The sequence below is a fragment of the Fukomys damarensis genome, unplaced genomic scaffold (assembly GCF_012274545.1).
Source record: "Fukomys damarensis isolate Sample0158 unplaced genomic scaffold, DMR_v1.0_HiC HiC_scaffold_21, whole genome shotgun sequence".
Lineage (NCBI taxonomy): Eukaryota > Metazoa > Chordata > Mammalia > Rodentia > Bathyergidae > Fukomys > Fukomys damarensis.
The window spans coordinates 8802363-8874451 of NW_022900933.1; the positions used below are offsets into that span (position 1 = coordinate 8802363).

General features: G+C 42.8%; 2 non-coding genes and 1 pseudogene across 2 annotated transcripts; 1 reads left to right on the plus strand and 2 right to left on the minus strand.

Annotated features, from left to right (window-relative positions):
- Positions 1–4716: 4716 nt before the first annotated feature.
- On the minus strand, positions 4717–5608 carry LOC104847568 (annotated as a pseudogene).
- A 3194-nt stretch (positions 5609–8802) lies between these two features.
- Positions 8803–8909, plus strand: LOC117287204. Its single transcript, XR_004518403.1, has one exon. It is a non-coding gene; the product is annotated as a U6 spliceosomal RNA (small nuclear RNA).
- Positions 8910–31218: 22309 nt separating this feature from the next.
- LOC117287199 lies at positions 31219–31328 on the minus strand. Its single transcript, XR_004518398.1, has one exon. It is a non-coding gene; the product is annotated as a U6 spliceosomal RNA (small nuclear RNA).
- Between the last annotated feature and the right edge of the window lie 40761 nt (positions 31329–72089).

The following is a 72089-nucleotide window of genomic DNA, read 5'->3' on the forward strand; positions in this document are numbered from 1 at the left end:
AGTCCCACAAGTTTTTGTTTTAAAACTGTAGCTTCTGTGTCATCTCCCAGATTGGGGTTCTTGAAAGGCAGAGAAAATGGGGCCTAGGAGAAGGTATACATGGTCGGCTGCTAACATTTCACCTCTCCTCATAAATTCCATTTTTTCCTCCGAGAGTGGTAGTTCTAGGCAAAGATTTTATTTAACAGAATCCAGCATGGCTGCTTAACATCTTCTCTTGGCAGACGTTGAACGTTGACTCCCACAGCTCTATTGGGCTCTTCCCCCTCACAGAGGATCTCTTCCTCATGGTTTCTGTCACAAGACAAGTACTTTCTGTCCCAGCTACTCATTCTGTCCTTCCTCAGCCTCTACCACTCTATGATTACCTCACTGAGGTCTATCTGTCCCTCCACACAGCCATCATAGACAGATTTAAGATAACCCCTCACTTCCCATCCTTTCTTGGCCACACAGTGCCACCTCCTCTCTCAGGACAAATTTGGGGAGCACAAACTGTCCTAGCTCCCTTCTCTGACTTCTCAGAAGATTGCTAGCCCTGTGGGTATCCAGGTGGGAGCCTGATGTCTGTGCCCTACACACCTAAGTTACAAGGGATGCAATAAACATCCACAGAGGACAGATGAAGCCTCTGTCCCCAAGTTTTCAGTGACAGCAGTGTTGTCCCTTCCCTCCCACAGAGAACAGCAGAACTTTGCCCAGAGATCCTCTTTCTTATAGCCAGGCACAGTACAGTAATTCTAGTTACTAGGGAGGCTAAGGCATTTGAGTTTCATGTTTGACGCCAGCCTGGGAAACTGAGATTCTGTCTCAAAATAAAAAGAATGAGATGGAAAAAGGCTAGAGATGTTGCTCAGTGTGAAGGTCCTAGGTTCAGTCACCAGTACCTAAGAAGCAAAACAAACAAATGACTTTAGCAATCCTTTTATTTATCTTTAAACTCCTAGCTATTTCATCACCATTAAGGAAAATTCAGTGTGGTTAAAAAAAAAGAGCCCAAGAGTCACAAAATTAGTTTTCTGTCTAGTTTTTCTTATATTCTGCGTATCTCGTTTGGAATAGGATCTGTGTTATCTTCAAGCCTTGGCAGAATTTTTATTTTGTTATTTGTACACATTTTAAAAATGCATAAAATAACTGGTCATTTTATTACTTTAAAAACAACAATATTCTGAAGCCTTCCAAATATGAGTGCAGTAGCCAGAGTGGAACTGTTCAGACAGGTAGCAGAGAGATGCCACAGAACTCCTTCTAGGGCCTTGGAATCATCTCACAGTTGAAATCGCCACACTTCCTAATCCTCTGTAGAAGCGCATTTTGATTTTGTTTGGCTCTGTGTAGTGCTGGTGATCAAATTCAAGGCCTTGCCCATGACAGGTGTTACGGTTTTATGCCTGAAACGTCCCCTGAAGCCTCATGTGCTCATAGATGGGGCTTCGGGGAGGGCACTGGGTGTGTGAGGCTCATTGCTGGTTTAGTGCACAGCTGGCTTTATAGCTGGGTGGGTTTATAGCCTGGTGGGAAGGGGCAGGGGTTGCTGTAAGCGTGACTACAAGTGTGTATATATAATCCCTCCTCCTCCCTTGATTCTTCTCTGCTTCCTGCTGCCATGCCAGGCCCCTTCACCATGCTGCCCTGCCTTGTACCAGCTGGCTATGGACTGAAACCCTATAAACTGAGGCAAAAATAACCCTTTCTGCTTTTGAGTTGTGGGCGTCAGATATTATGTCCTAGTGACAAGAACATAACTAAGACATCAGGCAACTGCTCTATCACTGAACTATAGTCCTACCCTCATGAATATGTTCATTTATATTTTTGAGATAAGATATCATTATGTTACCCAGTCTGGCCTTGAACTTGCCATTCTCCTGCCTCAGCCTCCAGAGTAGCTGGGATTACAGGTGTGCACCAGCATGCATAGCCCATTCTTCAGTGGAAGGACTGAAAACTCTGGAATTGCTTCAGAGGCTTATCATCCACCTTACTAATTTACAATGTTGATTAAATGAAATAATATTCACGAACGTATTTTGTGACTGTGTAAACTAGAGGGCACAGTGGCCAGACATGTATGGGACTTTCAGGGCTATGGGTACTTTAAGGAGGTGTTGACTCAAGAATTTTTCTTCTTTATGGTGCTGAGGTTTAAGCCTAAGTCCTCACACACGGTAAACCAAGCTCTATCCCTGCCAGGTTACCTAGCATTTTAAAAGACACCTCTAAGCAGATAGTTCAAAGTAGCATTCGGTTCAAAGAAGAAATCTTGTTTAAAGCTAGACCCAGACCCAACAAAGGGGCTGTTTGGCCAGTGTTTCCAGGGAGACTATGCATCCAGCTTGCACATTAGCCGTGGTGAGGGACGACTGCAGGGGGCAGTCAGGGCCCCTCCATATCCCTGGCCCACCCTGGTCGCCCTCACCTTGTTCGCACGGAACTGCCTGCTTCCAGCCCCATCCTGCCAAAGGCTGTGCACTTGGAGCACTGGTCCCAATTGCAGGCAGTGAGTGCCCCAGGCACAGCCTTCTCCACTAGGACGGGCTCAGGGTCCCAGGACCCTGTGAGTCTTCCGGCTCTCAGAGGACCTCAGAGGGGCGGAACCTCTTCTGCCCATGACTGTCGATTCACTAGCACCTTTATTGGCTTACTTCTGTCAAAAGGCAACATCACAGCAAACTTAGAGATCTAAATTGGCTTTATTAGGGTTCCAGAATCAGCCAACACTTCATCCTATAAAATAAAATGTGTGCCAATGAGCTGGATAGTAGAGGTTAATTTTTTGCCCCATTATCAGTATTTATTGGGCATTTACAGTGTATTAGGCACGATAGAACACACAGAAAACATTGTCCCTGCTCTCAAGGAGCTTACATTTTAAAAGGAAAAAAAAATACACCTCTTTGAAATGGTATTTTTTGTTTGGTGTTTCCTGTAAGTACTGAGGAAATATTCTGTAGGGTGAGCTTTGGGTGTAACTTAGCCCCACCATCATTTAGAGACCCGAGAAAGAGAAAGGATTTTAAAAGCAGACAATGACAGACTGTCAGGAAGGGGAGGGTTCACAGGGAGATAAACACAATCTCATCACTAAGGAGAGATTGCGGAGGTGAAGAGGATGAGGGAAGTAGTCTGTGTGAGGCGAGCGAAGCGAGCAGGTACTTAGACATCGCGTGGAGCCAGAAAGACCATGCGGCCTTTTCCCAAGCACTTGGCCACCGAGGAGGAACGGTTGGTGACAAGACAGAGGCTAAGAAAGGTAATCATGTGCACCTGACAGAGAGAATACAGGATTAAAATGGAAGGCAAGCTATAAAGAGTATCAAGAAATTCTTAAAAACCAAAAGTGATCTGGAGGCACAAAACTTATAGTTAATGCTACCCAATATCACGATGGGCCAAGAACAACGTGGCTTCCTAAGTTAGAAAATGCCACATACCAAAATTTTAAATGGAACATATTAATTTTTTCCAATCTCCCCCTGTATCATAAAATACATTTTTTCCCATTTCAGTTATTTTTTATGGGGGAGAGGGGCGACATGGGACATGGCTGAGAACGGTAGTTATATTACGAGTATTTTTGTTATGAAAAACTTTGCCTTTAAACTTGGAAAAAGCCTGTTCTCTGCCAAAAGGAAAAAAAGAAATAAATTTCCAAGAACATAAAATTTCCTTCAGAGAGGTTTCAAAACCAAAAGGCTAATTTACATGAGAAGCTGTAGAGAAAGTGGTTGAAAAGTCCATTCATAAAACTTTTACTCCACTTACATGAACTTAATACATATGTTCTTAACAAATATGCTTGGATTGCTCACGAAAATTTCTTGAGACATTAAATAAAGCTAGCCATCATAAGTTATTTTCCTGTTAACCATTTTTCTAACACATACATGTTGGGCAAATACCAAAAAAAAAAAATCAAAAGCAGAAAAACCTTAAAAAAGTTAAATACATGGGTCTTGTTTGTTTATTGCTATGTTTGATATGCATGAAGTAATGAATACCAAGCAATTCATTTTTACCACATCATTTATTCTTAGGTTGCCGAAAACATTTAAATACAAATAATATGTGTAGCAAAAATAATGAAAGCAGACAGCAGGTAACTTTACAAAGAATGGAATGTGAACCGTTTCTGCCCTTAGCCAGAGTAAGTGGGAGGTGACTTTGTCTGGAGAACCCCGCAGCTGGGGTCACAGGAGCGTGCTGAGACTGCTTACTCCCGGGAAACACAGGGCCCCTCACACACGGAGACCCATGGGCATCTGTTTCAACCGCAGCCTTGGAGGTGCTCCAAACCTCCACGTACCCACAGTAACTACACCCGTATCTGGAACCATTGACCCCTTTTATTCCCCACCAGGACAGACCAATATGCAGGCAGTTTTCTTGGCTTGGACATGGAAGCAGTTTTAACACCAGCCCTTGTGAAACCACAGTGTACTGCAAGTATGAAGCCAAACATTTGTAACTTGTGTAAAAATTTCACTTCCCTTACTGGCCACCTCAAGATGAAAACAGATAACTCCCTGAATATTAACTGGCTCTACTCCCCTAATAGTAAACATAAAACCACACGGGAAATATAGACATTCACGTAGGAGTAACATAAACCTGTCCTAAACCCTAAACAGAAAACTATTTGTGGGCAGCATGGATGACGCACGGTCCACTGTGTAAATTTTAGAGCGAGGCAGACAAAAGTCGGGAGCCCAGTTAGTTTTCCCCTCCTGCTTCAGCTTCATCTCCCTGGGTACCCGAGGTCCACAGTATCACGTTGTCTTTCAGTTATTGCATTATTGGCGTGCCGGCCTTGTATGACTCTTCACTTAATGTATCAAGTTCAGCGATGGCTTTATCAAAAGCTCTCTTTGCCGGAGAACAGGCTTTCTCTGGGGAGTTCAGAATCTCATAATGGAAGACAGAGAAGTTAAGGGCCCAGACCCAACCTGATAGGATGTGTTGGTTGCATTTCCTTTTTGCTGATTTCAAAAGCTTCTTGGAGGCCGGGCATGGTGGAGCTGCCCGCCTGTAATCCCAACACTCGGGAGGCTGAGGCAGGAGGATCGCTGTGAGTTCAAGACCAGTCTGGGCTACATAGTGAGTTCCAGGTCAGTCTCAACTACATACTGAGACCCTGTCTCAAAAAACAAAAAAAAAAGCTTCTTGGTACGCTTGTTGTGACTGGTCCACAATCCCTTTTATGTCGTCACCAGCATCAACCTCAGCCAAATAATGATAGCAGTCTCCTTTCATTTTCAAATAAAAGACTTTGCTCTCTGCTTGTGAAGCACTGGGGATTAAGAACTTTTCCAGAAGAGAGCACATCCTTGAAGGTATCCCTTAGTTGTCTCAATTTTCTGTCTGTATTCTCGAGCCATCTGCTGCTTTTTCTCAGCACCTTCATCTTTTGCTCAGTACTTGAGACAACCCTCCAGAATGACCCATGCGCTTCTACAAGATTTTTATAAGCAATGGAGAGAAGATCCCTCTCATTAGATAATTCAGCGCCTTGCTCAGTTACAGGCTTTACGCAGGTTTCCCTGTCGTCATATCACTCAGCCTGCTCAGCCAGTTTGGCCGTCTGCACCAGCTGGTCTTTGTCCATGCCCGGATGTTCTGTGTCCTGGGTGGGTGTTGGTGCACAGCCAGGTGAAGTGGTCTCTGGGCGTCGGTGATAAGGCAGAGACTCTGTCCCTGCATCTCGCTGCTCACAGGCTACAGTCCTACAGGTTAATTTTAGAAACAGTGAAGGGCTGCGGAAAACAGAAACACAGAACAGTGTGGATTGGTCCTTTCAAAATTGCTCTCTTAGACAGGCATGGAGGTACACGCCTGTAATCCCAGCACTCAGGAAGCTGAGGCAGGAGGATTACAGAGTTTTAAATCCAGCCCGAACTACACAGCAAAATGCTGTCTCAAAACATCACCCAACCAACCAAACAAAACAAAAGTTGTTCTCCTTGGAAAGTGTGGAAAGGGAGAGAGAACAGTAGAAAAATAACTGCTTACTGGGTGTGGTGGCACATGCCTCTAATCTCAGATTCTCAGGAAGCAGAGACAGGTGGATCACAAGTTTCTGGCTAGCCTGGGCTACTTAGAGAAACCTCATCGCCAAAAATATATAAATAATAGTTAAATAAATAAATGGCACTGGCAATATAGCTCCCTGCCAAGCCCCCGGATTCAATCCCAGTAATACACACACGCACACACACAGAACTGAATGAATTTGGTTTAACAGGTTATTTCAGGATACTTTTTTAAAAGGTAGAATTAAAATGGAGGAAATTTCACAATTGTGCCAATTGAAACTGGCCTGTTTGGGAAAATTTGGCTGTAATCTCTGTGTCCCAATTTCTTGGAAGGTCAGATAACAACTTGGTTTAGAGATGGGAGACTTTAGCATGGGGACTCCATTCTGATTTTTAATCTGGTCTGTTGGGGCCCACTGTAGGGACTTTGTCCAAAGTAATGGTTCTCTGCGATGTTTATTTAATACATTCCTTCCCTGCTGCATTTTCCTCATTCTCCCACAGAACTTCCTGAGATCACTGATGAAGATAACTACTTGTCTTCAGTCTTCAAATCTGCCCCAGAGTCTCTCTCTCTCTCAATCTCTCTCTCTCTCTCTTTTTTTTTTTTGAGAGAGAAGAGGCAGACTAAAACTTGAGAGCCTCTTTGACAGGAAAATGTGGATTATAAAACTGCAGTGGATGCTTCTTCAGCTACTGGGTGTGTAGAAATTGTTTATTGATAACTTCCTGCAGGCCAAGCATGATCCTAAGCACCTTCCCAGCACCTCGTGTATAATAATCGTAGAAGTGAATGTGGTCATGATCTTTTGTATTACAGGCGGGGAAATCAGGCTTTGACTTGTCCGAGGCTGCATCACTTGCAAGTGCTGGAACTGGGCTTTTAGTTCTGGACCCTCCACTCTTACCTGCTTGCTGTCTTTTTCAAACTCTGGAGTGCCAATTGCAGAGTCAGGGAGCCGACACCATCCGGGCACTGTTCGGAGGCCTCCCCTGGATTGCTGAGAGGCAGGTGGGATGGGAGGGAGACTGGAGATTTGACAGGTAGAACCCTCCATCAAACCAACTGAGCGACCTTGGCGAGATCACTTCTCCTCTGGCCCTGTTTAAAACCTCCGTGTAACCCGGCTGGTGGTGGTGTGGTGGGAGATACTGGACGGGTCGTGGCGCTTTTGATGAGTTCCAAACAAGGAAAAGCGTGAGGAGCACTTGGCATCCTGTAAACATGAGGGAAGGTTGTGGATGCTGCGATGTCCATCACAGGCCCCCCGCTCCCTCCTCTGGAGACTGCCCTCCCTTTTAACCCATTTCCTCAGCTTCTTCCTGGCTGCTTTCTTGCAGGAGTGTGAGGCCTGGCATGGTGACCCATGCCTGTCATCCCAGCATTCTGGAGGCCTAGATAGGAGAATCGTGAGTCCCAGGACAGCCTGGGAAATTTAGTGAGAACTTGTTTCAAAGAAAAAAAAAGTGTGATGTAGGTGTAGTATCTATGGTGTATTCATAGGTTATAGGCTCACATGGGGTAGTTTAACATGATGGAGGTATAGTATGATGGAACTTTTGGCAAGGGTTCGAATCCCACTTCTGCTATTTCTACTTTGGGCGGGGAGAAAACAAACCTTAGGCAGGCCATTTAGTCTCCTCAGGTCTCAGTTTTCTTGTCTGTAAAATGGGGACAATAAGACAGAGCTAGAGAAAGAGTTAAGACAATGCTTATACAGTGTTTGGCATAGCCCAGAACATGTTAGTGCTCAGAGGACGATGGCTCAGGTATTACTATTGATTTTACAAGGAAAAAAATATGAGCCACTTCCAAAGATAGAAGAAAAAATATTTTTTGAAGAAAAACTAGATTTGACCGATTGTACAAGATATTTAAGAAAAGACTTATTAGCTGACTCCACCTACTTAAGGGAAAGTGAGAAAACCTCAATCTGTCATTGCATTTCTGTTTACATTCAAATTTCACATCTCTTACCAGAGAATAGGATTGCGTGCTGGAAGCCATGATAGAAAGCGATAATGTCATAGTGCAAAAGGTATCATCTGTGTCATCTAACGCACATTTGGTTCCTTCAGGGTTAATAAAGATTTTATCTCTGCGTCTTGCTTCTCCCCCTTACCCCAAACTAGCAGAGAAAATATGCTGTGAAGTCGGGAGGTGGTGAAAATCCCGAATTGGAAAAGAGACAGGAAACGAGCTAGATCACTCTAGGCGACCAGGTATGGAATTGGAAAGAAGCAGGGCAGGGGCAGAAATCCGTGCAAGGAGGGAAGATGCAGAAAACAAGGAAAAAGAAACAGTGAAATGGGAACGAAGGAGACAGAGCCTCTGTAAATGGGAAGGGGATCTATAGCCGGAAGGAGGGAGGGGGATAGAAAGAATTAAGATATGTAAAGTGCATGCACCTGCGGCCTAAAATGAATGTAAACATGTACTGAAAACACTTGCTTAAAAACAATAACAACAACAACAAAAACAAGAAAGAGAAGCAGAGGAAAGAATATCCTTCCACAGACACACAAAAAGACTTATTTGATTAGGGCCAGATTCTATCACCAGCTGTTTACATAGCTTCCACTGAGTTTTATGGTTAGCCTTCCTAGTAGCTCACTGGAGACTTTTTAATCCATGTTACATACTGCTGGGTATCTGCTGATGCTTAATTTCTTAAAGCACTAAAAAAAAAAAAATCTATATTAACTTTTTTTGTTTCAGCAGGGCCCAAATATTTATAGTTTATTCCTCTTAAAAATTATATCAGTAGTGCTCACTTCGCCAGCTCATATACTAACATCGGCACGATACAGAGAAGATTAGCGTGGCCCCCGTGCAGGACTGACACTCAAATTTGTGAAGCGATCCGCAGTGTAGAGCTAAGGAGATTGGCAGCACCATGTGTGGCAGGAAGGGATGGATGATTCCATGGCTTTGCGGTCACAGAAGTTCCAAATCGGTGATTACCTGGATGTTGTGATACGCTCTTAACATGGGGCACCACCTCCTGGGCTTGTGAGACCATATTAAATTTTATTTACTCTCTCGAATTTATTTTTCGTCCAGCTATAAGATAAGCTTATGCTTTATAAGATAAACTTATGCTTTTTTCCTTCCCAGAAAAATTATATATCAGTAAATCATATTCTTCAAATCGTATATGATCCACCGGTAAATTTTAGCACCCTTGAGAGGGGTATCCAGTTAGGTAGCGTACAGCATTCTAGTGTACAGCAGACTGCAGATGCGAGGGCAGCCCCGTAAGACTGTGATACAACTAGAACAGGAACACAGCACTGAAGAAGAGGTAAAAGGAAGCTGTGGGTGAAGGAAAAGGGGTACCACAGGGAAACTCACAGGGAAAGGTTAGCCGGTGTCTGTGTAGACCTCAGCAAGCTCCGTGCACATGTAAAAAACATGCATCTCCCAAACCAAAAGATCTTCACGAATGGAGAGGAATGTCTGTGGTGCGTTATCTACTTTCAAGCAAATGTGTGATTAAAAAGAGAAACAAACCAAGCAAACCACCTTGAATATATTTCTAAAAAACAATGCCATGTGTGAGAAGCACCCGGCAGGTCCTTCCAGGGTTTCCCTGAAGGAGCCATTGTTATCACAGGAGGTGACCACTGCTTGCACATTAATGCCCCTGGGGAGCCGAAGGTGGGACTGCACATAAAGGGGGAAACAGTTGCTATAATTTGGACCTGGAACATCCTCCAGGTCCCTGTGTTGAAAGCTTGTTTGCTGGTGTGATTCTGTCTGGAGGTGGTGGAGTACTTAGGAGGTGAGACCCAGCAGGAGATCTTTGGGTCACTGGGGGTGAGCCACTGAAGTAAGCTGTGGGCTCCAACACCTTCCTCTTTCCTCTTTTGATTCCTGGCCATGAGGTGAGCAGTTCATTCTGCAGCATCCTGTCTGCCATTGTGGTCGAGCAGACCCATCAGTGTCCCAAGCAATGGGTCTGTTGCTCCCAGACAAGAACTTCAAAAGCTGTGGGCCAAAATAAACCCTTTTGATTTTTTTTTTGAGTTACATTTAATTTATAACTGGTTGCTTTTGACTCTCAAGTGTCTTCTTCCCTGAATTTCTCCCTACATCAAGATTCTTGTTGGATTTTTAAAGGCTTCATCTCCCACCAAACACCAAGTCTTTTCTCTATACTCGAGGCCTGCAGATCATTGCTACTTCTCTTCTGTGATGAGTTAAACCCTTTCAATTTATAAGTTAGAAAAGAAAAGAAAAGGAAAGGAAAGACCAGCAAAGAAAGCTGGCCCTGGCCTCCTACCTTTGGCGGTTGTCTCGATAAGTGATTCTTTCCTTTGTCACTTCCTGCCTCAGGGTCTCACTGGAGAGAACCTGGTGGGTCTCCCTGACTCTGTGAGAACCGCAGGCTCAGGAGGGCTTAAACTCAGCACTTGTTAACTTGTCACCATATAAAAGAAAGGAGAGAGGCCTGACATTTTCCCAACCCCTGAAAGTGAAAGAAGAAAGGGTTCTTTACTTTCTGGGCCACATCCTGAATGACAGGGGTCAGTGTCTACCACTGATCCCTGTGGGCGCAGGCATCTAATTATTTCCTGGATAACCTGTTATCTATTATCCATTAGGCTGCTTGCCAGAATAGGCTAATGTCTCCACAGTTCCTGGTCTGGATTCTAATGAGCCATTTTTTGTTTTGTTTTGTTTTGTTTCTTGTTTTTAAAGGAAAAGTAGGAGGTGAGTGATTGGCAGCTATAAGCTTCCAGGAGCAGAATGGCTGTCCCCTGCCTCTCTGTTAGCCTGTGCTGGTGGAGAGCACATGTCACAGGCCAATGGCCCCATGACAACTAACAGTCTCTCCTCTTTCTCCTGGCTCCTTGACTTGCACTTTTCTAGGAGACTCGGCTTTATCAGAACCTTCTGGAAAAGCTTCTGAGAAAGGCATGTTTTTCTGGGCTGCTGTCATTTGCTTGGAGAACAAGGACACTCTTCAAATAATTTTGTGTTTTGGGAAAGGGAGGGTAGAGAGGGTATCAGAATTCAATAGGCCACTTCTTCTGTGGAGCAGGGACAGAACTTGGCTGTCACCCAAGTGAGCTCTGTATCTTTAACCATCTACCCTGGCCTGCAGATTTGTACAAATGCACAATGAAATGCCATCAGGTGGGAGGGGTATGCAAATATCGGGCAGGATTCTTTTCTTTTTTTTTTTTTAAATTATAAAGATAGCACATGTTCATTATTTAATAGGGACTCTAAAAAAGCAAAAAGAAAACACCCCAGAATTCGTTTCTCAGAGATAATCACTGTTAACATTTTGGTGTATCTTCTACTTTTTTTCCTATGCTAATTTATACCTGCCATTGCAAAATAGGGCCCTTTGGTTTTTCTTGGAAGCATACGGCAGGGTGTAAAGCAGACTTGCTGAGTGGAGGGACAGAGGCCAGGTTGATTAGCATTGCAGGCAGATTATATGAGGGGAGGAGGGACTACACAAAGACTGCAGGAAACCCTTACCAGAGGATCCGGCTGAATAGAGGTCACGTGTGCACAAGTTTGTAGGTTGTGGCTCCACGAGGCTACTCAAAACAGTTTTGGGGAAAGGACCATTCTGGGGAGCTGAAAACTAAACACTACCAGAAACTTATGCATCATTGGAATTTTATCTTATTTTTAATAAGTAATAATAATAATAATAATAAACCCTCACTGAACATGTAGGGCCTTTAGTACATGTGAGTGAGGCCTTAGGAGTGAGCCCTAACTAGCTGCAGGGTAAGGAATCTCTAGACTGCCCTAACCAAGATTAAAAACCCTCCTCAAAAGGAATGTGATGACCCACATGAAATTTAAAACTACCCATCCAAACAAAATTCAACACTCTTTGAAAGAAGACTCCCCCAAAAAAGTATATAGTATAGTATAACATTTATAATGTCCAGCATCCATTAAAAAGTTTCTTGAAGCCAGGCATGGTGGCACACGCCTGTAATCCCAGCACTTGGGAGGCTGAGGCAGGAGGATCGCTGTGAGTTCCAGACCAGCCTGAACTACATAGTGAGTTCCAGGTCAGTCTCAACTACATAGTGAGACCCTGTCTCAAAAAACAAAAAAACAACAAACAAACAGAAGCAACTCCCACTTGGTGGGAAGGGGATATAAGGTGAGGTTCAAATGATGAAAATTTAGGAATTGAGAGGAAGGCAGCTGGAGAGTGGAGACTGGGTGGAGAATGTTTCTGGGGAGGCCGTTTTTGTGAATTCGGGGGAGAGGCCTGTAGAGTTGGGACCTCTGAGGGGAGTGCCAGCCACCTGGTGCTGGGGTGCCTGCCGTGATGTGATGAAACTGGTTTTGTAAGCACTGGAGCAACTGTAAAATGCACTTAGCTCTTGCTGGGGGAAGGACTTACTGCTGCCTGGGTGAAGGAGCATTTTGGGGAGGCTCACAGGAGCTGGAACCACAGGCAAACAGGAAGGAGCAGGTCCTTTATCCCTCCGCCAGCTGCAGTTTCCTTCTCGTGCCTCCTAGGGGCAGAACTCAACACAGGCACCAGCACAGCAGAAATATGATCCGCAGTGTTATCTGCAGTATGAAAGGGTGGCCTTCAGGTGGGCTCAGTGATGTCCACCTGTGGATCATAAGTTCAAGTCCAGCCCAGGCACCTTAGTGGAACACCATCCCCAAAATAAAAATGACACATTTAAAAATTAAAAAGAGCTGGGACGTAGCTTAGTGTAAGGCCTTGGATTCAATCTCCAATACCGGAAAAGGAAAAAAAAAAAGGAGCCTTGGAATTGATCCTCAATAAGCAAGCATGTTTGGGTTTATTTGCTTTTGTTTACAGTACTAAAAAGATTCCCCCATCCTGATCTTTCTTACTTAATTTAATTTTGTTTGTATGTTTTTTGGTACCAGGGATCGAACTCAGGTCCTTGCGCTTGCGAGGCAGGCAGTGGAACCACTGAGCTAAATCCCTGGCCCTTAATTTTATTTTTTAATATATAGAATATTAACATGTTTCCCAAGAATAAAAAGTATACAAAAAATTATGTGCAGAGAAGTGTCCTCATCCCTCGATCCCTTCAACCTGCCCCCTCAGCACTTACATTGTTTTATGATTCATTGTTCCTTTTCTAAAATTAAGCAAAACATATATGTTGCCTTATTCCCTTTTATCTTTCCTTATTCAGACAGGATCTCCCTATGTTGCCTACCTTGAAACTGTGCTCCTCTTGCTTTGGCTTCCCAAGTAGCTCAGATTACCTTTTAGTTTTATATAAAAGTATATTGTGTTAGTTAGCTTTCCATTACTGTAACAAATGCCTGAGATGAATCAGTTTATGAAGAGGAAATGTTGATCTTGGCTCACAGCTTAGGAGGGCTCAGTCCTTATTGGTTGGCCCCACTGTTTGTGGCCCATGGCAAGGTAGCACCACTGCACTAGAGCAGTATTCACCTTCTGGTAGCCAGGAAGCAAACTGAGAGAAAGAGATCAGTGGCCCACATCCCTTCAAGTGTGAGGCCCCGGTGATCTAAGACCCCCACCTGGCCCCGCCTCTTAAAGTGTTCCCACCTCCCAATTCTACCACACGGAGGACCAAGCCTTTAGCACACAGCAATCTCTGTGTTACACATAACTCTTTTCACTTTTAATTTTTCATTGACTATATTCTGGAAATAAGCTCATGAAATATATTCAGATCAGTCATATCGTCTCATCTTTTTTTTTAATGCATTTCAACAAAACACCATATCCTTAGCCAGTTTTGTGTGCCTGGGTATTTGAGATATATTTTGCAATTGCAAATAACATTGCACGAGCAGCATCACGCATGGATTTTTTTTTTTAATTGCTGGAGGGGCATCTTTGTGGCAAATTCCTAGAAGTGGGACTACAGGGCCGAAGGGCGAATATCTCTAGCTTTGACAGCACCACATTTCTCTTCACAAAGTACTGCTTCTCATTCCGACCAGTAATATACGAGTGCCTGCTCTCCGTAATCGCACTAGCAGACTACATTTTCAAGATTTGAATTTTTGCCAATCTGATGAGTAAAAAATGCTGTCTCAGTATAGTTTTGATTTGCATTTTTCTTATATCGTGAGTGAGGAAGAACAGCTACTCATATGTTTAAGTGTCAGTCTTATATTTGCTGCCATTGCTAATTTTCTGTGCATGTCTTTGCCCATTTTTCTCGAAGACTTTCAGTGTTTTCCCTCAATTTTAAAAAGTTATTTATGTATTAGAGATTTTAATCCTTTTTTGTGATATATAGAGTCTCTTACTGTCATTTGTCTTTTGATTTTGTTTGCAGAGGTTTTGTCCTGCAAAAATTGGTAATTAAATTCACCAATATTTTATTGCATCTTGATTTTTAAGGCATAGTTAGAACATTTTCCCCATATTCAGGTTATAGAGGAATTTAACTATATATATAGGTACAGATATGGACATATTTTTTTTCCTGATTTCAGTGCTGGGGTTTGAACCCAGGGCTACTTTGGGTGTGTTACGGTGTATCACTGAGCTATATCCCTACTTCCCCTTAAAAAGTATTTTTTAAAAAACATTAAGATAGAATCTCACTAAATTGCCCAAACTGGCTTTGGATTTTTGATCCTCTTACATTGGTCCCCTGAATAGCTTCAATAACATGCATGCACTATTCATGCTATTCCCAGCTTAAGCATATTTTATTTTTGGGCTTTTTAAAAAAAAGGTCTTATTATTTAGGCCAGGTTGTCCTTGGACTTGCTATTCTGCCTCAGCCTCCCAAGTGCTGGGGTGACAGGCATGTGCCACAATGCTGGGTATGACTACATATTTTTCGATACTTCTTGTTTTGGCAGGGTGGTTGAGAAAGGGTCTTGCTACATAGCTCAGGCTGGCCTTGAGCTCACTATGTAGCCCAGGCTGGCATCTAACTCATGCTGCTCCTCCTGCCTCTTCCTCTGTGTGCTAGGATTACACAATATTTTTATGATTTCCTTTCTGCATTGAGTTCTCTGACCCATTTAGAGTCTATGGTATCTCTTTCCAGATGGAGTTTTTGGTTATCTATTGCTTTGTGACAAACTACACCCAAAATTAGTGTCTTAAATCTTAGTGTGCACAATGGGCTCAGCGGGGCAGTTGTGCTGGTCTTGCTTGTGTTCTGTCACACAGCAACAGTACATGAGGCTGGGGTTGTTCAAAAGCTTGATTCAGATGCTGGGATCACAGGGCTGCTCTCCTCCCCCACTTGGGATAGGAAACTCAAGACAGGTGCCATCAAGAAATCATTCATGGAAAATTCAAATAACAACTACACTGATATTTCATCTCACCCTAGTCAGAATGGCTATCATCAAGAATTAAAAAAAAGCAAAACAAAACCAATTAATGTTGGCAAGGATTCAGGGAAAAAAGAATCCTACAGTGCCGGTGGGAATGTAAACCAGTACAGCCACCACGGAAATCAGTGTACAGGCCCTCACAACATTAAAAGTGCAGTTACCATTTGATCCTGCGACACCGCTCCTTGGTATATTTAGTTTTCAAAGGAATTAAAGTCGGCGCACTGGAGATACCCGAATAACCCACAGGAGCAGAGACAGAAGTAAAAGGGGTTCTTCAAGGTATCTTTTTCTTTGTCTCTGACTCTCAGAGAGAACTCCTGCCTTTCCAAGTTGTGAGCTGAGCCTCTCTGTATGCTGGGTAGTTTATTTGGACAACTCCCAAGAGGACAGAACCTAGAAGCTGCCAGTGGTAATTTATTCTGCCTGGCTCATCAGCTCAAAGACATATCAAGGTTGCAGGGCTGGGGTAGGGGATAGAAAAAGATCCAGAAGAAAAGCAGCTACCAAAAATGAGCATGTGACCTGTTCTCTGGATAGTACTCCTTTCTGGGCCTCACAGTCCATCTCTGGTAGAACATTTGTGACTCAGAGAGGAAGCAGAGCTGCCATTTCTCTTGGAGGCTAAATCATGAAGGAGATCATCTCCAAAGAGGTGGCTTTATTCTGCTGGTCAATGTCCAGATATGTCCAGAAGCCAGATTTCAAACTTCTCAAGAGCAGGCACAGGCTGTCCTCACCTTCGGGTTCTGCCTTGGGGAAAGAACTGCTTAGCTGAACAAAAAGACTCCTGAAGTTTTTATTTTTAGCTTTGCCTTCCCAGGTCCTGTCATCTTGGATCTTGGCTGAGAGAAAAGAATTGACTGTGAACCTCAAAAATATATGCATTGCAACTTAATCCAAAACATGACTGTGTTAAGAGATGCAGCCCGCTGTGCTGATTAGGTCATGAGGGCTCCGTCCTCGTGAATAGGATTAATGTCCTGATTTTAAAGGGCCCAAGAGAACTGTCGGCCCCTGAGGCCACATACGGACACATAGAAGGAACCATCTATGTCGAAGGGTTACTCACAGGCTCTGCTGGTGCCCTGATGGTGAACTTCCTGCCTCCAGACCATAAGCAATACCTTTCAGTTCATAAATTACCCACTTGAAGTAACGTATTCTCTGTTTCTGATTGGGCGGCACGTTGGTGGAGGATCCCAACGCCCCCTTCTCTCACTGCAGTCTGAGTGAGCCTCCTCAGACTGTTCCCACCACCCAGCCTCTGCCCCTGGGCTCCCACTGTGGTCTTCTGGGTTCCCACCTCTCCTACCTGTCTGCGTACCTGGGAATGGCTCCCTCTCCGTTCCCCTGGGAGTCCCCATGTCCTTCCTCTTTGGGGGCTTCCCTTTCTGCACCGCTGTGCAATGAAGTGGCCCTACCTGCCACCCCAGGGACACCTGCCTTTTCCAGTGCTCCCAGTGACTCAGGGCCGGTTCTGCCTTTCTCTGGGCCTTGGTATCAGTGTTGATTAACGACAAATACGGTCTCCATCATTACCTCATCTGTGTCATTGCCCAGGCACCAGAAGGCTTGGGTAGGACAAAGGGGTGTCACTGGGCCCCACAGAAGTCCCAGGAGGGTAAAAGAAGCTCTTGGCCTTTCAGGGTGCTGGGTAGAAGGAGCTGTACCCGGAGGTGTGGCTGTTAGGAAACCGGTTTCAGGACGGATGCCCTTTCCAGAGGAGGCCGCTGTGAGCTGGACGGGAGGAACACATCCCGGTCTCTGGCAGAGCTGTCGAGTCTGCCATGGAACTGACTGGAGAGGAGACCCCTGGCCGCGCTGGTCCCTTGTCTACACAGTGGCTTGGACCCAGGTTTAGGAAGTGTGGCCTAGGCAGCCAAGGGTACAGGGCCCAGGAGCCAGAGGAGGGGATCCCCAGCGTCTCAGGGAAGAGGAAGTGGGTGGTTACGAAAGGGCTCTGTTACCCATTCTGGGGTGCCCAGGGACTTCTGCTCTGGTCTTCTGGGTTCCCACCTCTGCTACCTGCACGGTGCCTGGAAATGCTCATTAACTTTCCCATTCATTGTGAAGGTGCGTCGGCTGCAAAATTAGTCTTCGGAGCGTTTACAAAGGATCTGCTGTGGGGGCTGCTCCGCAGTGCTGCCTTCCACTTGCTGCTGCTCTGTAAGGGCATAGTCTGTGGTGAAGGACGAGGGGCGGTCTGGGTAATATACACAAGAAGGTTTCAGGGAGGAAGTGGCCGTCTTAGGAAGGGAGACAGAGAGGGGCTCACAGAGTTGGGGTGACGGAGCTTTCCTCCCAGGTGACATCCTGCAGCGCCCTTGGTTACTGCTCTGTACAGTCTCACCATGTGGTGTTCACAGTTTATTTAACCAACCCTCCAATGTGGAACAGCTAGGTTATTTTCATTTTTTGTAGCCATATCTAACACTTGGATGATTTTTACATATTTGTGCCCCTTCTCCCCTTTTTTACGTGCTTGATATTGCTCAGGCTGATTTCAAATGCCTGAGCACAAGTGAGCCTCCTGCTCCAGCCTCTCAAGTAGCTACTGTGTGCCACAACACCTGGCTCCAATGTTTTTTTTTTTTTTTGGTACCAGGGATCAAACTCAGAACCTTGTGCTTGCAAGGCAAGCATAACGCTACTGAGCTAAATCCCCAGCCCCTCGGCTCCAATTTTTTTTTGGTCCAGGGGATTGAACTCAGGACTTTGTGCTTAGGAGGCAGGCAGTGGAACCACTGAGCTAAATCCCCAGCCCAAAATTTCCCTGTGATTTTTTTTTTTTTTTGGTACTGGGAATAGAACTCAGGACCTTGTGCTTGCAAGGCAGAGGCAATACCACTGAGCTAATACCTGGGCCCTTGGCTCCAATTTTTTAAAGGATATTTTTTTCTTGAAAGGGAGTTTATTGGCCAAAGGGTATGCACAGATTTTTAAAATCATTACTTCTTTTTCTGATGACCAAAATAATACACATTCATTGTAAATCATTTAAACACAAGAGTGTATGGTTTTGAAAATGAAAGTCTTCTGCAAGCCCACATCCCAGAAGTTTGTTCTAATAACAATTTGGTGTATATTTTCTTTGGTGCGGGGAGTAGTTTTGAGCCAAAGTCTTGCTGCCTAGTCCAGATTGGTCTTGAACTGAAGCTATTCCTGCCTCAGCCTCCAAGTGCAGGGATTATAGGTATGCACCACCATGCCCAGCTGTAATTTTCTCTTTTGAAGGGAACACTGACACATTGTAACAGGCACGCCTCTAAGGACTGAGTCATCACCACATTTAGAAGACATAAGAGCCTGGGACCTGTGCCATGGCCCAGCCAGAGTGACCCTATCTCCCTCTTTTCCTCCCCTTACTCACTTTGCTCTAGCTGTTACCATCTACTTCTGCTGACCAAGCCAGCAGAACAGGCTACTGCCACAGCTTGGTGATGGCTAAGTCCTTCTTCTTCCCCTTTTTTGGTGCCGGGGATTGAACTCAGGACCTTGTGCTTGCAAGGCAGGTGGCAGAGCCAATGAGCTAAATCCCAGCCCAATGGCTGAGTATTCTGATGGAATGTTCTTTACTCAGATGTTTACCCAAGTCCTGCCCTCACTTTATTTCAGTCTCTGCTTAGTTGTCACCATTTCAAAAAGGCCTTCCCTGACACCCTACCTAAAATAGTGAGTCTTGTAACTTGATTTCATCATAGCACTTACAATAGTCTAACTTTTTGTTATATCTATTTGCTTATTTTTTAGCCAGAAAGCTGTGGATGGGCAAAAACTTTGCATTGTTCCCTTGCATATCTTCAGCATGTGGAATAGAAAGTGACACATAGTAGATGCTCAATAAATGCATATGGAGCACTTGAATAAGATTAAATTCCATTGATAGTCTAGAGACTATGGTATGGTTTTATGGTAGAAAATGCAAGAGTTTACTGATAGATAATAACCAGTACTTTTTTCGAGTTCTTTATATATTAATTGAGATACTCATTATAAAACCCATTGCTCACCAAAGAAATATAACTTTGAAATAAAAGAAAGAGAAAAGTGCTAAAAAGAGGGCTATATGTATTTACCAGACACTTGTTTTTCCTTTTCTGCTCAGCAGTACATCATGGCCATCTTTCACATCAGTATATAAATCTTTCTAGTCTCTCTGAGATGCTCAGTAGTATCATAATTTATTTACCCCGCCTCTTTTGATGAGCATGTGGGCTGTTTCCAATGCACTGCATAGCATATACACATTTCCTTGCCTGTTGTTAATGTTTTATGTCCTTTATCTGAGACAATGGGATTAAAAGAAAACCCAACAAACATAAATATCTAGCCTGATGTTGGAAATGCAGACCTTGATCTGGAAGCTTTATAGCCTAGGGGTAGATCAGAGACTTCACACACACACACACACACACACACACACACACACACACACACACTCCATCATTAAAATAGGAATCAATGAAACATAAAATCGGGCCAAGCTCAGAGACATGAATCCTAAGCGATGTCTGCAATTGGAGGGAAGGGTAAGAAGTTATTCACTCATTCAGCAAATATCTATTGAGTCAGTATTTTCTAAAGGTTCGAAATACAAGAACATAACATAAGTAGAGTAAACTTTGCAACCGTTTTCCTGTGGCTTAGCATCTAATGGAGGAGAGATGCAGAAACTGGGGAATGAAATCAGTCACAATCAGGTAGGTAAAATAAGAGGAAATCGAAGTGCAGTGTCAAGAGGAAGTACCAAAACTACAGCTTTGATGGAGAATGTTTTAGAAGTAACTTTTAGGCTGAGACTAGAGCCAGGAGGAGTCAGCCAAGTGAGGGGTGCTAGGTTTTAAACACAGAGTGTTCCCCCAAGACTCACGGAGTAAGGGCCTGATCTCCAGTGTAGCAATGATCAGAGCTGAGATCAGAGGTGAGAGAGGAGGCTGCATCGGGAGAGGAGTAACCTTATTGTACATGAACTGTTTCTGAGTTCATGAGCTACATGGGCTGTAGGAAGGTGGGGCCCAGCTGGAGGAAGTAGGTCACTGGGTCTCTGCCTCTGAAGGGTCCCCAGCCCCTACCCCCCTGTCTCTGCCTGTTGGCTGCCATGAGGTAAGCAAATGCCTTGCGCCACACCCTTCTCCCACGATGCTTCTGCCTTGTCACAGGTCCGCAGCAATGGCGTCAGCTTACCATGGATGGAAACCTCTGAAACTGTGAGCTGAAATAGTCTTTCCTCCTTTAAATTGTACCTGTCAGGTATTCTGTGTTGGCAATGGGAAGGTAACTGACATAGGAGGTGAGGATGAAGTTTTTCTTTCTGGAAAATCAATTTGGAAGGTATATATAGATTAGCCAAATAGAGATGTCAGGAAGACAAGAAAGTGAGATCTGGGCTGGAGACAGCATTAGGTGTTGTATGATTTTTAACACTCTTGTTGATGTACTTCAAAAGGAAAATGACAGATTTTTTACAAAACATACTGGAACATCTAGATCCCATATTTAAAGAAATGAACCATGTGTCTTAATTTCTCACCATTCATAAACATTACCTTGAGATAAATCACAGATAAATTATAATTTAGTACAAACTAAATTATAAAGCTTCTAGAAGAAAATAGGAACATATCTTCATAACCTTGGAATAGGCAGGCTTTTTTCCTTGGGCTCCATAAAACGATACCTATAAAGGAAAAAAATCAATCAATTAGACTTTAACAAAAATGAAAATTTCTGCACTCATAGCAAAATGAATGTTGATCCACAGTCTGAGAAAGGATTTGCAAAACAAAGATGCTATCAAAAAAGTAAAAAAGCAATCTGACACTGAATAATAATAAAGGTAACATTTAAAAAAAATGAGCAGATACTTCACAAAAGAAGATATACCAATGCCTGAGAAGCAAGTAAAAAAGGGTTCAACATCTGTATTCATCTGAGAAATGCAAATTAAAGCAATGATATAGCCATTAGAATAGTTACAATTGAACTGGTGACATCAAACATAGATGAAGATGGGGAGCAACTGGAACTCGTAGATCATTTGGGAAAACACCTTCTTATAATTAGCACATGTTCTGTGACCCAGCAATTAGATATCTAGGTATTCACCCAAAAGAAATAAAGATATATGTCCACAGAATGGCTCACACAAGAATTTTCCTGGCCCTGTTGCTTAATTAGCCAAGAGTCTGTTAGTCAGGGCTCTCCAGGGATCTGTAGATCACTAGACGTGAGATTTACGCTAAGGAATTGGTTTGCACGTCTATAGAGGCTAAGCAGTACCAGGACCTCCTAATGTTGGCAGCTGGTAATTCAGGAGGGCTGAGGCTATAGCTTCGTTATAAGTTGGATCCTAAAACAGGTGAAGACTAAGACCCAAGCTCAAAGGTACTCAGGGTGCGACAGTAAATTTTTCTTCATTCCATCTTTTGTTTTGCTCAAGCCTCAGTACATTGGGTGAGGCCCACCTGCCCTGTGGAAGGCAATCTGCTGGATTCCACCTGTTCATTTGAACGTTGCTTCCATCCAGAAACACCCTCAAAGACACACCCAACATCATCTTTAACCAATTACTTGAGTACCTCATTGTCCAGGAAAATTGACACATAAACTTTGCCATCACAAATCCACCTTTGGACAACTTGGCAACCTTGTGCATCTCCTTAAACTGTATTTAATAACAAGGCCATAATTCTGCCTAACATGATACAAATATCCTGCATACAACCAAAAAAACACACAAATCCCTTTTGGAGAAGAGAAACTAAAAGTCCTCAAGGGATATTTACTTTCTCCTTCATATCCTGTAATTTAAATATTATAATGTAGGATTAACAATGTGTAAATATCATAATACAAAGTCAACACATCTTACATTACATGATAAGGAAATAAGAGAAGAAAAAGATGTTTGCTTAACATACAGATGGGTAGATTAATATCTCTCCCTACACACATCATATTAATAATAAACTAAGGAGGAAATAACCACAGCAGTTACAGCCCTCACTTCTGTAACTGGCCATATGGCTGGAGCAGCTCCCCCCATTATACATTCTGCATTGCCTTTGACCTCAGCTAGTCATCGTTCTGACCCACTGGAGTGACTCAAACCTTCATTCCTGGATCATTCCCAGTTCTGGCTGCATTGAACTGCTGCAGTTTTCCATTGACTTTAATCACAGGATCGGATCAAAAGGATTTCCTGTATTCCTCTTCTCCTTTGTAGAGTAGTAGCTCCATTTCTCTTTGGTAATCAGGATCAATCACCCTAGGTACGACAGTATTCTTCCTTTGCCTATTGATTCAGAGTAATAGAAAGGCTAAAGGAGGCTGAGGCAAGAGGATCACCAAAAGTTTAAGGCCAGCCTGAGCTTTTGAGACCTTGTCAAAAAAAAAAAAATTCAAACAAACCCCAGAACAACAACAACAATAATAACAGGAAGCCAAAGTGACCATGAGCCAGTCTTACATTCTGGTTCTACAGAATTATTGTTGTGTCTCCTCATGGAGGCCTGACTCCCTTTGGTACTAAGACCTGCAGGTGAGCAGATCAGAACATGAGAACAGGACGCAGAAACTTCACTCATGAGTCACAAGAAGTATTAGTGAGTGGTACTCCTTACGTTTCCACCCCTTGGTTTCAGAACCTGTAAATGCTGGCTGAAGGAGATAAAGCACCAGTAAGGTTTAGATCTAAAACATCTCCCAAAAGTCTCATGTGTTCAGAGGCGAGGCACTTGACATGTGATTGGATCGTAGAGTGCTGTATTCCCCAGTGGGTTAAACCATTGATGAATTCATAGCTGCATGTGCTGTTAGGAAGTGGACGCCGGTCAGGAGAGGTGGGCCACTGGGCGTGTGACCTGGAAGGGTGTATTCTCGCTGTCAGCTCCTCTCTTCTCTAGCTGCCTCCTGTCTGCCATGGGGTGCGAAGCTTTCTTCCGTCACGCCCTTCAATTGTGCTGTTTTTGCCAACCAACCATGGACTGAATCCTCTTAAACTGTGAGCCAAATAAAGTTTCCTCCTTTAGTTTGAAAGTGTTCAGTGTTTTGTTCTAGTGACGAGAAAGTGAATAACACAACACCATATATGGGGCACCTGCAGCTTTCTGGAGAACCTTGTTACAGACTTACAGGGTATGACCACCTGGCTTGTCCTCAACCCAAGTCTTTAGAAGATCATTCTACTGTTCTATCAAAACAGCTGCTTAAAGATAGTGAAATATATACCAGCTTTCCATGAATGTAACAAAAAAAAGTAACTTATCAAGGGGAAGTTTATTTCAACTTACAGTTTTGGAGATTTCAATCCATAACCAATTAGCTAATTGTTTTGGGCCTGTGGCAAGGATACACATCATGACAGGGAGTACATGGGGATGAAAAGTATTCTCAAACCTCATGTCCAGGAAGCAAAACAAGAAAGAGAAAGACCAGAGTCCCAAGATCCCCTTTGAGGGCTACCCAATGGCCTAAAACCTCCCCCTAGATCCCACCTCTTGAGGTTTCCACAACCTCCCAACAGTACCACTCTGGGGATCCGGCTTTTAACACATGGGCCTTGGAGGGACATTCCAGATCCAAACCATACCACGTAGGGAGCAGAGGAAGGGGATGTTACCAGAACCCCTGCCTGTGAGCCACAGCAGCACAAGGTGAATTAGGGAATAAAGACTGGAAACAAGACTTAGAGAAAAGGCTGAGCTTCGGGCCTGATCAATGCTGCTCTGGGCCGCAAAGATGCACACCGAGCTTGCCATAACTTTATTTGGTTCATCAGGAGTAACAGTTGACTCAGAGGGCAGCAATAATTCTAGGGCGATGAGAAATTTGTGCTGATGAAGAACCTCGGTTGATGAGGAACTTATGTGGATTAGAAATTTGTCCCTCCCCAGGTGAAACCTTTCTCTTACTACTTGTTTCTCCAAACAGGATATCTTCAGCTGATGTACTCCTTTCCTGGAGTGTCACAGCATCACGGGACCGGGTTCAGCTGTGACTGGAGGCAAACCAGAGTGATGTTTCTGCATACCATAGCCAGTTCGCTGGCGAGATGACACTGAGCATTAGACAAACATAGACATACTTTAATTATGGAATGATTTTTCCCAAAAAGTTATGTAGAATCTCTCCCAACAGTAGCAGTGGGGAACATGGTAAGATCAGTGAATGCCATGAGCACAGGCCCTTTTCACATGTGTTTTCCTGTGATGTATGTTCTTGATCCACAGCAATGCTGTGTAGAATGCCGTGATAGCGGATAATTCATTCTGTACGTCCATGGATGGCAGTTTTTTGGCAGAAGTACTAAATGCAAGTCCATATTCAAAGTAAGCACTTATCTAGTCAGAACAAAATGCTACCCCTTTCATGATGGACGGAGTCCAATGTAATCAACTCACTACCAAGCAGCTGGCTGATTACCCCAAAGAATGGTGCCGCAGTGGGAACTCCATGTTGGTCTTCACTGCCGACACGTTGAAGACTCAGCAGTGACCCTAGCCAAGTTGGCCTTGATGAGTGGAAATCCATATTGGTGTCTACACCCCTGCTCCCATGGCCATTTTTCATGAACCTATTGGACAATGACAAGGGTGAGGGGAAAGCCGGCTGGTATCCACAGGACTGATCACCCTAACCACTTAACTATTAATATACTCCTTTGCTAAGGTCACATGGAAACAAACATCTTTATATCTTTTACCTACTCAGAAGGTACAATTTATTTATTTATTCGGAATTTTTTTTCCTCATTGAGTTTATTGGTACATTTTAGGTATACAGTACAGTTACATTCATCATTGGGATCTTGTACTTTGCAATGACAGATCTTGGTTTTCACTTTTCCCCCATACCCCTGCCCTCCCTTCACCCCCTCCTCCCTTCCCCATTTAGAAACATTTTATTTCCATTTTTTCATTTTCTCCTATTTTTTTTCTTTTCCTTATTACCTTTCCCTTACCCTTCCCACTTTCCCTACACCTTTAGCCCTTTTTCTCCTATTTCACATTATTTGGGTTTTTTGAGACAGAGTTTTGCTATGTAGTTCAGGCTGGTCTTGAGTTCACTATGTAGCCCAAGCTGGCCTCAGACTTGCAGCAATCCTCCTGCCTCAGCACCCCCAAGTTCTGGGATTACAAGCATGTGCCTCTTCTTCTGGCTGAGAAGGTACTATATATTTATGTACCTCTTCTCCAGGTTTCCTTGTTACCAATTTTTTAATCACGTCCCTGCCAATTAATTCCCTGACCATCCAGCCAAACCATTTGCCACATGAATCTGAATATAATTGCATGCCCTGATATTTTTCTTTCCATGCAAAGTGAACAGCCAAGCGATCATGTGAAAGTTCTGCCCAGTGGGAGGGTTTTCCTTCACCAGTGTCCACGGATTTTCTGCAAAAGGACTGTAATGCTGCAGCTGTCTACTTTCAGGTGGTGCCTACATATTGTGCAGAATCATCTGTGAACCAGGTCTGAATCTTTTCTTCCCTGTCAAGGGATGATAGGGTCCTCCCCATAAGTCCATAGGTACGAATTAGAGAAGGTACTGTAGCAAGAGTGGGGACTATGGTTATTTGGGCTACTTCTTCATGTAATTTACTTATGCCTCAGGACCTTTTCAGGTCCAATCACCCATGTACTACTTCCATTTGATGATGGAGAGTTGCTGTGCATACCACACTTACAGCTTAATGGGTCAGAGAGCACTCAGTTCATGAAAGATAGGAAGCTAAGGTGGCATGATAATTTGGTGGCCCATGGTCAAATGTTTAGTTCTACAAGGGCTAGTCTCAGGCCAAAAGCCATTTCTCAAAAGGAGGACAGTTTCCTGGCATGGTGGTGCAAGCCTGCAATCCCAGAACTCTGGGAAACTGAGGCAGGAGGCCCATCAAGTTTGAGCCCAGTTTGAGAAGCTTAGTGCATTAATGAGACTCCATCTCATAATCAAAATGGGAATGTAGCTGAGTGTGAAGGTCTTGGGTTTAATCCCTAGTACACACACACACACACACACACACACGTACGTGCGTGTACATATGGGGGGTGGGGGGAGGGAGGGAGGGAGAGAAATAGTTACTTGCCGATGATGGCAAAGCCTTGTTCCAAAATCCTAAAGGCTTGCACTGCATGTCATTTATGAGGCCTGCCAAAGGCTCCAAATATTACCTTATCTGCTGCCAACACTTCAAGCACCATTAAGCCTGCTAGGTCATACAGCCACGTGGTAGAGCAACTTGGACAGCAGCGTGGACCTGTTTCAGAACCTTCTCTTATTCTGAGCTCCACTGAAAACTAGCAACTTTTCAAATCATGCAGTAAATAGGGCAGAGCCACACACCTGCATGATGATATGTTGCCTCCAGTATCCCAAGAGGCCTTCTAGGCACTGGGTCTCTTTCTTGATTGCAGCAGGGGCCAGATGCAAAAACTTATCTTTCACTTTAGGAGAGATATCTTGACATGCTTCACATCACCAGACCCCTAGAAATTTCACTGAATAAAACCACATCTGAAATGAAACTACATCAGTAATGAAACCACATCTGCTACAGCAGATGCTGGTGGAGATACCACCTGGTGAAGCTTTTGATAATCCACTGTCATCCTGCCAGATCCATGCGTCTTCTGCACAAGTAGGCGTATGGAATGGGAATGTGGTGGAAATTACCACTCCTGCGTCCCTTAAGTCCTTTCTTCCTTTCTTCTTTCTTTTCTGGTTCTGGGACTCAAATGGAGAACCTTCTGTATTCTAGGCAATTGCCTGCCCCTCAGCCACAGCCCCGGCACCACCTCCTCTCAAAAGCAAGTGGCTGTGGTCTATTTCCCTTACGTTCTTGATGGTGGCATTAATCCCTGCAACCGCTCCAGATACTCAACGTGGCTTTCTCTTCACTGTTTTCCTTAGCCGTTTTAGTGCTTTCTACTTGGACTTTCTCAGCATAATAATCACTGTATTCAGTTCTTGTTGGTTTAATGAAATCGGTGAGATTGGGGAAGTATACAAAGAAAAGAGGCGTATTTAGCTCAGTTCTGGAGGCACAAGGGCACGGTATGTTCAGCAGCTTGGCTGTGGTGAAGGCCTCACGGGCGAATCACGCCACAAAGGCAGGAGCACAGGCAGGAGCGAGTGATCACATGACCTAGCAGGAAGCCGCGCAGGCTCACGGGAGGCCAGGCTTGCTGTTTTACAACAGTGCTCTTGTGAGAGCCGCTTCTAGACTCTTATGAGACTGGTACTTGAAAAATCCTAATCAACAGAATGAGTCCGGATTTCCTGCATTAGCAGGTAGGAGCTTAGAGCTAATAAGATTTGGGTGTTAAGGAGATGTAACAAGTATCCTCACAGCCTGGCATGCCAACACAGTGAGGGCTCATGTGCTTCTGTACATGTCAAAGGGAGTCTTACTCCACACCCCCGCTGAGTTAGCAGTTCTCTATTTCTCTATTTTTGTTTGTATTTCTCTGTTTTTATTCTTTCTAAAATGAAAGGAAATCTTCTGAGCTCCCAATCCAGCCCAATGGACAAATTATTAATCTGGAAGGATCAAATTCTCCCCTAAAGATCCTGAAAAGTGTGGGGTGTTCCACCTAATCACCAGGCAACAGTCTACACTAAAATGTCTGTTGCCTCAGATCCCTTTTTTGGTAACTTTGCTGTTTCTGAGCCCAGGAAGCTTTGGTGAGACTGGAAGCCCAGTGCCACATGCCTCCTTCTGAGAGGAGGCTGGTATTGGGGTCCTGGCATGGGCTCTGTCCTTACAATCAGGGCCGTCTTCTATTATTTTCTATCATTCTGGCCTATAAGTACTCTTTTCTCTCTATCCTTGTCCTTCAAGGCCTTTCTTTTCTCCTCACCCTTTCTCTCTCTGAGCATCTGCATCATCTCCTCAGTGAACCAGGGCTCTTACCAAAGACAGGAAGACCTATTATCATCAAGCAACATCTGCTTCCTGACCTAAGAGAATTCCTAAGGGAAGGAAAAACAAAAAGTCTCACTGGAAAGATAGACTACTTTCCTGTTTGGAAAGAAGGCAGTGGAAAAATACACCAAACAAATGAATGTCTTAATCTTTTTGCTACAGGTAACTCACGTGACTGAGGAGAACTCAGCCTGGTCCAAAGTTGGCTCCCCGCTAAGTGGCAGAGAGTGTGACAGAGAAAGAGGATGTGTCACTGCTGGGGAACTTTCCTGTGAACTTGCTAAGAGCCTTAGGACGCGGCTGCTTCTTTCTTATGTCTTGTCCTGGCGCGTCCTTCAAAGTGCATTTCCATTCCCACGGCACGGTCTTGTTTCTTGCCCTGTGGTCGCACACAGAGAACCATTTAAAACGCCAACTTCACTTATGGAGATGGAAGGCGGAAGTAAGATCATGTCTGTGAAAGGTCTCTGAGTTGTTTAGCAGGAGGAAGCTCTGGCAGCCCTCACAGGACTGGATGATGCCTGGTCTTCCCACCTTCCCTCACGGAGGGTTGCCCTTCCTACAGCTCTGGGACATGGCCCTCCAGGTGGCACAGGGTTTCCTGGGTTTCTGGGATGATCTCAGAGGTAAACCAGAGAGCAACTGTCTGTGCATCTTGGATTTCCATGATATCTTCCCACCCAGAACTGAAAGGACTTTGAGGTCATTTAGACCAACTCCCACATCTATAAATAAGGACCAGAGCTCAGAGAAGCCCATATCAGCTAAGGCCATGTGAAACCCTAAGAGTACACAGCTTCTTACTCCTCTGACTCTCAACCCTCCTTTTCCACCTGATTTCCTGGTCCTGGCCCCTGAGCCTGGATGTTCCTCAGGTGCTTTGAAGTCACTTGCACTGTCTTCTTGCTGTCTCTGAGGCCAGCACACCTAGCCCTTCCAGTAGACTCCTGCTCTATAGGCTGTTGTGCTGTGTGACCACTGACCCAAGAACAATGAAGGTTGTGTAGAGCTCACTGGCCTCAGATCTTGGGCTGGGTTCTTGCTTAAAATCAGAGCATTTTTAAAGGGAATTAAGACTGGGTTACTCAGAAGACTGTTATTTCCCAGTTTACAGGTACCTTTTTTTTAAGGGATGGGACCTCACTATGTTGCCCATGTTGTCCTGGAATTCCTGGTTTCAAGTAGTCTCCTGCCTCAGCCTCTGAGTAGTGTATGCCCCCATACCTGGCTATTGATAGGTATCTTCTGGGCATGCTCATTTGTGACTTTCAGACCTGAACTGTTTCAGCCTGGAGATGACCTTCAATCAAACCGATGAGGTAAACAGACCTGCTGTCTTCTATCTTTCATTGTTTTGATTGGCTTAATAAGTAGTCAATCACATATTCTGAGGCCGCCTTAAACTATCTTCCAGCTTTCTGCTGTGTACAGCATTTTATAATTGAGCATACAGTATTTCAGTAGCCCTATGAGGGTCTTTGAGTACTTACAAAGGTACTACAATTTATGGGAATGGAAACTGAGTCAGCAGGTTAGATGGCCTGCCATGGTTAGCCAGTTTTAGAAGGACAAATCAAGACTACGACTAAGATAATATCCTGGTCTCTAGATCATTGTGTCCTCCTCCTCCACTAGGTACAAACTGCCACAGGCCCTGCTGGGGAGGTGGTGGGGAAGGGCTGAGGAGAGCTGCCACTTTGGCAAAAATACTGGTAAGGTATTTGAGGCTTTGGAGGCAGGCTGGGAAATGCTCTGTTTGAAACCCACCAAAATTACACAAAAGTGGCTCTGTGTAGTCCATTACCTCTACTTCGAGGTTTGGCATCTTTGCCTCCATCCTGGTTGCAACTTGGATTCTGTGATTTGGGGACTCAGCTTGAACCAGGTCTTTCTCCAGTGAGCCCAGGGCCTGCAGCCGCCCCTCACTGGGCAGCTCACTCCTCCCCTGAGAGCCACCACGTCTCTTGATCTGCTGACCAAGCACTGATGAGTCCATTTCATTATTTTTTCGTGTTCAGACATCTGAGAGCAGTTGGTGAGAAAGCTAAGTACAAGAGGTACCAAATGATTACCCAAAGGACCAAATTAAAATAAATTCAGGTTAAAGGTCTTAATTGGTTTTACTTGTGATCCTAGACTCCACCGAGATTGCATTCCATAAAATAGAATAAATGTTCTGATGAGCTGACCAGAGAAAGTTGGTTTTATAAACAGACAAAGGCCGAAGAGGGCAGAAACAACAACAGCAACAAACCAAAAAGCAGGCCAGTCATGTTAAAGTTATTTTCCTTGTAAGGCAGGGACAGGGAGACAGAACGATAGAAAAATGACTGCTTAATATCAGGTTACTTTCCTTTCTTCTTTTGGTGTTGGGGATTGGACTCAGGGTGTCAGGAAAGCTGAACCACCAAGGGCTTTTCCATTGAGCTACACCCTCAACCCCACTTTTCTTGGTAAGGATTAAAGCAGCAGGAACTTCTTTTCCATGCCAACTGAAGCTGTTCTGTTGGTGGAGTTTTTCTGTTCTCTCTCTCTTGATGTTTTGGAAGGTTAAGTAACAACTTACTTTCATTGTGGTGATGTAAAGCTTTAGCATAAATGACATTATTTTGATTTTCAATCTAGTCTTTAGGCTTTAGTACAGGAGCTTAGTCCAAAACCATAGTCTCCTATAATTTTTATTTAACATTCCCCCATTACAGAAGGGCCCCACAACGAGGTACAGGGTCAAAGTGAAGCTATCTCGGGGCAGTAAAATTCAGGCCAGAGGTGTGAATCTTTGATGACTACTTAGCCAATTCACTCTTCCATTGTCTAGGAACAGAGGGCCTCAAGTTTGTTGGAGAGAACTTCCCTGGGGGAACTGTGAAATTCACTAATGCATCTGCCCCCACCTAGTCTTGCTGAATTGGACACTTCAAGTTAAAGCCACATTTTTTAAAAAAAATACGGAACGCTTCACGAATTTGCGTGTCATCCTTGTGTGCAAGGGGCCCTGCTAATCTTTTCTGTATCATCCCACTTTTAGTATATGTGCTGCTGAAGTGAGCATGAAAGACTACATTTTTAACAAACATCTCAAGGCATTCTGTTTGAAAACCACACTTAGGAAACATCAGTGCACTGTTTGGAACCTGCTTGCTGTGAGAATTTGGGCAAAGCTCTCAGCCTCTCTAAACAGGATAAGGCGATTGTAAGGATCCAATAAGATGGAATGTAAAGTATCTAGCATAACGTCTTGCATATGGCAAGCACTCAACAAAAGCTGTTATCGCTATTGATTATTTTAATCACATCGCTGTTCGGCTGGACTCCCTGGTGCTGGTGCCTGCTTTAAGTCTGCCCGGCTTGAGAGATTGCCTATCAGTCCTCCTCACCATCTTCTTACCAACTCCATCAAATAGATTTCTTATCACTGCAGAGCATAGACTAAATTTATAAATAAAGAGCAAAGTAGGGCCGGGGATTTAGCTCAGCGGTTCAGTGGCCTGCCTCGCAAGCACAAGGACCCGAGTTCAATCCCTGGTACCAAAAAAAAAAAAAAAAAAGAGCAAAGTAAAAGATAGATAACAGTAAGTAGGGAGATAGATCTTTCTCAAATGGGAAGGGGAACAAGAGACGGAGGAGAGGAAGGGAGGGAAAGGCATAAAGATGTTTGGGGCACATGTGCCAACTCCACACAGTGTAAACATCATGTACTGCAGACTTGGAGTCATAAAACATAAAATGAAATGTAATAAAATGCAGGGACCGCTCCTGTTTTCCTGTTCCCCTCCTCCCCACCTATGGTCTGGCTGTGCACATTGCTACTGCAAATTCTGGTTGTCAAGGTGTTGAGGGTGTTGACAGAAGTTGTCTTTGGGTAGGCGAGATTGTAGGTGGGTACTTTCTTGCAATTTCTTTTCTTCGCTCGTCTGTATTTTCTGACTTGTTTGTCACAAGCATGTATTGCATTTGTACCGAGAAAAAAATGATTTTTTAATTTTATAGAATGTAGTTGTCGCTGTGTCTAGGAAACTTTCTCTGAAGGGTCCTGTTGCATTCTGAGAACTCCTTTAAAGCTTTACACCTCCTCACATCTCTTCTTTGTGCTAAGGGTTCCATTTGCAGTCACGAGTGAGTTGCTCTGCAGATGCTATTAAAGGGTTTGAGCACCCTTGAGCAGGCAGTAGGCGCTGTGAGGGGAGAGGCAGTATCATGTCTTCCGTAGAAGTAACTTGAATGTTTCTTAGACAATTTAACTCTCCCATCTTCCTCCCTGCACTGCTCAGGCAGCTGTGAATTGTTAGTGTTTGGTTAGAGCAGAGTTTCACTCTATCCGATTTTCCCATTGTTCCCATTTTAAAACTCCTGACCCTGGGCTGGGTGTATCTCAGTTGTAAAGCACTCGACTAGCATATGCAATGCCTTGGGTTTAATCCCCAGCACCACAGTAAATAAAATCTTTGACACTCAGGTTGACAGCAGAGTGAAGTTTAGGAGAACTCTGATGGATACAGATGGCAGTGTTACGTGGGAATTGGCTGGGTCATGGGACCTGAACAGGAATTTGACCTAAATCTTGCAAAATTTCCAGGCATTCCCTTTCGTGCTCAGTGTTTTAAGGCCCTCGCAGCTTCAAGAGGCCAGGTTGAGGCTGACTTAAGACTCATCTGCCCATATAGTATATATTTAAGCCCAAATATGATTAAAATCAGATATGATTAAGGACACGGGTCGTAAACTGGGCATAGAGGCTTATACTTTAATCTCAGATATCAGGAAACTTGAGGCAGGAGGATTGCTACTTCTAGGCCAGCCAGGGCAATTTAACAAGGCCCTGCCCCAGTGAAGCCAATGATGCCAAACAGTCTAAGGGAATGAATATACCAAGCAGGGTAAGTGGTTAATGAGAAGGGAAAAATAAAAGAATAAGCAACAGGAAAAAAAATGCAGTGACAGAATAAATCAGTACCTTTCAGTAATAACTCTCATTGTGAATGGTCTTGTCACGGTGGAGCAGGGTCCTGATGCAGTGGGGAACCAGACCCTCACTCCCTTGGTCCTGAGTTCTCGTGCCTTTGATGAAAGAATTCAGCCAAGACACATAGGCTGTGCAGAAGTATAGGTAGAATTTATTAAAAGTAGATCAAGATAGAGTCATGCCTTCAAGTGAGAAGGCTGGCAGAGCTACAAAGACATCTGCACCAAGTGTAAGTTTGTATAGATTTTTATGCATCCAGGAATTACTCTTCACATCCTTGAAATTGGAATAAATATGATGCTTATCAACATTTTGCTTAGAGGTTGCCTAGGAATTGCAAAACAGGCTAAATTCCTCTTCTGTCCCATTTATTTATTTATTTATCTCATCGATAGTATTTATGATTCACACAACAGCTTTACAAAAATGGAATCACTCAATTTGCTTAGCACATACTCATTTACAGCTAATTTTGAATAGCATAATTACGTATTCTAAGTGACCCGTGTTTCATGGAGAATGATACTTCTTTAAAAACATGGGGTATTGGGCTGGGGATATAGCTCAGTGGTGCTACCACCTGCCTCGCAAGCGCAAGGTGCTGAGTTCGATCCCCAGTCGCAAAAAAAAAGAGGGGGGGGTGTATCTGGAAAATTAATGCACAGGAAGAATTTTTTACATACTTAAATTCTAGCAACCTCTGCTTACTAAAACACTGCTGATTTTGCTTTATATCATGCCTTTTGTTATATAATCATTACAGTTGATATCAGAAAGTTCCCTAAGATGATCAAAAGTAATCAGCTGACAGGAAGTACTTCTATTTGTTCTGTCCTTTTTTAGATGGTCAGTATTTTCTCTAGGGCTTTGATCAAGTAAGAAATTTTAAAAAAGATATATTCTTAATTTAAACCAGGACCCAGCCCAGTACAGGAGGGTGTGTAAAAAATTCCTTTCCTGATATCATTGGGCTGTAGAACATGGCAGCCAGTAATGCAAGATGACTTGTTCTGCAGTTAAATAGCCAGGTGGCTTGGTATCAGAAGGGATGTGCACAATGTGTGACCTTAAGATGTCATTGTGCTCTGTGGGACTGCTTTGGGTCTGAAACGTAACAAATGATTGTAATTATATTATATATTGAAATCCTTCTTTAATTAACTGACTCTACATGCTACTTTGGAACCCATCCCTTTCATCCCTCAGACATGCACTGTCATAGTGTAATGAAACTAGAACTCAATACAAAAGAAATCACAGAAATTATGCAAATGAAAATTAAACAATATACTTGAATAATCAATGGTGACAGAAATCAAAGAAGTTAGTTCATAGAGTCAAAGGATAAGAGCAGTACATTATCAAATAATAATGTAAGGACCTATGGGACAAGATGAAAATCATCCTAAGAGGAAAGATTCTAGCTGTGAATACTCATATCATAAAAACAAGAAACTTGGTATGGTGACACATACTTGTAATTCCAGAACTCGGGAGGCTGAGGCAGGAGAATTGCCATGAGTTTGAGGCCAGCCTCGGCTACACAGCGAGTTCAAGTTCAGCCTAAATAACATAGTGAGACCTGTCTCAAAAAAAAAAAAAAAAAATCAAGAAAAAGAGGAAAAATAGAGCAAGCCTAAATCATGAACCTCAAGGTCTTAGAAAAACAAGATCAATTCACATCCAAACAAAGAACTTATAAAGATGAGCACAGAAATTGATGAAAGGGACTAAAAAATACAAAGAATCAATGGATCCAAGAGCTTGTTCTTTGAAAGAATAAGCAAAATAGCTAACCTTACCAAACCCTCAGCCAATCTTACAAAAAAAGTTAAAATCCAAATAAATTCAATTATAAATGAAAAAGATGAAATCAAAACAGACATTGCTCATATCTAGATTGTTAGTAACTACTTCAAAAACCTGTACTCCAATAAATTGCTGAATCTAGAAGAAACGGACAGATTCCTAGATGCATACAAATGACTAAAATGAGCCAAGAATATATTTTTTACAATTCTGAATAATTCAATAACAGGCAATAAACTTGAAGCAGTAATAAAAACTTACCAATTAATAAAACCCAAGACCTGATGTATTCATTGCTAAATTCCAGCAGAACTTCAGAGAAAATTGAATACAACATTCCTCAAATCTTTAATGAAATTGAAAGGGGAAGAATACTTCCAAAGTCATTCCTGGAAGTTTGAATTACCTTGATTTCAAAACGAGACAAACACCCAACTAAAAAAAGAAACCTATAGGCCAATATCTTTAATGAACACAGATGCAAAAATTCTCAACAAGATACTGGCAAACAGAATGCAACAAATAAAAAATATCACACATTATGATCAAGTAGGCTTTGTCCCAGGGATACAAGGATGGCTCTACATACACAGCTCCATAAATGTAATATATCCCATAAACAGAAGCAAGGACAAAGTCAACAGGATCGATTCAATAGAAGCAGAAAAAGCCTTAGACAAAGCCCAACATCCATTCATGATAACAACGCTGAAGAAAATGAGTATAGAACAACCTTATCTCAATACGATATAAGCCATTTATGACAAACCTACTGCTAAAAGCATATTAAATGGGGGGAAAAGTTGAAAGTTTTTCTTCCCAAATCAGGAACAAGACAAGGGTATCCACTATCACCACTCATGTTTAATGTAGTATTTGAAACTTTAGCCAGAGCAACCAGGCAAGAGAAAGAAATAAAGAGGATAGATATAAGAAAGGAAGAAGTCAATTATCATTATTTGAAGATTATATAGTTCTCTAAATGGAAGTCCAAAAAAATTCCACAGAAAGACTCTTAGAATTAATGATCAAATTCAGCAGGATAGCAGGATACAAAATCAACACACAAATATAGTGTTCCAATCCATCAATAATGAACTCACTCAAAAGAAATAAGAAAACAATACTACTCACAGTAGAAAAATGAAGTACTTAGAAATTAACCTAGCCAAGGAAATGAAAGACCTTTACAATAAAAGTTATAGCACTCAGATAAAGGAGCTTGAAGAAGACTTCAGAAAATAGAATGATATCCCCTGTTCCTGGAACCAATATTTTCCAAATGGCCATACTTCCAAAACTGATATATAGATTTAATGCAATCCCAATAAAAATAAACAGCATGCCTCAGAAAACTAGAAAAAAAATCCTAAAATTCCTAAGAAATTAGAAGAGACCCAGAGTAGCAAAAGTAATCCCGGGGAAAAAGAGTAAAGTGAAAGGCATAACAATCCTGGATTTCAAGTCATATTATAAAGCTGCAGTGATAAAAATAGCATAGTACTGGCACAAAAACAGACATGTGGATCAATGGAATAGAATAGACGATGCAGAAATAACCCCAGAACATTCAACTATCTGATCTTTGACAAAAGGGGCCAAAAACATACCTAGAAGAAAGATAGCCTCTTAAGCAAATGGTGCTGGAAAAACTGTCTATTCTCATATAGAAGACTGATTGTAGGCCTATATATCTCACCATGTACTACATTAAAATAAAAATGAATGAAAGATCTAAATATTAAAACAGACAATTTGCTGGAAGATAAGATAGGTAAAACTCATGAAATCATAGGTTCAGGCAAGGACTTTCTGAACAGACCTGAATGATGCAAGAAATAACATCAAGAATCAACAAATGACATTACATTGAATTTAAAAGCTCTACATAGCAAAGGAAACAACCAATAGAGTAAAGAGGCAACCCATGGAATGGGAAAAAGAGTTGTTTTTTTTGCCAGCTACTTGTTGGACACAGGCGTAATATCTAAAATATATAAAAAACTCAAAACTATTAGACCTTCTGAAATAAAAGACCCATTCAAAAATGAGCAACTGAAATGAATAGACATTTCTCAAAAGAAGAAGTAAAAAGGCCAATGCGTTCATGAAGAGAGTTTCAACATTGCTAGCTATTAGAGAATTGTTAATTAAAACAGTGTTGAGATTCCATTTTACAGTCTAGCAAGAAAGACGATCATGGAGAAATCAAACAATAACAAATGCTGCAGGGAAAAGGAACCCCCTGCATTGTTGGTGGGAGTGTGAACTGGCACAATCACTATGGAAGTCAGTATGGAGATTCCTCTAGAAACAAACCAGAGATTCCGTTGACCCAGCTATTCCCCTGCTAGGTATCTTCCCAAGAGAGTTCAAGATACCATATTACAGGGTTACATGCATTCCCTTGTTTATAGCAGTACAAATCCAAGTGGCTAAATCTTGGAAGAGGCCTATAAGTCCGTCTACAGAGGAATGCACATGAAAATGTGATAGTTGTGCACAGTGGAGTCCTAATCTGCTATAAAGAAGAATAAATTTGAGTCATTTGTAGTAAAATGGGTGTACCCATAATGTTCTGAGATAAATCAGACACAAAAGCTTAAATGTTGCATACTTTCTCTTATATGAGGAACTCAAATCATAAATGAAAAAGCAAAATAAAAGATAGTAGCAAACAGAGAGATAGATGTTTACAAGTGGGAAGGGCATGAAAAGGCGGTGGGAAGAAGGAAATGACAAAAAGAGCTGAGATGTGTGATGTACGTGTAGCAACTCCCCAGGGTGAACGTAATCATGCCCTGCAGATGCGTAGTAATAAAAATGAAAAGGGCTGGGGATGTAGCTCAAAGCTCCCTGGGTTCAAAACAGGTATTCACCCCCAACAAAAACGGGCTGAGAATTAAGGAGATCCAGCTTTAAACCCCGGCTCTGATCCTGTAGGTACTGTTGCGTCATTTCTCCTAGTCTGTTTGTTTCCTCACCCTGAAAATGCGGATGCCAACTGTGTCTACCTTATTGGATCATTATGTGAATCAAAGAAGGCAGTGCATATAAAATGACCCATATTTGTTAACCATCGCTGCTGGTATTTTTTTTTTCCTTTCCCACAAGTGAAAAAGGAGCTGCTTGCGTGGCGGAGTCTATGGTCCCATTCTCTCACACAGGAGAGAGTGAGGGGCACACCGTACATGGATGTGTGGGGTGCTTCCTACCAAGGGCATGGTGGGAAGTCTGCAGAAAGGAGATGAGTCCTGAATGAGCCTGGGATGATAGGTTGAGAGGTGGAGAGAGAGGCAGGGCCAGCACAGTTCGGAGGAGGTTTGGCAGGAGGGGAGCAGGCAAGGTGGCTAGTGGAGACAGCAGTATAGGCCAATAGTTAGGAGCTTAAGTGCTAGTGTCCTTAGTACCTCACATGCATCATTAATGAACCATATGATCTTGGAAAGTAGACCAGGTAATTTGTAAGCGATAGACCCCCCCTTTTTTCTTTTTCTATAATTCTAGAAGTTGGGAAGTCCAAAGTGCAGACTGGGTGTCTGGTGAAGTCTTACTTCCTGGGTCAGATGGAGCCTTCTTGCTCTATCCTCACCTGCTAGATGAACTAGAGAGCTTGTAGGGCCTCTTTAGGCTCTGCCCTTGTGACCTAGGCAGCCCTGCAGGGTCCCACCCCCAAGTACCATCGACTTGGAGGTGAGGATTTCAATGAATACATTTTGGAGGAAACAAGCAGTCAGAACATAGCAGTTACTTACCCCATCCCCTGTTGAGCCTGGTTTTTTTTTGTCTGTATAATATAATGTTAGTTCCTTCCTATTAGGATTTCTGTGAGGAGTTAATGCTTGTGAACTGTATTTTAAATGTTCACTAAATGCTAACCAAGGACACTATTGTTACAGTAACTATAACCAATGCTTGCCCATTTTTTTCTCAGGAAGGATTCACTTGCATATCTATTGAAGTCCTCTTTTCCATGCATTTGACTACCTGCATTCATTCACTTATCACATCACAATGATATATAACATGTATTAATGTAACAATAATATAACGTAGGGCAGCCCATTTGGGGCCCCTCCTTTTCTCAGGAGCTAGTCCTAGTCCCCATTCCTATTCCCCAATAAATTTTCCCACTGTTTACTTTTGTTGTTCCTTAGAATTCAGTCTTCAATTTCAGGGAACATGAAATCAGCATATCTGACATCTATCAGGTTGAGAGATATTTTTCCCCTCTATCATCTTGGAGGCCCCAGCAAGACCTTTGGAAGGAGGTATGAGTTTACTTTTGCTTCATGGCACCCTGAAATATTTCAACTGGATTTTGGAGTGTGACTCATTTAAGTAATTGAAATTGTCATCTTGTTTGTCAGTCACTTCTATCTTGTCTTTTGGTAAACTGGTGATAGATTTAAGTTGAGAACATGGAAAGATTATGATGTTTCTTTGATGGGGCATTTTATTTTTGCGGGCAGGGTCCTGTATTCCTGTTTTGGGTGTGGACTTCCTACTTGCTGAATTTACTGGTGTTCCTTGCTTGGCTGGTCTGACTTATTTGACTGCTGTGGTTATTGTCTTATCTCAGGAAAGTAACACTAGGAAAGTAATGTTAGAGTATCCCCTAGGGGACTGTGATCCTAACCAAATGTGAAATTGTAAAATGAATTTTTAAAAATGAAATCCAGTTAATAAGCTGTAAATACTTCTTATAAATTCAGTGCTCCCTCAGTCAGTTAATTGCAACAGCAGGGTTGCCACTGTTGTAATTAAATCTAGGAGGACAAGATTCACTGAGACAGTCTGGTCTGATCCCCTCTCCGTGCTTATGGAAGGGAATGTCAAGCCTGTTCTGCTTCTGTTTTCTTTCTGGTCTAATCTTCTGCTGGTGAGGAGGCAGCTCTTAGGTCTTGAGATTCCCTATTCTTGCCTTTCCAGGCTAAGGGTGATGACTTATGGGCAAATTGTCTCAGTAACTCACCATGAGCCTGAGAAGAAGACTTTCTCTTCTCTGATATAATTTCTGATCTTTTTCTGTCATGTTGTACACCTCTTTTTTGGAGGCATGTTTCTTCTAAAGATCAGAGATAGAGAGACTGAAAAGCTTTTAGTCCCATGCTGTCTCAATCTTTCCCTCCTATTCAACAACTAAGAACTTTCAGGTAGAGCCCATAGAAAATGAGTATTTGTTAATGCCAAAGACAGGGAAATCATCTTAGATGAGAAACATATGTCCTGTCTCTGGGCGAGATGAGACATCAGAATTTTGCCTGTTCAGGGGAACACACATGAAGACAGTGTTCCCAACAATATTTTGGGAACAATTTCCTGCCCAGAGGGTACAGGAAATTGAAACTTGGGACCTAGTAGAAAGAACCAATTTCTGCGTGATACCAGAAAGAGCTACTTCCTAAGCATTATACTTAAGGGACTGTCTTAGTTACTTTTCTTGTTTCAGAGACAAAATACCCAACACCTACAAGTTAAAGGAGGAAAAGTTTATTTGGTTTACATTTTATAGAAGTTTCATTCCATAGTTGGCTGGCTCCAAGGCAGAGTGGCACAAGCAGAGGGGCATCACGGCATGCAGAAGATTAGCAAAGACAACAAGGGAGCTTAACAGAATCTTTCTGTCCCTTTTATATTGTATCTAGGCTCTTGGGATGAGGACAGTACCAAACCAATCAGCGGACTGATTTAGTAATCACACACCCTTAATCCCAGCATCACACACTCTACCTGAAAAAGCTCAACCTATGGCTGCACAAAACTTTGGGGGACATAACAGGGACCAAAACACATTCAGCTCAGGAGAGAATTTCTAAACTACTGTTTTATTTCGTTCCCTCATACTCTCAAAAAGGTCCCAACTCCTGGCCCTCTCTCCCTCTTAAGCCTGGGTCTCATCACTAATGTGTGTAGAGGAGGGAAGTACTTTTGTTAATGTGTAAGTTATGGTTGCCAGACAGTGAGTACAGGTTTTAAACCTGAGCTTTATAAGTGTGTTCCAAATATAGAGACATAGAAATCTGTAGAGTGGCTTTTGAGTAAAATATAGCCTTATCTTGCTGCTAAGAGAGATTGCCTAGGTGATTAGGTAGATATCACATTCGGTAGATAACACAAATATCTCAGCAACTTCTTTACCCTAGGGCCCAGGGCAGTATTTTCCCAAGCCATTACTTGCCTCTATCCATCTCTAGAGATGACCTCTTTTTCAGGCTGGGCAGTGCTCCAACTACTTCCAATCTGCCCCCTGTGCCCTCTCACTCTTTTTCAAATAATTGGAAAGCAGTTGTTCAGGTCTCTTGATCATTGGTCTAATTTTGCCAGCAATGCTTCCTTCTTTAAATATGGCTGTTACAGCAGGAATCAGTTGTAACTTGTGCCTTTGGAAACATGCTTTGGAGTCAGGAATTTGAGTTTCCAGAGAAGGTAAGGTTGTGCAACAGTAAGGGTGGATAGTGTAGCGCTACCTATCTTCTGATCAATCTCCAGGTAACAGCCACCTGCTCTGGACTAGGTCACCTGGGGATGCCTTAAGGGCTTGTGAAAACCAAGTGGAGATTAAAAGGGACACCTGTTTTTCCCTTTGTTTTTGGGAAACTCAATATCAAATTTTCTTACTCTTTTGGAATGTATTCTTAAGCAGTGGAATTTGTTTGACTCTCATGTACCGAGAAAGAGCAGTTTAATATTCTTCTGCACCTGAGCATGGCCTGCCTAACCCCTAGAGAAGAAGTAGGATGCAGAGGGAAATGCTGATTATGATGCTACAATGAACTAGAATTGCACTGTAAGAGAGAGGGGAAATGGTCAGAATCATCTTATGTTCAGACTTTCTTTGCATTGAGAGACAGTCCTCACCTTTTTGAACAGGTACTCTCCCATGACTTGCCCTGTTTAAAATTTTCCCAAATCACAGTCCTGCAATATGTAGATGTTAACTAACGATTTTCCCTTTGATAGGGAAACAGATGTCTTGCTATAAAAATGTCACGTCACTGGCTAAATTCCAACAGACTCAACAGTTAGCAGAAACATGTGTTAAGGGATAGCCATAGCAGTCCTCAGAGGACTGCATATCTTTTGTCATGATTTCTCTCCAGAGCATCTTGCCAGGCCAGCCTCCATTCTCAGAGATACACTAACTGAAATTCTGAAGGAGGAAAGCCTGTGGCTAAGTATGGTCCAAGAGTCACAGGGTCATGAGAAAGTGGAGTCCAGGCACACTGTAAGAGCAGTGAACTGGCTCTGGCTACCTCCTCACACCTCTAGTTTACCACTGCTGGTGCTGGACAGGGTTAAGTCTAGGGGATTCTTTAGATGGAGCACAGAGAAAGGGGAATAGACAGGGATATTTTCTTTTCCCTTGTTTCTTTTTAAAACGGGGAAAAAAGCTGCCATAGGTAGACATCTGCAGCAGGGAACACTGGAGCCTTGTCAGGAATTCCACTGTTTGGAATTCATACTTAGCTCCATCTCTTTCTACACCCAAACCTGGCCTGCACAATGCTCCCCTCCAAATAGTTCATATTACCTTTAACAATCTGCCCCTTTAGAGGAAAGAGTTGCATGTGGTGATCAAAACATCAGTTTGGCTATCAGCTATGGCTATCAAGCAACTGTGGCTATAACTGGATATTCCAGTCAGATAAACCATTAGCCTTGGAACCATCTTAAAAACTGTCTTTGCGTTACACGTACAAAAGGTTTTTATTCCTTCTGATTCTTTTTTTTTTAGTTTTAAAAATAATTTTTATTTTTTTAAAGTTAATATATGTATTATAGGAAACAAAAACACAAGAAGCAAAGAACACAGTCATTCTCAGTCATAAACGGCTTAGCTGGATGTGTTCTTTTAGGTCCTGCATGTATATATGACATGCCATTTTGTGATTGAGTTTGTACAGTGTGTGTCCTTCTGATTCTTATTACAAAACATCTGTTAATTGACTTATAAAAATTTCTGACTAGTTTATTTATATTTACAATCCTAAAACCTGTAAAAGGGTTAATGTAATTAAACTTCGCCAAATAAATCTGAGTACACTCTGTTCTGTTAACAATTGTCTTATGCATGCCTGTCTGTTTGTCTGTCTGTTCAGTTTGTGGCCAGTTGCAACATCTATAGCTGTTTTGTTTGAGCTCAACAATTTTTTTTTCCTTTATTGGATTCTTAAATATTTATGTCTACAATTTAAATTGGCTTATAGATAAGTGTCATTAGAGTTAAGGACGTGCTTTCATCCAGGTTGCCATCTGGTCAAAATGATGTCAAAACTGGTTTTACAAATGCAATCCATATTGTTGTTTGTGTACAATAACTCGGGAGTTTTTCATTGATCAAGAATAATGAGTTAATTGTTATGATCTAGTTCTCGTAGGTTATCTGAAAATTTTGTTAAGATAATTAAATGGGGATACCTTAGTCTTGGTGAAACTGCCGGACAAGACGCCCCTTGGTAAATGAAGGAGAAGCTGCCTGGAAACATTTATTCCAGTCTCTATTCACTAATGGGTCCCCCAATAATTTCCATAGCCTTATGGGGCACGCATCCCAATAAATATTGCTAAACATATTATTGTAATATGTTTACATTGGTTATTATTAAAAGGTTAAGTTCTATGGGTAAAGTGATAAGGTTTTCTTTTTAAAGTAGAGTCTTGGTACAAAACTAAAGTAAGATTCTGGGTGTGGTGGTGCATACTTATAATCCCAGCACTCAGGAGGCTGAGGCAGGAGAATCACTGGAGTTCTAGGCCAGCCTGGACTACATAGTGAGTTTAAAGCCAGTCTGAACTACACGATGAGACCCTGTCTCAAAAAAACAAAAAAAACCCCACCTAAGTGAAGATATGAAGGTTTCCATGTAGTTGAGACATTCATCATTGCTAATTTCATGGTATGCTAAATGTATTCATGTCTTCCGGGTGTACAGATCTTCTAAGATATAAAACTAGGAATGTTTATGGTGATAACCTTTTCTCTTAGACTCAGATATATGCCTTTCTCTCGTGTTCCAGCTAATTGTGATAAGAGCAATGTGTCAAGCCATCATGAGACCACCAATCAATTGATGGGTTTTTTATTTTTTAAGTTTATGTGATGTGTATGTTATATATGTGTCACTACACTTAGAGATGCTTAGGCACTGAGCAGTCCAGACAATGTCACATACTTCTTTGATGATATCCTATTAAAGGATAACAAATTTTGTGAGAGTTTGTGTACTAAATGGAGATTGTTTTAGTTACTTTTCTCTCAGTACTGAGACAAAATATGTGACACTCAAAGTTAAAGCAGAAAAGGTTTATTTAGCTCACAATTTATACAAGCTTAGTTCATAATTGGCTGGTTCTAAAGCTGAGTGGCACATGGCAGAGAGGTAGCAACAGTTCATGGAAGACCAAAAGTAGCAAAGCAACAAGGGAACCTTAACAGCATCTTTCTGTGCCTTTTATCTTATCCAGACTACTGGGATTAGGGCAATGTTAAGCCAAGCAGTGTCCTGGTTTAGTAATCACATACCTTTAATCCCAACATCACACAATCTAGATTCAGCCACCTATGAAAAAGCCACCTATGACTGCATGAGGCTTTGGGTGGGGGCTCTAGACCCAAACCATAACATTCTGCCCTATGTCCCTCAATGACATGTACATTCCTTTACACAAAAGGCATTTAGAATATCTCTGAGTTGACAAAGAAGTCTTCATAGTTTCAGCACTGCTGAAAAATTCAAGCCCAAAGTCTGCTCTGAGATTTAAGGAAAACTCTTAGCTGCAAGTCCCTGTATAAATGAAAAGAAAGTTAAACACTTCCAACATTCAATGGCATAAGATAGACATTTCTATTCCAAAGGTTACAAATGAGTATACAAAGGTATGGGAACAAAGCAAGACCAAAATCCAGTAGGGCAAATGTTAAATTCAATAGTTCCGCTTTCAGCATTCCTGGAAAGTTGTGGCAAGCTGTGAATTCCAAAGGGCTTGCGTGGCTCTGCCTCTATGGCACTTCTGGTGGTTGTAGCCTTCATGGCTTCTCTCTTGGGCCGACTCTGCTCCCTCCTCACAGTTTTCATCACATGATCCATGGTCCTGGCTCCTCCAACCTTCTCAGGTCTCCACTGCACCTTTGGCTTCACACACACACAACTTTACACGCTGCCCTCTCAGAGGCACCCTGCCTGGCCTCTGAGGCTTTCTTTTGAAATCTGGGTGGAAGCCTTCCTCGCCCCACAACTCTTGCATTCTGGAAGCACCTAAAGCCAGCACCATGTGGATGATGCCAAGGTCTGCTGCTAGCTGGAGCAGTGGCCAGGCTTCTTTCTCTCTTGGCATAGGGGTCCAGTGACTTTGAACCAAATTTCAAGAAACAACTTCCTAGGCTGCTACCATTCTGAAACATGGTGCTTTAGGGGCTCTCTCTCAAAGCAATCTTTCACTTTTGCAATTTTGAGGCTGCGAAGGGTGGAGCCCTGCTGCTTGTTATGATGTCCTCTGGTCATCTATTCTTCTGTTTCTTCTCAACAATCAACATCTCCTCTGCTTTCTCATTGCAGGCTGCAACTTTACTGGAGCTTCTTTTCTAGCCAAACTCAAAACGTTTTAAATATTTCTACTAGGCTCTTTCCTCTTGAGCCTCAACATAGGTCTGGCTAAAAGTCCCCAACAGTAGCCATGCCACTGTCTCAACATTAGACTCTCTTAAAATTTCTTCTGCCAGATTAGTTGCTACCATCAATCTCAGTCTCACTCTCTGGGCATGAGCAAAATGCAGAAAACTGTCTGCCAAGGTATAATACACATCATCAGGAATCCAACAGCCAATGCAGTCTTTATTCCCAGCAGAAACCTCCTGAGCCTGGTCTTTATCAGCTTTCTGGTCTTCTGAGCTCTGACCAGAATCTTCCATACAGTACAGCATAAGGTGTTCCAGCTCTGGGTTTTCAGCCAGCATCTCCAAACCTTTTCTAACTGTACCCCTCCCTTCCCACAAGCCAGTTCTAAAAGCTTTGAGCCATACGGCCAGGTAATGTCACAAGAACAACCCCACTTTTCTGCTACAAAATTCTGTCTTAGTTACATTTTTTTCATTGCTGAGCAGTACCTGACAACCAAGTTACAGGGGAAAAGGTTTATTCAGCTCACACAGTATGTAGAGGCTTCAAGTCCGTAATTGGTTGGCTTCAAGACAAGGTGGCATATGGCAGAGGGGCAACAGTTCATGGTGGAACAAAAGTAGCAAAGCAACAAGGAAACCTTAACCACATCTTTCCATCCTTTTTATCTTATCCAGACTACTGGGATTAGGGTGGTTCCAAACCAATCAGTAATCACATACTCTTTATCCGGGCATCATACACTCTAGATTCAGCCCTCTGAATAAGTCACCTATGACAACATGAGGCTTTGGGGGGACATCTGTACCCAAACCATAACAAAGATGATCGACTAAAAAGGCTATTCAATAATAAGATAGACATTTAAATGCATTTGAAAAAGCTGGGCATGGTGGTGCATGCTTGTAATCCCAGCACTTGGGAGGCTGAGACAGGAGAATTGTTAGGAGTTCGAGGCCAATACATAGTGAGTTCAAGTTCAGCCTGGACTACACAGCAAGACTCTGTCTCAACCCCCCAACTCCTCCCTAAAAAAAACCCCAAAGATAAAATCATGATTGTGTGGCTCTTGATCTCAAGTTTTCTCTGTAAAACTTTATAATTGTTGTCTGTTAGCATTCTGCAGGGGTTCAACTGCTAAACCAACCACAATGGGTAAGAAATTACAGTCCTCTGCATATACTTTATATTTCAAAGTGCTTGATATCCAGATGAGATTACAATCATTAAGTTTACTACTCCCACTACAATAGTGATGTAACTGATCTTCTCTTCTGGGTGTTCAACAACTGAAGTTTGGAGACCAGAACTAGAAAAGTAACTGGGCTGGGCTGGGAATTTAACTCAGTGGTTCTGCTGCCTGCCTTGCAAGCGCAAGGACCCGAGTTCGATCCCAAGTACCAACAAACAAACAAACAACAACAATAACAACAGCAACAAAAACCCAAACAAACAAACAAACAGAAAAAGAAAAGTAACTGGGCTAAGAAGACAGCCAATATTTTGATCCTGGCCCTTCAGGATATGGGGGAACCTTCTCTACAGGATCCTACAACTTTGATGAGTCCTAATCAAATCTAACCTAATCAAACCTAATCTCCTGAAAAAGTTGATTACTAGACCCCAGGGGTCAGGAATCCATAAATGTGCATTGTGCCAAAAAAGAGGGCCACCAAACAGGGAAAAGTCTCCTATGCTTTCACAGATAGCAACATAGTCAAGCAAGACCACAACCATTCTGGTGGCTGACACTGACAGAGGATCTGAGAGGCTCTGCACATAGTTCCAAAAGTAATGCCTGAGGAGACTTAGCTGACCTTGACAGAGAGCAAGAGATTAATTTTTAACACAGATCTCACTTTAACTTGGCCTTAAACACCCAGCACAAAAGCATAACCAAAGATATATGAAAACAATACTGTAGTAATAACAGCTGGATATGAAAAGAGGCTTCAATTGCTCACCCCTTCTGGCAGTTTCTACCTATACTAGTAGCTGACCACTGTTATGTTTCAGTGAAGCTAAAAATACGATGGTGGAATCTATAAAAGCTCAATATTCTCCAAACCCACCAAACTCTCCATCTTCTTACCACTAAACCTAGAGGGACTTATGACAAGAAATATCAGACTCATAGATAACCTCCATCAGTACAGGGGTCTAAGAGCCAGCATACATTAAATATATATTCTATGTGCCAAGCATTGTTCTAAGTACTTAATATGTATGAAACTCATTTAATGTTGTGAAGAAGGTACTATTGTTACCCTATTTTATAAGGAATGAGATTGAAATGCAGAGAAGTTAAGCAGCTTGCCCAAGGGTACACATCTAATAAGTGATAGAACTAGAACTTTTGGTCCTAAGGAATCTGGTTCAGCATCTATCCTCTTTACTATTTATCCACCAGGTTTGAAGATTCTGGGAAGAACTGAAGGACAAAAACAGAAATTAAACACTGATCTGTGTCCCAGGGATTTAGTTCAGTGGTTCCGCCACCTGCTTCACAAGTTCCCGAGTTCGATCCCCGGTACCAAAACAAACAAGCAAACAAAAAACACTGATCTAACCAACAGGAAGCATTATCCAGGAGGAGCAGTAAGATGCAGTAAGGCCACACTCACCTGAGGAGTGTGAGCATGGCTGTCTGTGGGGGCTGGTTAGCGTCCATAAATACTCTTGGCATACCCGAATGAGCACTTGTGGTCGGCTTGGGTCACAGAAGACCCTGTTGCAGTCTAACATTAGTTAATGCACTGACCGGGCACATTGGTGGCACCTCTTTGCCACAGGATTAGCCTAGTGTGTACCCCTTGCCCAGTGGAAGGCTGAATGTCAGAATGTGGCTGGATGAGTATAAACCCATCACATTCTGATTGAAAAAATGACTCGAAGTACAGATCCCATTCAATGCAGATTGGGCCATTGTCCCTTTGGGCTGTTCTGTTATTCACAGACTGGACACTTATTTTGCCAACTTCTCTTCTCTGTGTTGGATGTGGCTCCCACAAGCATATTTGTGGTTTCTTTCCTCCTGAGTATACTTCCAAAATCCCCCACATTATTGCACATAGCATTTTCTGGCTTCGAATGGCTTGTGCTTTAATATAAACATTTAGAATATTGGAGCTAAAGTGACCTAGGTAGCAGAATCCTGAACATCAACTCACAAGAACAGATTGCTAAATTTCAGGAATTTTGTAAGCTGATTGTTAAACACAGCTATAATCCAAAACTTGAATTATATAATCTTCCAGTCAAATAAACTCTATTAAAAACAAAGGTAATAAATATTCAAGATTCACTGCTTTGTAATTATTGTGTTATATGATATGCTACAGGATGCCCAACTCTACAATTGTTGGTGTGATTTTGGTGGCTTGAATTTAGCCACACTACTGAGGTCTGCAACACTGCCCATCCACACCATTTCTCCCAAAGCTCCTTGTTAAACACTTCCCAGAACCTGACCAAACCCTACAGGTAATCAAATCCGGTGGTTTTTACCCCTGTGTTGCAGCAGCAGGAATCCACTGAGAGTCCTTGGTTAATGCCTGGAGGATGAGAGGTAGAAAAGGAAAGGAAGGAAAAGGAGGCAGAGGTGGAGGAGTGAAGGAGGAGGAAGGGATGGAAATGCTGGGCAAGGCAAGATGAGGACAGGGAAGGCCCAGCCCATGTTCCGGCCCCTGAGCTAGAACATCTTTACATGGATTCGTATGATTTTAATACAAACTTACATGCAAGATCTTGTTTGGGTTAGGTTGTTTTTACAGTTAAAAGAATTGGAAGTGACTGCTCTGATCTAATCTTCTTATTTTACTGTTCAGGAAATGAAACTTCAGATCCAGAATGAAGTGACTTCCTCTCAGCCTTCCAGAACCTGGCCCTCAGTGGGGCTGACGCCATGGCACCCACGGTTGGGACAGACTGTCAGACATGAGCCAGGGTCTTCTCTGGGCCTGAGCCACAGGAGTTTCTGTCTGCACCTAACACGTCTGTGTCTCTTGCCAGAGTCGCTTGCACTGGGCCTCTGTACAGAGTAAATTCCCGACCAAGTCTCCTAAGTGTTTTCTCCCACAACAGAAACCCTTCGGATTCTTTATGACTTTGGGTTTTCCGAATCCTTCTTCCCCAGCTGATCTGAGGTCAACTTGAAAAACTCTGACCTTCACGAACAGGTCTTTAAAACGTGTTCCCAGTTTTTGGTAGAGGAAATTTGCTTAAAGTCTTAGAAAACCAAACCAAACCAAACCAAGCACAATGGCTATTTTATTCTTATTGAGTTGAGCCAGGAATGGATATCAGGAATGTATATGCTGGAGGGCAGGAGGCTGTGCTGGCAATAGAGTATGGTGGCTTGGAGGATGGGAGGCAGGGAGCTAGTGTGTGCTGGTGTGTGACAGTGTTGGGTGGGGCATATGGGAGAGTGGAAGGGTGGTGAACGGGAGAGAAGAGGATGTGCCAGTGAAAAGACAGGGACATTTAAAAGAATCATTTTTAGGGGTAAGAAAATTTAGGCATCAAGAAATATACAGTTTCCTGAGACAGTCTTGCCAATTGCTTCCCTCTAGCAAAATCTGATCCCTTATATTACTAGTTGGTTTTGTCACATCATGTAATCTCGGTGATACAGTGCTCACTGAGTAGATGAAAACATTACACAAAGACAGGTTTAAGGACTTCTGCAATAAACACTGAATTAATTTTGTAGGGCTGCCGTAACAAAATATCACAGGCTGGATGCTTAAACAACAGAAATTTATTTGCTTATAGTTATGGAGGCCAGAAGTCCAATATCAAGGTGTCAGCAGGCTTGTTTCTTCTGCGGCCCCTCTCTGTGGCTTGTAGATGGCCACCTTCTTGGCGAGTCCTTATGTACCCTGCACATGTCTGGTGTCTCTGTATCGAGATTTCCTCTTTTTTTTTCTTTTTTTTGCTAATGGCAAAATTTATTTCTTACCTAGGGTCTTTATAGCAGTTCCAAGGTCACACATAAAAGCATGATCACAGCGGTTTGACGATTGATAGCAGTCACAAGGAGGCATGAGTAAGATAAAGGGCAATCACAAGAAGCTACAGATTCCTCTTATTAGAAGAATACCAGTCCTACTGACTTAGAGTCCACCCCGAGAACTTATTTCAAATTAAGCATCTCTTCAAAGCCCTTATCTCTAAATTTAGCTAAACTGTGAGGTGCTGGAGGTTAGGACTTCAACAGGTAAATTTTAAGGGGATAGAATTTAGGTCATAACAATGTTTAGGGATTTTATGGGTTATTTTATTTTTTTCTCCTGACCTCCCTTCAACCCCTCCACCCCTTTCTATTTATGAAGACTTTGTTTGCATTTTTTAATTTTCTCATATTAATTCCATTCCCTCTTTCCTTCCTCTACCCCTCCTACTTCCTCTTCCCCTTTTCCCCTTTTCTTCCTATTTCATATTATCTATTATACCTTTTAGTCCTGATTTACACTTTCAATTTCTCATACCAGAGAAACTATTCAGTATTTACACATGTGTGTCCTATTTATTTCACTTGAGTATAGCCTCAATGTGCATCCATTTAGCTAAAAGTCTCTCTAATTTCTCATTCTTTGTGGCTGAGCAGTACTCCATTTTATAAAAAACCTTACATTTTCTTTATCCAATCTCCAGTTGATGGGCACTTGGGCTGTTACCAAGTTTTACCTATTACAGACTGTGCCACTATGAACATGGGTGCACATATTTCACTGTAATGATTCTTTTAATTCTTTGGGGAAGAAACAGGGAAATAGCTGGGTCAAATGGGACCTCCAATCCTAGTTCTTTGAGGTATCTCCTTACTGATTTCCTCAGTGGTGGCACCAGTCTACACTGCCACCAGCAGTGGAGCATGGTTCCTCTTTCCCCACAGCCCTGCCAGCATTAGTTACTCACTGATTTCATGACAGCAGCCATTCTTTGTGGGTGAGGTGGAATCTCTGTGTTCTTTTCGTTTGCATCTCTTGAATGACCAGTGATGTTGAACAATTTTTCATATGTTTATTTGCTATTTCCACTTCTTTGTCTCAGAAATGTCTGTTTATTTCAGATGCCCATTTTTGGATTGGGTCTTTAAATTTGGGAGGTCTGATTTTTTGATTTCTTTATATATTCTAAAGAGTAGACCTTGGAGGAACACTTGGTGAAAATTTTTTTCCCACTTTGTGGGTTGTCTCTTCACACTGTTTGTCATTTCTCTTGCTGCGCAGAAGCTTTTTAATAAAAGACATCCCACTTGTTGACTGTTTTGTGCTACTTCACAGGCAACTGAGGTTTTGTTCATAAAATCTTTTCCTATGCCAATGTCTTCAAGAGTTGTACCTAACCTCTCTTCCAGCTGGTTTAATGTTTCTGTTTTAATATTTAGATCTTTAGTCCATTTCAATTTTAGTTTAGTGCATGGTGAGAGATATAGGTCTCATTTTAATCTTTGGCAAGTTGAAACCCAGATTTTCCATAACCATTTACTAAAGAAGCTATCTGTCCTCCAGTGAGGGTGTTTGGCTATTCCAGTTTTCTGTAGGGTTTTTATCATGAATGCGTGTTGGATTTTGTTGAATGCTTTTTATCTATCTATTGAGATGATCATATGGTTTTTATCCTTGGCTTTATTAATATAGTGTGTTACATTTATTGATTTGTGTATATTGAACCATCCTTGCATCGCTGGGATAAATCCCACTTGGTCATGATCTTCTTGATGATCTCCTGCATTCTATTTGCCAGTATCTTATTAAGGATTTTTGCATCTATGTTCATTGGTGAGATTGGCCTATAGTTCTCTTTTTTGGTTGAGTCTTTCTCTGCTTTGAGGATCAAGGTGATGCTTGCTTCCAGGAATGAATTTGGGAGTATTGCTTCCCTTTCAATTTCATTGAAGGGTTTTAAAGAGTAGTGGTACTAGTTCCTCTCTAAATGTCTTGTAGAATTCAGCAGTGAAACCATCAGGGCCCAGGCTTTTCTTAGATGTAAGTTTTTAATTACATTTTCAATTTCAGTGGTTGATATTGGTTGTTTAGAAGTTTTAGGTCATCTTCGTTCAACTTTGATAATTCATATGAATCTAGAAATCTGTCCATTTCTTCTGTATTTTCCATCTTATTGGCATAAAGGTTCTCAAAGTAGGTATTGATGGTCTTTTGGATTTCTGCTGGATCTGTTGTAATTTCACCCTTTTCATTCCTAATTGCATGGATTTGGACCTTTTCTTTTCATTTTTTGATAAAATAAGGTTGGCTAAGGGTTTGTCAATTTTGTTTATTTTTTCAAAGAACCAACTCTTGGCTTTGTTGATTATTTATATTGTTCTTGTAGTCTCCATTGCATTGATTTCTACTCTGATTTTTTTTTTTTGTACTAGGAATTGAACTCAGGCCCTTGTGCTTGCAAGGAAGGTGGAGAAACCACTGAGCCAAATTCCTGGCCCTCTGCTCTGGTCTTTATAATTTCCACCCTTTTATGAGCTTTGAGTTTGTCCTGCTCTTCTCTTTCTATAAACTTGAGGTTCAGCATCAGGTTGTATTATTGAGCGTGCTCTGTTTTCCTAATATGAGCATTCACTGCAATGAATTTCCCTCATAAGACTACTTTTGTTGTGTCCCATAGATTCTGATATGTCGTATTGTCATTGTCATTTAATGTAGAAACTGTCTGATTTCTTCTTTCATTTTTCTCTGTGACCTATTGGTTACTCAGAAGTGTGTTGTTCAATTTCCATGTGTTTATGAAATTCTTGAGGTTTCTTGTGCTATTGATCTCCAATTTCATCACACTATGGTCTGAGAATATACAGGGGATAACTTCAATGCCTTTGCACTTATTTAAACATGTTCCATGCATGAGTATGTGTTCTATTTTGGAGAGTGACCCATGAGCTGCTGAAAAGAATTTGTATTCTGATTTTGTGGATGGAACACTCCGTAAACATCTGTTAGGCTCATTTGTTCAAGAGTTTGATAGATTTCTAGTATTTTGTTGTTTATTTTTTGTCTAGTTGATCTATTTGTGACAGTGGGATATTCAGGTCCCCAGTACTATTGCATTAGTGCTTATTTGATTTTTCATGTTTATTAGTATTTGTTTATATAGTTTTGTGCACTAGTGTTTGCTGCATATATATTTATGATTGTGATCTCTTCCTCTTAGATTGTTCCCTTTACAAGGACGTAGTGTCCTTCTTTGTTGCTCTCTTTTTTTTCTCATTGATTTTATTGGTTCTTTTTAGGTATACAGTACAGTTATATTCTTTGTCTCTCAGTCATTGTTGGTTTGAAATCCACTTGATCTGCAAAGAGGATAACTACTGCTCCTTTCTACTTCCTCATACACACATTCAAATGAACCAGAAATAGGCATTTCAGGTATTCTTTTCATGATCTAGGCATGAAAGTTAAATAAGAAAAAGCATTGTGTATGCCTTTGTTGCCCCCTTCCCCCACTAGATTATAAACCATCTGAGGGTAAGAACCAGGGTGTGTCCTCTGTGGCCCCAAGCACCCTTTATGAAGTGAAGTGAGTACTCCATATATAGTCTCTGATTTGATCTGAATCTCCAAGAGCAAAGACAGCTTCACCAAAACTACTACAACACTTACAAATGTCATAACTCTCTTGGGTTGTGTTGGAGGTGAGGCCTGATGACCCCAAATAGCAAGCCCAGGTGACCAGGGAGAGGTCAGCATGCTCTCTTCCTCAAAGGCGCCTGTAAGTCTGTGGTCCTCAAATAATGAGTGGAAGAAAATGGGCTCATAATGAGCCTCATCTAAAATTCCTATGGTCCTTCCATGGAGTCAACTTGAATAACCTCTAAGTCTGATGTAATTGTTCTGTGGTCCACTCTGTATGAGCAGTAACCTAGCACTACTTCTCCGCCACTCTCAAAAGTTAAATCAACTTCATTTAACAGATATTTATTCCATGATTCAAGATTAGAGTACCCAAGAAATCAGAAATCTGAAGAGACATCTTCAAAAAGTGTTGGCCTTTTGAATGTGGATTTATAGTATTTTTAAGATTCCTTTTAAGATCTAGGAATAGGACCCTAAAACAAGGAATATGTAGAACCTAAGTTGTTGGATGGGAATATGTAAGTCTAGAAAAGTGGAATGCTCATTCTGCCATGCTCATGATCTGCTGGCTAGTATGATCCAAACATGGACTTGTGCTTCCTTGGCCAGTGGTAGTTTTGGCTATAAACATGTGACCCATTGCTGACCAATAAGAAAAGAAAACAATAAGCGCAGGAAAGCAGGGAGAGGAGAGAGGGAAGAAGAGTTCTGGTAAAATGCTCCTTCATCATTGCCATGTTTTAGATATCGGCCACCACTTGAACATTCTAAGCAGAAAAGGTTCTATATAGGAAATCAGGTGTTTAAAATATGGATGGGTAAGGGGGCAGGTGTTGGACCAGCAGAAATGTCTGGGATCAGAAAGCCACATGCAGGGTCAGACTAGGCCTGCTTGGTCCATGTGGGTGGAAATTAATGCCTGATTCCTACTTCTCTGTACCCAGAAAGCTGGTAATGGGCTCTGGGAATTTTGCTAACAATGCTGCAAAAGCCCACTGCTTCTATGCCCATGTTCACCAGGAAACAGCGACAAAAGAGACCGCACCCTCCTTTCACATCTAAGAAGGTTCATTTGATGCTCAGTCTTCCACAGGAAGAATCTTACCTGCTTCTTTCTTTCATTTGGGACCTTGTGTTCATGAAGCAGGCGGCGGAACCACTGAACTAATTCCCCAGCCCCTACCCGCTACTTTCTTAGTGCAAAACCCTGGCCCTTCGTCCATCCTGTCACATTCTCATTCCCAGGGAAGTGAGCAATTGTCAAGTTGGAAAGGATAAATGACACACACGTACACGTCCCTGATCTTTCCTTCCTTCATCACAGTGAGTATGCATTCCGTGCTGTAATTCCAGGGATAAGCTCTCTCCTGCTGACATATATGGTTCTCTAGATTTGCCTGTAAGTGACTGTGGCCAAATATTGGGGTTCAGTATTAAGATACTTGCTTACCTACAGATAATGCTCATATCAGATTGATCAGAAGCAAGGTAATGTTTTGATCTCCATATACCAACATTTTCCCTCCTTGTTTCTCCATTGATCTGGGAATCTGGTGAGGAAACACAGGCTAGAGGAAGGTAAGCAAACCCTCTTTTGCTACTGGCTGACAACAGGCACTCCCTCTGTCTGTCATGATGCCTCCGGTTTTATAACTGACAGCAACTTTGGAAGAATTTCACATCTGTGTCTCAGGAGATCATCAAACAATCTGTTGACAAAGGCAGGACAGATATCATTAGTTGACAGTGGTGGCAAACCTTTTAGAGCTTCCAGTGGTAACAAACATCTGGTTGTAGTGTGCTTGCCATAGGTTTACCACCTCGAGTTTAGGAGCTAATGCTGCATCTGTTAGTCCTACCTAAATTTCCATATCAAGATACACATAGGAAATTGAATATATATATAAAATAAGATGTAATTAAAAACCTATACACACACACACAAAAAAAAAGTATGAGTCTATGGACACAAGAGATGACTAGCCCAGAGGTTCTGGCTGCCCTAGGCTTTGCCTGGATACTCTGAACGATGAGATAAATGTCTCGTCAAACTCACCCCCTATTCCCTGTGCATCAGGTAGAAAATTCAACCTGGAGAAGTGTGTGAACTAGTTTAAAGCCACAAGATCAATATATAGAATCTGAAACCCTGATCCTCCTCTGAGTCCAAATGTAAACAATCTCAAACAGAGTCTGCAGTGGGGAGACATTTCTTACCAGCACAGATCTTGACTATAACTTACTGGATCAGGAAGGCTCACAGGGATGGCTTCTTATGCTCAGTGATTGGACCAATCTCTATGTAGAGACACAGTCCACCTCCTCTTAAGTTTCCATCATTTTGAACCAGAACAGATAAAGAAAACTAGCAAACATAAGGTATTGTAGTACAAATAAGCAGTCTTTTCAGTATTAGAACAGGTTTTTCTCATTTCAAAGGGGGAGCGGGGGGAGTCCGCTTTAGGGTCTTGTGATTTGGTCTTGTAACCCCCCGATGAATGGGCAGTGTCTAGTAGGTGACCAAGGTGCTCTCCCTGCCACTCCACACCAGAAAAGCCCTCTTGTCCAATGTGGCCAGAGCAATACCTGATACCTTAATTAATTAATAATGTTATCTAAAGAGGATACCATGAAAACTGATAGAAATATACCTTAAACATTTACATTTAACTTAAAACATATACAGGCATGGTTAGCCACTGTTTTTTTCTTTGGGCTGGCCTTAAATTTACAATCCTTCTGCCTCAGCCTCCCCAGTAGCTAGGACTACAGGTGTGCATTGCCACACCTGGCTTTCAGTTTCAGTTTTCTTAAAGTAGAAAGAGAACTTAAAAACACAAGTCCATTTGAGTACAGAATTACCCTAAACTGTTTACAATTTTTTTTCCTAGTCTCCCACATGTCTTTCCATACCTGTTCAACAGCAGCTTTTTGTGACTTGTCCTTATGAAGCCTTTCCGGTGTATAAGACTCCAGTTGCATCATTGGAGTTGCATGGACAAGGGGCAGATATGGGTTGGAAAAGAGGAGCACCGACTTCCAGAGAACATTCAGCTCGGTGCATGGAACAGAAGTGCCTGGCACGCAGTGGGCAGTGATGGCTTTGCAGAGGTGGCAGAGAGCATCTGCTCGTGGTGACCCACTGGGCGGAGGCTGTGTCAAGAGCTCCTGTTGTGCTGACAAACTATCTTCTCCCGCCCAGATGCATGTGGACTAGGATGGTGGCTCCTGCCCCTCTTTATTGAAGGGCTCGAGTCCTCCACAGGGTGGGCCAAACAAGGAGTTGTGTCTTTGTTTAGCTAAGTTTTTTTTGTTTTGTTTTGTTTTGTTTTTTTAGTAAAATTCACAAAGGGGAAAATACACCCCTGCCTTTTGTGAGCTGTCTTATGTGAATGTCCTATCCTCTGCAGTCATCTCCTATTTTATTGTTTCATTTTTAATTTCCCCTTTATTTATCTCCCTGAACAGTCACCCAACTCCTCTCCCAGGGTAGCACTGCACCCTCAGCACAGCTCCAGCCCCTGCTAGGGCCTCACACTTCCACCTCTTCAGGCCCCAGCCACCGACCCCCAGCCAGGCTTTGTGAGCTCTGCAGGAGCCAGAGGTGAATTCTGGCCCACGGGTTGGGGTGGAGCATGAGAAGCAGCAGAACGTGGCTTCTTTCTGTCGGAAGGCGGATGGCCACCACCACCACCCAAACTATGGGTTTCTTCAGAAAACCATCCATTTTGGTTTTCTTTCCTTTTCATGAAAAATGCATATTTTCTTATTATTATGACTGGGCTGCTTTTTTCCTGTCTTGGATTTCATGACAAAGAGCTTCCCCTACCCAAATCATCGGGACAAATGGAACTGTGTTTAAGTACTATGAACACTTGCTGTCTGCGTTCTCCCTGGATAGTGGAAGGGTATTTAGCGCCTCCACAATGGCGCACCTGCCCTAGCAGCCAGTCCTCCCTTTGTAAAGGGATAAGAAGAGAACTTGTGTCTATGTTTCCTCACATACTAGAAGGAAACAGGCAACCGTAATGCTAAGAAGTCAGATAAAGATGCTCCCCTGTCTCACAGTTCTTCAAGGAAGACAGTGAGATCATAGAGATCATTTCATCCCAATCGGCTTTTATTAAAAACAAGTAAGCCATGCCGGGTGTGGTGGCTCACGCCTGTAATCCCAGCACTCAGGAGGCTGAGGCAGGAGGATCGCTATGAGTTGGAGACCAGCCTGGACTACATAGTGAGTTTCAGGTCAGTCTCAGCTACATAGTGAGACCCTGTTTCCAAAAAAAAAAAAACCAAAAAACCAAAAAACCAAACAAAAGAAGTAAGCCAGTTAGAGGAAATGGCTTGTAGAAGACAGGACAGCCTAAGGGACAAGGCTGGGTAAGAGACCTCTGACACTTAGTCATTTGTTGTCTCCAGGACAACACCGGCTGTCAGTGTGGTCCATAGGCCCCAAGGGGCCCTACTACATTTTGAGGTGTTCCTGAAGTCAAAATCATTCCCATCATAACACTGTGGTGGTTTTTGCCCCTTTGGCCGAGTGGACATACTCACGGATGGGGCAAAAGCAACGATGGGCGAAACTCTTGGCCCTTTAGCTTTGAGTCAGCAGCAGTACTGATCTGTGCTGCTCGTCACTGCCAGACACTTGTCAGAAAACAGACCCTAGTTGCACTAAAGAATGTCCTCAACGAAGCAGTAAAAATTGTTAATTGCATTAAATATTGACACTTCTCAAAATAATCTGTGTCACAAAATGGGAAGTAGGCATAAAGTGCTTTTGCTGCATTCTGAAGTAAGATCACTATCAGAGAAAAGCACAAACACTTAGGCCATTATTTGAGCTGAGAGTTGAATAAGCTACATTTTATCGTAGAACATCTATTTTTTTCTTGAAATAATGACAAAGAATGCTTTTTCAGACTGGGCATTTGGCAGACATTTTCTTAAATGAACAAAGGAAGCCTGTCATTTCAAGGACGACAACTGATAATGTTTGTTGCCAATGATAAAATTTAAGCTTCTAAGCGAAGATTAGAATTTTGGAAAACTTGTACATACCACTGTGGTGTTTGGCAGAATCCCAATACTTAAGGACTTTTTTCTACTGAAATCAATAGTAAAATTAATGAATACGATTTTTTTTCCAATGTGGTATAATGAAATGTGTCACCATTTGAAATACTTGTATAACTCCATGAACCAATATTTTCCATTGACCAATGCGTTGTGTTACAAAAGCACATATGGATTGGGCTGGGGATTTATCTTGGTAGCGCTGCACCTGCCTTGCAAGTACAAGGTTGTGAGTTTGATCCGTAGTATAAAAAAAAAAAGCACAAATGGGTAAAAGCCGTTCTAAGTGTTCAGGATCAGAAGCTGGGGTCAGAGCTCAGTGGTAGAGCAAGTGCTTGTCTAGCATGGATAAGGCCCAGGGTTCAATCCCCAGTGTAGTAGTAGTAGTAGTAGTAGTAATGAGAAGAGGAAGAAAGAGGAGGGGGAGAAGAAGAGGAAAGAGACAAAGACATAAAAAGGCATTTTAAATACATAATAGACCAATGAACAGGTTATGAAAATTTATTGGCGTGATTTCATATACTACATTATAAGTAAGATTTAAATCACTTATTAAATTTTGGTACATTATTAAAAAGGATATCTACCATTATCTAAAAGGTTTCCTTTTCCTAGCTACACGTTTGTGTAAAGCCAAGCTTTTTTCCTATATGTCGATCAAAACAACATATTCTGGATGCAGACTCAGGTATGAGGATCCATTTGCTCTCTATTAATGCAGCCATTTTTAAAAAATTACAAAAATGCAAAACAATCTCATTCTTCTCACTAAATATTCTGTATGTTTTGGAAAGCGTGATTTTTAAAAATCGAACTATAGTATTCCTGTCAACAGTAATGGATTTATTATTGTTGTTTTATAACCTTTATTACTGAACATCTTAAATTTTCCATCAGAAGCTGTAACCTCCACACATTTGAAGGGTATAAAAAGTCCTGGGACTAAACTGTTGGAACTACTGCCACACACCACTCGGCCCTCCCGGAAGTAGACGGGAGGGAGAAACATCGTTCCACTTATCCACGTGACCTAGTGTGTTATCGATTTAATTTTAAATCCAACTTGCCTTCTTCCCTGAAAACTGTTGAGAAGTAAAGAAAACTGCAAAAGGACCATAGCTTCCCGAAGTCAAAGGTCCTAAAGCAGAAAGAAGGTGGCCACAGGAGTGAGTAAGGGGCTTCTCCAAGACTGCAAGGTCACGCCAGGTCCCCGCCCTCTGTGCTGCTTGCAGCTTCTTCTTTGCTTGGTTGGTCTCACATCCAACCACCCACTCCCACCCACTATACCTCAACACCCATCCTAGAAAGGTATTCTCTGGGGCCTCAACACACTAAGAGAAGCTAGGAGTGGGGGGCACGTGCCTGTAATCCCAACACTTGGGAAGCTAAGGCAGGAGGACGGTGAGTTCCAGTCCAGCCTGGATTGCATAGAGAGATCATGTCTACACACACACACACACACACACACACACACACACACACACACACACGGGGACTCACTAAGGCTTTGGACTGACTCCACCCCAACCTCTCTGAGATGACAGCGCAGGGAACAGCACCCCTCAGACTGTGGTCCAAGCCTCCACCAGCCCCTGTTCTTGGGATGGGGCTCAGATGAAAAGTGAAGGTCACTTTTCTGGGCCTGAGAGATGTAAATCTCTCCCAGCCCACGTGGCAGAAGCTGCCAGAAGGCCATTTCCCTGTTAGTAAACAGGGCTGCCGGGGCCATCTTTTTCTTCTGGAATAACCTGCGGGGCACCTATTGATTGCACATGCTGGTCCCTCATAAATTAGGACAGGGCCGTCTTCCGGTTGCTCTGGAGCTGCGAGGATGCTGAAATTGGCTCACTAATGCTTCATGCTCATGGAGCACAGTGTCCTGAGCCGCATAAACATGAAGAATATGTACCATCAGGCGCCGTGCGAGCACAGGCCCCAGCTCCGGTGGCTGCGAGGCTTCTGGGCGTGCTGCAGACTGCAATTAGGCGGTTTGCTCGCCTCCTCCAGAGAAGACCGAACGCTGATCGTGCCTGATCGTGCCTCCTGCTGCAGCCTGCGCTTTCAAATGGAGGGAGCGGCAGGTCCTGGAGGGTGGGCGATGGGCCAGCTCCTCCTACCCCCTCAGCGGGAATGCGAGCCAGCAAGTAGATACCAACCCACATCTCAGCCTGTGTTGGACAGAGGAGACAAAAGACATGTTCAAAACCCCTGCTTCAGGCACTTCCGGCTGTGCGTTCTCAGCGGCTTAACCTCTCTGAGCCTCAGCATCTCATCTGGAAAGTTGAGAAATTAATATTTCCTTAATTGTTCACGTGGTTAGGTCTGCCTGGGGCCCAGTATGCTCTTGTAAATAAATACCAGCACTGAGTCAAAAGCAGCTGAACACAGGAGCAGGTACAGGACTGAAACTTTTCTTCCCACCCCTGAAAATCGGCACCAGGAAATTTTCAGAGCTATGGCCAGGCAACGCCTTGCTGTCTAAGAAGGGAGGCCAGGGAACTCCCGGCTTGATAGATTGCAAGTGTCTGCCCATCCGTTTCATATTTCTGAGCTCCTCCCGACCTAGCTCCTGAATTTAACGTTGATCCCACAGCGAGTATCACTAAACTGTACTGTGACTCCAGAGAGGCACGTCAGCACAGCTTACCCTTCTTTAAAAAAAAAAAAAGCTTGGCACCCAGGTGCCCACCCCGGGCAGAACCTTCAGCGCATGTCTGACTCTGGTCCCAGACGATGGGCTCCATGCACATCTCCCCAGGTGTGTGGCACCGTCCTTGCAGCTCAGTTGTGGCTCCTTTGTTGCTGTTGCCATAATCAAAACAGGAAAGTTTGGTGTGGAAAGCCATGTTTTCCTCGGCCATATCCTGGTCCTGGAACTGACGTCTACTGTTCTGAGATGGAAGGGACAGTGGGTAAATGGTGTCCCCTCCCAAATATGTGGTCACATCGGGACTCTGTGAGTGTAATCTTCCTTGGGCAAAGGGTCTTCACAGATGTAATTAAATCAGCATCTTGAGCTGACCTGTTCTAGATTCTAGATTCTAGGAGTTTTACTTTATCTGTAATGTTTCAATTTTTATTTCAAGAATATGCTCATGTATTCTTTTGTAACTAAAAAAAATTATTTCATAATAAATTACACGAGGAAAAAAGCATGAGAATCAAGACTCGAAAAGGCCCACGAAATAATATCAATCAGTTGAAATGTATGAATCTTATGTGGATCCTGGCTTACCAAAGGGAAGAGAAATTTTTTGAGACAAGCTCCCGTTGTGTAGTCTAAGCGGGCCTTGAGCTTGTGATCCTCCTACCTCAGCCTCCTGAGTGCTGGGATTACAGGTGTGTGCCACCACGCCTGACTCCAAAATGTTTTATAGTTATGAAACAATTGTAGCTGGGAGTGATGATGCACACCTGCAATCCCAATGCTCAGGAGGCTGAGACAGGAGGACTGTTGTGAGTTCAAGGCCAGCCAGGACTAGAGTCAGTTCAAGGCCAGCTTGCACTCCAAAGTGAAACACTGTAAATAAATAAGTAAAACAAACCAAAATAAATAATGTTATTAAATAACTTTAATTATATTTATTGTACTTTTGATGGTATTAAGGAATAATTGTTAATTTTTCTTTCCTCATTGAGTTTATTGGTACATTTTAGGTATACCGTACAGTTACATTAATTATTGGGATCTTGTACCTTTACATGACAGGTCTTGGTTCTCATTTTTTCCCCTTGTCCCTGCCCTCCTTTCACCCCCGTTTCTCTCCCCATTTACAAATACTTTATTTCCATTTTTCCATTTTCTCATATTTTTTCTTTTCCCTTATTACCTTTCCCCTACCCTTCCCACTTTCCCTACACTTTTAGCCCTCTTCTTCCATTTCACATTGTTAATTATCTCATTAGGATCTTACGGACTATTATAGTTTATTCACACCAGAGAAACTATTCGGTATTTACATATGTGTGACTTATTTATTTCACTTAGGAGTATATCCTCAATATGTATCCATTTTCCTATGAATGAATCTAATTTCTCACTCTTTATGGCTGAGTAATATTCCATTTTATGGAAAAACCACATCTTCTTTATCCAGTTTCCAACTGATGGGCAAATGGGCTGTTTCCAAGTTTTAGCTGTTACAAACTGTGCCACTATAAACATAGATATGCCTATATGTCTGTGATATGACTCTTTTAATTCTTTTGGAAAGATACCCAGCAGAGGGATGGCTGGGTGAAATGGAACCTCTAGTCCCAGCTCTTTGAGGTATCTCCATAATGACTTCCATAGTGGTTGCCCCAGTCTGCACTCCCAGCAACAATGGAGAAGGGTTCCTTTCTCCCAACAACCCTGCCAATATTTGTTATTGTGTGATTTCTTGATAGCAGTCATTCTTTGTGGGGTGAGGTAGAATCTCAGTGCTGTTTTCATCTTCATCTCTCAGATGGCAGTGTTGTGGAACATTTTTTCATATATTTACTTGCTGTTTTTACTTTGTCTGAGAGATGTCTGTTCATTTCAGATGCCCATTTTAGAATTGGGTCTTTATATTTGTGGGGGGCTGATTGTTTTGAGTTCTTTATATATTCTCAGTAGTAGTCCTTTGTCTGAGGAGCAGCTGTGTCTCAACCTGCCAAAGATTAAAACTAGACCCTTATCTTTTCTTATCTTTTGTTGTTGGGTTGTCCTTGCTTTAATTTCTGGGTTATTACTTAAATCTTCCTGATATAGTTGCGTTCTAGCTTTTGAGTCTCCAATGACTCATAGACATTCTCATTTTCATAATATCAGAGAAAACAACTCATTAAATCATTCATAATCCTTTATCCCAATTGATCCAATGAGCAACACAATGGGATCAAGCACAACTTGCAAATTGACCACTTGTGGTAGTCATTAATCTATCACCTTTAAACCATGTGAATTAAATTAATATCAAGAAGCAGCCCAAAATATGTTTGCAGTGAATACACTTTTCAATATAGCATTTTTACCATTTAGGATGGGGGCTTAGACAGGGTTAGGACAAGAGGAGTAGATAAGTGAAAGAATTGGAGAAGGTTTCAAGTGAAGCCGGAGGACATAGAATGACCACACAATCTTTAGGAAACTATTAAATTCAAAAGGGATAGAGTGCAGGAATAAGGACAAGAATATATCCCCTTAACAGTAATAGGGGCTCACTTTCCCTTGAGACTATTGACAATTGAGTGAGGTAAAATGACAGAAGAAAAAAACATAAAGAGAAAAGAAAAAGTGATAGAAGAAATCTGAGTTAGGGCAGGAGCAGGAACAGAAAGGGAGATGAGGGATAATATGGTGGAGCGAGAGACTGAGTTGGAGAAAGAGGACAGAAGAAAGAAAGAATTTGCAGAGTAGAATGAGGAAAAGAAAGAAAAAAAATGAATTTGAAAGGGTCTCTTTCAGACTATATCTCTGCTGTCATAATATACTACATGCACAGCCATGTGCAGACCCAAGTCCCCTGATCTCAGCTAGCTGATGGCACATGCCCATGACTCAGACTGACCTCAGGCTGCAAGGCCCAGATTGAGTTCCCCAACCTCCTGCGGGGTTGAACACAGTTCTACCACAGGTTTTCCCCGCCCTTTCTTTAAAGATGTTCAAAGTTGGGCACTCAGAAAAATACCCTTTATGACCACCTCTGCCTCTGCAGAGTGGGTCCAAGGTCTGGCACAATCAGGAGATTTGAGAGCAGGGGTGGGGTGGTGAATAGGTTTCAGGGGCGCCCACGCAAGCTACTTTCCTTGTTGTAGAGCTGATGGCAGCGCAGGCAGGGGAGGGCATGGCTACCCAGTCCAGATTGGGCCCAAGCAGGTCGGCAGGAAAGCAGATCTTGGAGGGGCCTTCCCAAGTCTCCCTTTCCTTGCACCGGAGAAATGGCAGCACTGGCAGGGAAGGGCATGGCTCTATTGTTAATTTTTCTGTATTTTAACATTGTAGTGATGTATTGGAAGTGTTTTATCTTTGAAAGTCTGAACATGATTTTTCAACCTTGGTACTGTTGTTATTTTGGTACTTCTTGCTATGAGGGGCTATTCTGTGCACTGAAGGCTATTGGGCAGCACCCCTGGCTCCTACCTACTGGCTCTACAGTAGTAACCATGTCCCTGCCCACCTCCAATGTTGTAACAACAGAGTCTGAAGAGCACCAGGAAGTAGGGTGCATACTTTGGGAGGCTGAGGCAGGAGGATTGTGAGTTTGAGCCTAGCCTGGGTGACTGTGATTTAATGAAAGCCTGGCTTAAAATAAAAAATAACAACAGGCTGGGGGTGTAGTTCAGTGTGAAGCCCTGAATTTTATCCTCAGTACTACCAGAAGAAAAGTCTGCAGGCATAGCCAAATGTCCTGAGGGCGACGAGGCAAAATTTAGAGATATCCATAGTACTAGAATAGTTCTGGGTGAAATGATTTGAGATTTGGGTTTAGCTTCAAAATAATCTCAATGATGGGGGTAGGTAAACTATTCCAAAATGAAAAGTTTAAAATACATTTAAAAATTTTCAAGGTGTCCTTTTGGACTTAGCTTTCTTTCAGTACGGCAGACTCAATGTTCTGAAATATTCTCCCACCACAAAACTTGACTATCCTGGATAAAATACGATAAATATTGGTTAAATTCAGTCTAAGATCTCATGTCTTATACAGATATATATACAGATATATCTTTTATATATATAAAAGCACCATCTCTGAGTTTCAGATATGCCTGGGTAAGTCCAAGCCCTCCACTCCAGGTCACTAATTTAGCTCAACTTCAATTACCTGGTAATGGTAACTCCTGAGAGCTCCTCCCTGCTCTACCCCAGGGACCTCCTCCCAGCCCAGACCCCGAGGTGTAGCCCAGTGAGCTGCTTGGAGCCGGACTCTTTGGTCCATTAACTTCTCACTGTTTACACAAGCTTCCGGCCCCTGGAGAGGAACAGGTCAACCTTTGACCCACCCCCCACTCCCACCCCACTGTTTCCTTATTCTCCACCTGTGACTTCACATGGCTAAAGGGGCTTCACGTGGCCACATCAGGGGCCTTCACAGGACTCACAGCCCCTGGGTGTCTCAGGCTTTCAGGTCCACCTGTCTTCTTCAAGACTCTGCGGCTTCCAAGCTTAGCCAGGATAACCTCAAGGTGAGGTTTAGAAGATATCATCCAACACTAGGCTTTTAAGTCCTCTGAGGGACTTCTCACTTTGAGGTAAGCAGGCTTTGGAGGTTGCTGAGGAGAGATAGCTCTGTGCTATGGGGGCTGGAGTAGGGACAGCAGTGGGGCGTGCTCAGGACCTAACAGTAGGCCTGGCATACAGGCACCACAGAGGGAGGCCAGCCTGGCAGGTCCTTCACAGCAGCGCTGGACATTGGTGGACACCAAAGGAGTACAGGATAAACAGGACTGCGGCCATCCTTCGGACAGAAGAGGGAGCAGGACTGAGTAAGATCAGCCTAATTATTTTTACCCTGTTCCAAACCACAACTGCCAGTTTCTGAAGGGAGGCTGTGGTGGCCTAGAGGAAGAATCTCTGAAGTGAGCGAGGCAGGAGGCTTGAACACCGCCACTTTCTCTTTCTGTCTGAGTGTTCCGTGGCCAAATTATCAATCTTGGTTCTACTCCAGTTCTTTGCGCCCTTCACAAGAAGGAGGTGCCATCTAGTGAGTTGCTTTCCTAGAGGCACTCACGGCCTCCGGTGAGTTAAAGTCATCTGAGAGCCTCTAACGGACTTACGTAAGGAGCTTATACCCTCTCCTCTGTAGAAACAGAAAATTGCACAGATTTATAACAGAGTTTAGGAGTCAGACAGCTTTGGATTCAAATCCCACATATTCATTTGTGTGAAGCAGGGAGCAAGTTCATCAAAGTGTCTGTGCCTCCTGGTCCTGGTATGTGAACTGGGAAGAATCCTACCAACTTCATAAGTTGGAGTATTAGGAGTCTCATTAGATCCATACTTGTAATACAATATCTTCTGTTCCCATGACCACAGGTAGTGATGATAACAACTGAAACCTGTTGAAAGCCCGCTCTTAATGACAAAGATCCCTTTCATCTGTGAGCCCTGTGGTCAGCAGCTGAAATAGAGTTAAGTGACAAGGAGGCAGCTGTGGAGTCATTTGAGATGTTGAAGCCAGAGCAGCATTGAGACAGTTGAATGCAGGCACAACATGACTAAAGTTTGGTAGTGCAAAAATCTGTTGAGTCGTTGGAAGTGTTTGGACTCACCGAGCTGGTGCTCCTTGGCCTTTGATGATGAACACTTCTTGTTTCTGCCTACTCACTGCTCCTCCTCTGTCCTCAGTGCCAAATGGTCCTTTGGGAATGCTAGGATTTGAATATATTTTGGGTTGAAATTTAATCTCTAATGTGAGATATTAAGAAGATGGGCACTGAACCTGGCTGTAGTGTTCAGAGGCGGAACCGTCAGCAGGTGGTTAGGGTTAGGTAATGTCATCAGCGTAGAATCGAATCTGGGTGGCTTTATAAGAAGAGAGATAGCAGAGGGCCACTGTGCTCGTATCCACTCTGGTTCTTGCCATCTGAGGCTCTGCACCAACTTTGGGCTCTACTGGAAAGGCCATCACACGTTGCGAGCCCTTCAGCTTCCAGAACTATGAGCTAAGTCAACATATATATTTTTATAATTACCTGGCCTTAGGTGTTTCATTATAACCTGTAGGATGGACGCATAGAGGGAAGCACTCATGTTCTACGTTCTTGCATGTAGAGCCTCCCCCAGCTCTGGATATGGGTACATCACCAGGCCTAGCGAACTGAGATAGAAAAGCATAAAGTCTGAGGCCTCCCCTCTTCCTTTGCCAGTCAGAGGGATCAGGATCTCATTGACAGCTGTCATGCCCGCCTCCCTCACTATCCCCATGGTGGTCTAGGGCTACTGCCCCAGCATCTTTCCACCACTGGTATGGTTGCCTTAGCAACCACCCTCCAGGCCAGCAGCTTGCTACTGCAGCCCTGACAAGGAGGCATGGCTCGGCCCACAGCTACAGTGCCTCTGTCCCACTCTGGCTGCTTCAGGCTGCTGCTGCTGCTGCTGTCTGAGGAGCTGCTGGAGGACCATGCCCATCAGGGTAAAAATCAGGGAGGAAAGCTGGGCCTGGTGGAGAACGCCTGTAATCCCAGTACTCAGGAGGCTGAGGCAGGACAATTGCTATGAGTTCAAGACCAGCCTGGGTTACATAGTGAGTTCCAGGTCAGTCTCAACTACATAGTGAGACCCTGTCTCAAAAACCAAAACAAAAAAAAAATAAGTAAATAAATACATAAATAAAATTAGGGAGGGACTAGGGACCAGCGGCAAACCCTCAAATGCCAAGAGATCATGATCTACACAGCTGTCCCTCCTGGAGACTCCTTGATAGCAGCCGCAGTTGTACTTTCAGCCTCCTCTTTTTTTGAGGAAACACAGGAGCTTTCAATCAAGTATCCATTTCTGCAGCTTGAAGAGGTGACATCATGATAGATGAGACTGTCCTAGACATCCTGCCACTCCAGGAGATATTTGCCTTGGACACAGCAGGCTTTAAACACACACCTACCCCAGATGAGTGGCGAAGCCGCTGCATCCTATAATCTCCAGATCACTACTCTGAAGGTCCTTAAATAGTTCTGCAAAATGCAGGACCACTCTTCTACATAGCAGTGTGCTCTCACGCTTCTTGGGTCATTCCAGGAGAGTCCACCTGAGCTCCATGCTCTACAGGTCCCAAGGAAAACCTCACCTGGGTGGTCCTAGTGCTTACCCTTGATTCTCATCTGTGGTGGAGTGAGCCAAGCAGGTTGTACTAAAGAAAGCTTGTAACACTAGGGGCTGTCAGTCTTGAAGAGCCCTCGAGGGTGACAGAGCAGTGAAAAGCCAAGGGCAGCAGAGACCCGTGGTGACCTAGGGAAGAGCCCCAGAGAGACAGCTGAAGACGCTGGAAGGGTTCCAGAAAACTGCCAGGGGCTTGCAGGCCTCAGTTGTGAAGCAGCTGATAGGAGTGGCTGGGAGGGATCGAGAGCTGTAACACTAAGAGCTAAGAGGCACTGGCACGCAAAGCTCATAGCTGTAACACTAGAGGTTGCAAACCACTGGCACACAAAGCCTGGAGCTAATCAAGGGAGCCGCACCTTACCAATTCATGATTGCCGTCCAAACTGGGCAAAATAACCCTCGGGCAATTGTTGGCATCACTGCAGTCACGATGATTCATTTAGAAGCAAGTCCTTTAATCAGAGCGGGTCAGTGAGAGTGAGCCTCGGGACTTTTGCTGATAGAGGTACTCTTTTTTTCCCACCAGGATCTCAAAGCTGAAAGGATATAAACCAAAGCCAGTGCTGGAAATAAGTAAATAAATACATAAATAAAATTAGGGAGGGACTAGGGACCAGCGGCAAACCCTCAAATGCCAAGAGATCATGATCTACACAGCTGTCCCTCCTGGAGACTCCTTGATAGCAGCCGCAGTTGTACTTTCAGCCTCCTCTTTTTTTGAGGAAACACAGGAGCTTTCAATCAAGTATCCATTTCTGCAGCTTGAAGAGGTGACATCATGATAGATGAGACTGTCCTAGACATCCTGCCACTCCAGGAGATATTTGCCTTGGACACAGCAGGCTTTAAACACACACCTACCCCAGATGAGTGGCGAAGCCGCTGCATCCTATAATCTCCAGATCACTACTCTGAAGGTCCTTAAATAGTTCTGCAAAATGCAGGACCACTCTTCTACATAGCAGTGTGCTCTCACGCTTCTTGGGTCATTCCAGGAGAGTCCACCTGAGCTCCATGCTCTACAGGTCCCAAGGAAAACCTCACCTGGGTGGTCCTAGTGCTTACCCTTGATTCTCATCTGTGGTGGAGTGAGCCAAGCAGGTTGTACTAAAGAAAGCTTGTAACACTAGGGGCTGTCAGTCTTGAAGAGCCCTCGAGGGTGACAGAGCAGTGAAAAGCCAAGGGCAGCAGAGACCCGTGGTGACCTAGGGAAGAGCCCCAGAGAGACAGCTGAAGACGCTGGAAGGGTTCCAGAAAACTGCCAGGGGCTTGCAGGCCTCAGTTGTGAAGCAGCTGATAGGAGTGGCTGGGAGGGATCGAGAGCTGTAACACTAAGAGCTAAGAGGCACTGGCACGCAAAGCTCATAGCTGTAACACTAGAGGTTGCAAACCACTGGCACACAAAGCCTGGAGCTAATCAAGGGAGCCGCACCTTACCAATTCATGATTGCCGTCCAAACTGGGCAAAATAACCCTCGGGCAATTGTTGGCATCACTGCAGTCACGATGATTCATTTAGAAGCAAGTCCTTTAATCAGAGCGGGTCAGTGAGAGTGAGCCTCGGGACTTTTGCTGATAGAGGCACTCTTTTTTTCCCACCAGGATCTCAAAGCTGAAAGGATATAAACCAAAGCCAGTGCTGGCCATCTTGGCCACCTCATGGACAGGGTCTGCCTGAGAATAAAGACCAAAAAAAAAAAAAAAACCAAACAAATCCAAAAGTTAGAGACACATAGACTTCAGGTTGCCCTTGTTGGGTACCTGGAACCAGTCATTCCTAAAGACATAGAATTTTTTTTCTTTTTATTGAGTTTATTGGTACAATCTAGGTATACAATACAGTTACATTCATCATTGGGATTCTGTACCTTTACATAATAGGTCTTGATTCTCATTTTTTCCCCTTGTCCCTGCCCTCCCTTCACCCCCTCCTCCCCTCCCCATTTACAAATACTTTATTTCCATTTTTTCAGTTTCTCATATTTTTTTCTCTCCCTTATTACCTTTCTCCCACCCTTCCCACTTTCCCTACACTATTAGCCCTTTACTTCCTATTTCACATTATTAATTATCTCATTAGGATCCTGTGTACTATTGTAGTTTTTTACACCAAAGAAACTATTCGGTATTTCAGTTAAAGAAATCTCTGTATGAACATTAAAAATAGGGAATCCTAAAATAAAACTAAAAAGGAAAGTAAAAGAGAAAAGGCAATGATGTAACATTAAAATAATCCTTAATTCTGAAGACGAAAATGGTCCCTGAACATATTTAAATTGCTTTTTGCTGTTATAGTAAAGACAGAGAATTTTTATTCATATGAACTCACATATTACCTTTTTAAAGTTAGCTTGAGAACTTGGATTAGGTTTCTTCTGTTCATGGTAATGAAAGGGGTTGTGACTAATGAATCTGTTTATTTTTTATTTTGGTGAAAAATTTGCAGTGTTTACATTGTGGCATAAAAACAGAGCTCTGATATGTTTGACAACATACTTTTGACAGCTCTTTTTCTGACGAGGACACGCTGGGAAGCTGTGAGAACCCATCCTCTGCATTCATCCTCTTAGCTGTCACTCAGAGCTATGCAAATGGACACTAATGATCTGATGATGATGGTGGTGGTAGTAAGAAGTGGGCTTTACAAATAGCATGGCAGCCATGAGTAGTATTAGGGTAGGAAGAGACAAGAGGGGGAAAAGATCACTCAGGAGACTAACAGAATAATTCTAATGAGCATAATCACTTTTACAAGGTGAAGGCCACCAAAATGGAAAGGAGAGACTATGCAGGGGTTAGACCAGTGAGGGTGAACCTTTCAGAGACCCGCTGCCTAAACTGCAACCCAAACCCACTTATTTATCAGATGCCAACACTGCAAGTAGACCTGAATACTAAGGTTTTAGTTTAGAAAAAAACTCATACTCTTGGCCTGGTGCCAAGAGGGAGGGCTCTTCATGCCCACTGAGGC